The sequence below is a fragment of the Pinus tabuliformis genome, chromosome Q, assembly GCF_031772625.1.
Source record: "Pinus tabuliformis cultivar Carrire ecotype Pingquan chromosome Q, CPIR1, whole genome shotgun sequence".
NCBI classification, from domain to species: Eukaryota; Viridiplantae; Streptophyta; class Pinopsida; order Pinales; family Pinaceae; genus Pinus; species Pinus tabuliformis.
This window is the reverse complement of record NC_142296.1, coordinates 302670543-302742631: the sequence shown is the minus strand read 5'-3', so window position 1 is coordinate 302742631 and position 72089 is coordinate 302670543.

The following is a 72089-nucleotide window of genomic DNA, read 5'->3' as shown; positions in this document are numbered from 1 at the left end:
TTAACTTTTTCTCTAGAGGATGTTCTACCCTCGTTTCGTGGATGCTCATTTCACCAGTATGTTTCATTCTTAAGTTGCTTTGATTATAGAAGTTGTTCATGGACTAACCTCCTTCGGAGTTTTTTTCCGAACTTTGCAATGTTTCATTATATTTTGTTGCTACCATGTTAGTTATAGTAATATACTTACCATGTTCTCTTGTTTAAAGTATACATTAACAATTTTGTAGGTTTTATTTGTTTTTTAATCTAGACAATGATAAATTGTGTCATTGTATTGCAAAATCCACAGTGACAAGGGGTTTGAATTTGAAGTGTTCAATAGAATTCAAAGTTAAAACTCTATACTCTGAATTCTAAAGTTCAACATAGACAAAAACTAGACCCTAAACTTTTAAGCATGAATTCCACTATAAAGAAGAATTGACCAATAAATTTATTAATTTTACTCTATTTTAGCTTCTTAGTTTCATTCAAATTAATTTACCATGGAATGCAATCATACTCACCTCACTCGGTACATGCTAGATAGAATTGAAGACCTAAAGTCCAAAGGTTTTATCTGATACTTTGTTAATTATATGATTCTTAGGTTGTTTCCTTCACCTACCTAATTATATTCTACGCTAATGATTCTCTAGTTCTTCCACGATCACGATCTTGGGGGGGGGGGATTTGTTGACCAATCGTCAATAAAACCAACAGCCAATGATTTGTTGGGGATTTATAGATTGCAATTGGTCGCTATATGGCTCCTCAACTACACTCATAGGCCTGGGGGGTAATGAAATACTACAATGCCCTGACCTTCCTTACTAGAAAATACAACAAAAAAAAAATTGAACTAAAATAACAAGGGGGTCTTGCAGAGTAGATGTGTTTGTAGTAATCCACTATCACCTGAGATAGTAATTGATGGATGTGAACATGATCAAAACCTTTCCTAGCCTTAGGATTTTTGCCTTTGCCTTTCATTTTTCATCTCCTCATCCAGACACATCATTATAGGCATCGTACATTGGCATACATATACAAGTATCATATTTACTAGTCCCATTTTAGCACATTACATGTACATCATAGTTATCCATACAACAAGAGGGGATGCCTCTAGATCCACATGTTTAGGAGCTTTACATTGTTAGGTGACTAGAGCTTCAGAGGGAACCTTATATAGACACTATCATTATGTGTCCTGAGCAGTTATAGATGTTTTCCACCTACTATGAGCCCACCAAACCAAATAATGTTCTATTGACTATTAAGTTGAAGTGAAGTTTGATGGTGTTTACATGATCAAAAGAATATCTTGCATAATGTGACAAGATTTCTATATAATATAAATTAATGAAATGCCTTTTAAATTTAAAAAGAGCACAGTTGAAGGCCTTCATACTCTTCATCATACTCTTCTGCATCCATAACAGAGTAAATTGTACAAAGTAACTTGAACATAATCTCCCCTAGTGCACATCATTTATAGTATGAATAAACTATTATTAAACAAAAAAAAATGAAATTCATTTCTTCATTCACTATCATTTAGATCATCATTTCCTATTACACAAGTCCTAACTAGCATGCCATTCTAACATTAAATTTGAAATACAAAAATCCATAGATATATACTAACCATAAATTTTGTGTAAGAAATCATAATCTAATCAGAAAGTTGCCAATAGAATCCACTCTGGAAAAGAACATTGTTTTCCTCCCAACCTTAGAACCGTTTCTTCCTAGTTCCCGAGAGTAGAGATTTCCTATCCAAGACATCAACAACCTATTGATTCTTGCAATAGGAATTTTTATGCCCTTTTTCCATGTGAGAATTTTTTCTTAAAGCCACGTCCCACTTTATGGGATTTTTCCCTTTTTTTGATTTTCATATTGAGACAAGCCTTGTCACAATGCATTGTAGGTGCATGGCTAACCATTACTGATTTTATAAAATATTGTTGACGATGGTTGACCACGATTGAATTTATAAAACATGGTTGACCATGATCAATATTATAAACCCAAAGGAATAATAAACCCTAGGTATCGATATTATAAACCCAGGGGAATAATAAACCCTACGAATTAATACGAAAATCCCAAGGGAGTCTAAACCTAAGGGGATAATATTAAACCCTAGAAATATGAACCCTTATATTAATAACCCTAAGGGAATTTTATTATAAACCCAAGGGATAAAAATTATAAATTCAAGGTATATAAACCGTAAGATAAATATTATAAACCTTAAAAAAACATGGTTGACCAAGGTTCACTATGATTGATTTCCATATTGAGACAATCCTTGTCACAAACAAAAGTTGGACATGGTTGGCCATGATTGATTTTAATATCGAGACAATCTTATCACAATGTGATGTTCTACCATGGTTTATTTTCATTTTGAGACAATCATTGTCACAATGTGACATTCAACCATGGTTGACCGTGATTGATATTATAAACTCAAGGGAATAATAAACCTAAGGGATTGATATTATAAGCCCAAGGGAATAATATTAAACCCAAGGGACTAATATTATAAACCCAAGGTATATAAACCCTAACATAAATATTATAAATACTAAAATAAACATGGTTGACCATGGTTGATTTTCATATTGAGACAATCCTTGTCACAATGCAACAATGGACCATGGTTGACCATGCTTAATCATGGTTTATTTTGATATGAAGACAATCTCTATCACAATGTGATGTTCGACCATGGCTTACCATGATTGACCATAGATGACCATGTTTGATTTCATAAAATAGGTTTAAACAGGATTTACCAAGGTTGACCATGATTATCATATTCAAACAATCTTTGTCATAACGCGAAATTGGACCATGGTTGAGACAATGATTGATTTTCATATTGAGACAATATTTGTAACAATGTTATGTAGGAGCATGGGTGACCATGATTAACAAACGTTAACCACAATTGATTTTATAAAATATGGTTGACGATGGTTGATCATGATTGAATTTATAAAATATGGTTGACAATTGTTGACCATGATCGATATTATAAACCCAAGGGAATAATAAACCCTAGGGATTAATACTAAAAACCTAAGGGATTGATATTATAAACTCAATGGAATAATAAACCCAAGATATATAAACATTAAGATAAATATTATAAATATGGTTAACCATGGTTGAGCATGATGGATTTCTATATTGAGATAATCATTAGCACAAGGAAATGTTGGACCATGCTTGACCATGCTTGACCATAATTGATTTTCATATCGAGGCAGTTTTTGTCACCATGCAACATTAGACCATGGTTGATCACCGTTGATTTTCATATTGATATCATCATTGTCACAATGCGACATTCTACCACGGTTGGCTATGATTGACCATGATTAATATTATAAACCCAAGGGATTGATATTATAAACCCAAGGGATTAACACTAAAACCCCAAGGGAATAATACTAAACCCAAGGGACTAATATTATAAAACTAAGGTATATAAACCCTAAGATAAATATTATAAACACTAAAATAAACATGGTTGACAATGGTTGACCATGGTTGATTTCCATATTGAGACAAGCCTTGTCACAATGTGTTGTTGGACCACAGTTGACCATGCTTAGCCATGGCTGCTTTTCATATCAAGTCAATCTTTGGCACAATGTGACATCCGACCATGGTTGGCCATGATTGACCATGGATGACCATGTTTTATTTTATAAAACATTGTTTACCATGATTATCATATTGGGACAATCTTTGCCATAATATGATGTTCAACCATGGTTAAGATAATGATTCATTTTCATATTAAGGCAACCTTTGTCACATTGTGATGTTGGAGAATGGTTGACCATCATTAGCCATGGTTGACTACAGTTTATAAAATATGGTTGACCATGGTTGACCATGATTCACCATGGTTGACCATGGTTGACCATGATTCACCATGGTTGACCATGATTCACCATGGTTGACCATGGTTGATTTTTATAACGAGACAATCTTTGTCACAATGTGATGATCGACCATGGTTGACCATGATTGGCCATACTTGGCCATGCTTGACCATGATTGGCCATACTTGGCCATGCTTGAACAAAGTTGACTATCATTGAGTATGGTAAACATATAGCTGATTAACATTGACCATGGTTGACTATTTATACATTGACGGCAAAGGTTGACTACAAAGTTTAAATATCTTTATCTATGTCATCACAATGACTCTAGATATGTGTCTATGTTTAATTGTAAGGGTGTTAAACATAATCCCTATCAACTATTATGGTTCAACATGATCTTCATATTCACCATCTTTGACCAAATTGATCATGATTATTATGTGTTAGTTTTTAAATTAATATATTATTAATGTGTAAATTTATAGATCAATGTAATAATATATAGTTATTATTAATTTATTAAAATTTTAAATAATATTATTAAGTTAAAATGCTATTATGCCAAAATCACTCATTTTAATAATAATATCTATTTTTAAGGTCATGGCCAAGCTAAACACCAAATTTGTGTATGATACCACCTTGTTTGTGAGACAAGGGACCCACCTCCGCGCAACAATTTGACTACTAAGTCTACGAAGGCATACATACTCTACCCCCTCTGGTTTTAAACCTATGACCTCTTAAGAGGAAACAAATGCTCTTAATAATTCATAATTATAATTATTAAATTTATTGTTTTATTTTTATTTTTATATAATTGAATAGATAAAAATGTTTAATACTTAAAATTATTAATTTTATTTTTATATTTAATTTCAATTGTATTGTTATTGTTGTGTAATTTGAGAGAGTCAAAATATTTATATAACATAACATCACATAACGTAACTTAACAACATATCTGGAAATCACTTCTCATGAAAATATTATAATTATTTAAAATTAAATTATAACAAATTAATTTAAAAAGAAATGATAATTTAAATAAAAACTTATAAAAATAATTATTTAAAAAAATATAAATTTATTTTTTTTAAAGTTAATGATTACTCTTTTATTTATACATATATATATATATATATAGATATATATATATATATAATTCATTAAAGTAATATGAATAAGGTATATATAAAACTCATTAAAGTATTATGAATTAGGTCTAAAATTTAATCAAATAACTGATATTATAACCAAGGGTATATCTAACAACTTTTAAACTAGATTTAAAAATAATTTATTATTTATCAAAAGATAAAATATCTAAAATCATATTAGATATAAAATGTCCCACTGACCAACATCTAATATTTTAATCTTATTAACTCAAATACAAAATTATAATAATCTCTCATAATCATTTATCTTTAAAAAAAAATTCTAATAACAAATAAGATATCTTTGTAACGTCCCTAATACAAGGAATTATTTTTTAATTTTTATTTGCAAGACATAACTATACACCAAATATACATTTATTGATATTTTTTCAAAGTTAGAGAAACTCTTCATACAACTATTTTTCTAATGTGACTATCATATTTTCTATTTTGAAAAATATACCTTACATAAACATAATGGCATATTTTTAAAAACATATTGAAGAACTGTTATTTTTCATTGAAACCCATTTTCCTTTATACTTTTATAACTATCTACTTTGAAAAACATCTCACATAAGCCTGACATAATTTTGAAGACATGTTGAACGACTGCCATTTTTCAATAAAAACCTTTTTCTCTATACTTTCATAACTTTTACCCTTATAATTTTAAAAACGATGGAATGAATTTAATATCTATATTATCGATTATATTACTATCAACACTCACCACTTGTTATAATGATTCGTTTATAATCCCATACAATCTATCCTTATTTATTAACCCAGGGAAAAAATATTTTTCCTTGCATTATAAATGTTATAAGACCATCACTAATACATTATTTCAAATAAATAATCAACTATTTTTTATAACATATCAATACTTTCTAAACGAATCTTTCTTTTATTCTTTATAATAATTTTCCCCATATACATATGTTATCATTATAAAAACTACAAAATCATAAAATAATTTATAATTGTAAGGTTATTAATATTATGTAAGACTCAATTATAAAATGTCTTAATGTATTAAGATAAAAACATTTTTCTCCTATATTAGAAATGCTCCAAAAACATCTAGTAATACATTATCTTAATCAACTCTTTTTCATTACATTCCAATTTTCTCGAAATAAATCTCTCTTATTAGTCCTTGCCTCAGCGCAGGACTATAGCGATCGATCGAACAATTAACCGCGTATTAATTTAGGTTGACTGTTTTCTTTTGGTCATTTTAAACAATGTTTTAATGAAATCATTATATTTAAAATTATTTGCAATTATTTAATTATAATTTAATTGGACAACAAAGTTGAGGGCCTTATTGTGACCTTCGCAACATTCGAGACATTCATGTTCGGGTAAAAATAAGATATCCAAAGTTTTCAGATATGGAAAGTTTACTAGGTAGCTTGATATCCAAAATCTTTATCGAGTTTTAAAGATATTTTAAATTCATTTCGAGACTTTTAGGTAAAAGTAAGATATTCAAAGTTCTTAGAAATGGAAATTTAACTAGTTAGCTTGATATCCAAAGTCTTGATTGAGTTTTAAAAATATTATCTAAGCGCTTGAGTTTTAAAGATATCCAAAATCCACTTGCTTGATATCCAAAGTCTTGCTTGGGTTTTAAAAATATCCAAAATCGACTTGCTTGATATCCAAAGTCTTGCTTGAGTTTTAAAATATATCTAAAGTCATTGGACTTTCATGTATCAACACATTAATATTTATAAGTTGTAATTTCCATAAGTATTCCTTTTCATTTTGCAGACGCACCGCTTTGGGGCACTGCTTTTTTATGAGTACACATGTTTCGCGATTAATGCCATTTGTGACTATTATATGACATCACATGTCCTTATTTGTTTAATTCATGGACACATATGCTTCCATAGCCTAGATAGGGGCATACAATTCAATAATAACCCTATCTCCTTCATCAACAAATATACTTACTTCAATAATCAAGATAGTACTAAAACCCCAAAACCTAAGGCATAGAGGTGCGATAGAGATTGTGATATTCATTTGGCAGCGTCCAATTCACAATGAGATATCCCATGACTTGGAACAATAACGCATGAAATATACACTTATCGCAGATAGATCGCACATAGAGGAGCTTGCAGCAGGTTGAAGAAAAATTGTTCGGTCGTCTTCAAGATAGTGAACGAAGTATTCAGTGAGAAACTTAGTTATTTTCAGGTAATAAGTCAAATGCAAAGCTCATTCTTTCTGGATGGCATATCTCACCATCGTTCATCTACAGAAGTTGGCCTGCAATGGGACGTCTCAATCACTTTAAGGAACTCGACTCCTTGCAATGCTAAACATTCTGTGATGACATGAAATCCCCCAAGCAGTAGTAATAGTGTGGCAGTTGATTCAGACGGATCTTGTTTCTTCAATTTCCATTTTAGCTTCTTCAGAACCAGTTTTAGCAGATATTTCCGATTTATATATAGATGGTACGACTGCAATCTTTCGAATACCTTTTCTGCTTCGGAGGCATTACACATGGATTAGGTTAATCAAGGCACGCTATGCAAATCCATATTTTCGAATTCGAGGACCACATTCTAAATATGATGGAAGGTGTAAAATGAAGAAATACTTGAGTTAAATCCCAACAAAACATTTTTTTTTAGTGTTTTATATGTACCTTATCTATTGTTGTTGGCTATGATGGAAGGTCCTGAGCCTTCTTGATATGAATTATAGTGGTTCTAGGTATAACAAGTAGAACCCAGGAGGTCCTGAGCCTTCTTGATATGATAAATTATAATAAATGCCATTTGTATTTTTTTTTATACATAGGACATGATAAACTCACTTGCACCTTTCAAGAAACTATTTTGTACAATCTATAACATTTGCTTCCTTTGTCAAGCCCTATAACTCTTTTTTTTAACGGTAGGACCTAAATTGAATGGAATAATTGAAGAAGCTACAACCCAAGGTAATATATTCAGTCATTTTATTAACAGGCGGTGCGATGTTCTTATGGGTGTGCTTTGTTTTTAATTCTGCTATTACATGTGAGTGATGTCGAGCTACAAGGTCTGAGGCTTTGTTTCGTTGGCAGTTCAAGGGATGCCCTCGAAAGTTCGCCTTGCCAAAAGTAGGTTGTCAGATAGTTTATGTCCCTTTTGTCATCGTTTAGAATCCTTGAAGCATCTTTTATGGGGCTGTAGATTTTATAGATCATGCTCGAGGTTGGTGCATGATTGACATTATGTTCTGCTTCATGGACATCTTCATTGGTGTGCAGGCCTTCTTAGGGTTTGTGGTGCTTGGTTTCATCTTTTAGGGATTTGGGACTGTATTGGTTTCATCTTTCAGGGATTTGGGACTGTATTGGTTTCATATTTCAGGGATTTGGGACTGTATTCAGATTTCAGCTTTGTATTCAGATTTCAACTTTGATCCACAATCTAGAAGCTTCAATGCAATTATGGTATTGCAGTAGCAGCGTTATTAATTGTTATTGCAGTTGTGCTTGCTATTGTGTTCTTTCTATACTCCAGTTACTAAACCTAAGTATCCTTTTTTTATATTTTTGATATTTTAATTTTATATAAATTCAAAATTATTGTGGTTGTTTCCCAGATTCGTTTTCCATTTCCACGTAGCCATATAACATGCATTTCTTGACCTTGCAAGACACTTTCTTCTGCTTGGAAGCCTAGCCATAGAATTTGCACTAACAGTAGCCGACTTCATTCTTCTCGAAATTCAAGTAACTGGCTTCGAATGAAGATCAATCAGCTCTTAAAGAAGGTTAAAGTTACATGCATATGCCTCTCACCAATAGAGCTTAAGTTTAAACTATTTCATAACTAAGCTTGGGTTTGGAAAGTATCTGTTTATCTTTGGCTATTTACATAGCTGATTTAGTCAAATATGTAGTTAGAGATGTTGAAAATGCACCAATTTCATTGTAACATACAGTCTGTCTCATTTATCCTACCGGTTAGGTGTTACGTATAGGTATTTTGAATTTACTTTAATCCACGTTATTTCGACAACACTCAGGTTATTAGCCAAATAAATATACAACTATTTCGTATTGGAAGTAGTCTTGAGATGCCAATTATGTGCTATTTATAAATTACTTGTGTATATCATAGCAATGAAATATTGGCGTTTATTTCATCTGGAATGTACATATAATATATTATAGTACAAAGATTCAACAATATCTTTGCAGTTGATGGTAACATATTTTGAAATTTAAATATTATGTGGAAAGAGTGCCAATTGTAGTAATTTGATTCTCGTTGCATTCAAGGTTGTTTAAGTTTATATGCAATGAAATGTCTCTGGTTGGCATTCAAGGTTGTTTATTTTTATTTGAAATGACAAGGCGAAAATTTTCTTAAATCAATACAAATCAATATTGCGTAGTATTTTAGCTTTTTGGGAGAGCATCAGTGATGGATTTTAAGTTTGTTTTGTTTCAGAAGTGCATTTTAGCTTTTTGGGAGAGCACCAGTAATTGATTTTAAGTTTGTTTTGTTTCAGAAGTGTGTTCTTTGTTTCACGAGGAATGGTGTGATAGTCAAGGAACCCTTAAGAGTTTATGCAAGGACAACAAGTTTCAATAAAAAGTGAGAGAGCCATCGCCACGAGGAATAATGTGATAGTGAAGGAACCTTGAAGAAGTTCACGCAAAACTACAAATAAGACAACATGGTTCAATCAAACGTGAGAGAGCCATTGCTTATGCTTTCTCCCATCACGTCCAATGTAGAAAATTTGTTTGAAATTCATTTTCTTCCGAGTCCTAGAAGGGATGCTCTATTTCTGACAAATTTTAAATGTTGTGATCAAATCCTCTACACAAGACCGTAGATGTAGTTTCATTACATCTATTATGGGCTATGTCGACAATTTATTTGGGACCGTGGTGGCCGTGGTGGGGTGGGGAGACTACCTGCAAAACATTTAAAACTGTTAGAATTTTATTCTCAGTCAGAACTGTAATTGCTAACCAAGCTATTATAAGTTTGCAAATTGGTTCATGTTGCAAAATTGCTCACAGCCCCCACTTAAATTACACGTGGGCAGGGACTACCGCAACAAGAGTTGATCTTGTTATAATAATTCTCTGCACTACATAAATTATCCATTTTGAAAATCTACAAAATCATAAGATAATTCATAGTTATAAAATTCTGATATATTATTTTTAAATTAAAAATAATCATGTTTTTTTTTAATTGCCAAGTTAACTCCAACAGATTTGGCATTGGTAGGTTATGTTAACATCATTATTATAACCAAAATCGTACGATGGTTTTTATATGATAGCATTCATTACCTTACGTGTTCATGTTACCTTATAATTATATTTATGGTAACCACTCATTGTTGGCTTCATTCGTTGGTGGTGGAGATTACCAAAACAATTCAAAAATTTAATACTTCAGAGTTTACAGAAATTCCAGAAAATATTATTTTCGTTTCACGTAGAAATATCATAGATCTTAGATAAATGATATTTTATTGTTGGCCAAAAGCCAAACTATGAGAACAAAGTTGAGAAAGGCATTCAGAGACATGTTCAGACTAATGAGCCAATATATCTTACCATTCGAATATAAGTTGACATGATACCTGAGATGTAATGGCTTTGTCATCACTGGCCTTCCTCACCTTCATGCATTTTGCAGCAAACTCTAGCCATATCATCAGATTTGCTCACCTGATCTCACCTCAATGCATTTTGCAATGGCCTTTTGCACATTTAGGTCGGGTTACACAGCCTTCTTCTATCATTGGTCCAGCGAGTAGAGAGAGCAACTCATCCTAATTAGATTAGACCCTTTTTATGTCAGATTCGACAACCTTCTTATCTTATCGGAGAAAGACAGATGGAAAGCAGCCTTAGTCTCTTATGGGAGAGAGCGATAAATCCCTCACCATCGGAATAGTGAGTGACTCCGTCCCTCTCCTTAACAGTCGAGCCCATCTCCTTGACAGTCGAGTGTGCTTACGCACCCTACCGGTCCTCACCATCGGAATGGTGAGCCCCTAACGGGCCTCTCCTTAACAGTCGAGCCGATGGCGGCCTTATTAGTCGAGCTTTGTTGATTAGCTGTATATTCGGTAATTAGACATGGGTGCAGCTAATTATTTAACTGCTTGGGTATTTTTATTTTGATTGTTGATTCACCGAAGATTTCGGCCTGGGTATTTTTATTTTGATTGCTTATTCACCAAAGATTGCGGTAATTAGATGGATAAGGACCTGGTCAATTATTTGAGCGCTCAATGCCTATCTAATTAACGAATATTTCGTGAATCAACAATTGAAATAAGCTCAAAAGTTTATCCCCGTCTGATTGTCAAATATTCCGTAAATCAACAACCAAGATAAGCTCAAAATTAAAAAAAAAAAAATATCACCGTGAGTTTATTTCAATTGGCAATCAAAGAAACATGAACGCAATCTTAAATTTAGTGAAACCACCATGATCACCATCCATCCTTACAAGGAGGCTATGACTCTTCCAGTTCCACACGCTGCATCGATCACCATTTAATAAATTGGAAAATATTTTTTATTGCAACGCTTCAACCTTCCTTTAAGCAGTCGTCGATGACGTAGCATATTCCTCATAGCATTAATCAGGGTCATAGATAAATGAACAAATATATTAGAAATTTAAATTCATCCCGGTATTATTTAATTATTTTTTTATTAAATAAATTAAACAATAATATTTATTTATAATTATTTAATTTTTAAACTAAAATATAAATTAAATTAAGTTAATTTAGAGTGATGTATTTATGACCTCTCTGCAGTAATAATTTAGGGTGATGTATTTACGATATCTTTGTGGTAATAAAAAAACAATCTGGGGCACGTGCATGTGTGGTCTGGCTTGCTAATATTAGGCGCACATATTCCTTATATTTTTCTGATACATATTTGCTCATATATTTTCAAGTATGAATAATTCACCACAATTACCAAAGATTACCAAAGGAAGACCTAGCATAGTTACTCTACAGAGCCTCTATGAGTATATAGAGTCTTTAGATAAACGTAGAGAAGAAAGAGAAATCAAGCTACAAACAGAGTTAGCAGCCATGCTGGAAAATAAATTCACATCTCTTGAAGACAAGATCCAAAAATAAATAGAAAATAAAATAGAACTATTGGAGAATAAGATGGAGGCAATGGAGACTAGGTTGCACGTTATAAAAAAACAAAACCAAGATATGAACCAAACATCCTAGCAAGTAGATGTTGATACTTTAGAGAGTCTTAAAATGAAGGACATGATTAAATAGCTAGAAGAAAAAGTTAATAACCACCTCACCCTAAATAGTGTGGCAGGTAAATTAGATATCAAACCAATTAAAGATGAAATAAAAAATTGATAGAATTAGACAATGAGAGTAACAAAAAGGCCTTGAACCTTATAATATTCAGTTTCAAAGAGGAGGTAGATGAGGATACTTTAGCCATAGCCAAGACACAATTACATAACAGATTACAAATTGAAACAACGTGTCTCACAGAAGCAACAAGGTTGGAGAAACTAACTGACAATAAAGGAAGGTTGATCCGAATAAAGATGAGCTATACTGACCATAAGTATGACATACTTAATAAAACCTCAAATCTAAAAGGAACGGGAATATTTATAAATGAAGATCTCATTCCAAAAGATCAAGCAGAATTGAGAAAGGGGGTTCAAAAGGTAAAGGAAGCTAGAAAGGAAGGAAAATGGGCAATAATCAGAAATAGAAAAGTTGTTATTCGAGATAGAAACCAAAAAGATAATAATAAATAGCAATTCAACATGATCTAGATTCTTTCTTGGAATGGTTGGGGCTTTCCATGGAACAAAGGTCCCAAGCTAAGTTGGATCTCGAATGATGTTGATATTATTTTTCTTGTTGAAACTTGGGAGCACGAAGAATCTAAGGTCCTTAACATAGATGGCTTTACATTATGGTCTACCTGGAATAAGCAATCCTCCTGTAGAGGCATTGGGGGTATAGCTTATTACATTAAGAAGAACATCTCTCCCCATGCTAGGATTTATAAAAACGACCCTTACAACCAATATAGTTGGATAGAAATTACTAACATTTATGATAAAAAGACCTACATAGCAATCTGTTATTTTCCTCCCATCAATTCTAACTTCTATAAGAAAAAGAATCTAGATAAAAATAATCCTTACAATGGTTTAGAGAAGGATATTTCTAGCCTAAGGAATGAAGGCAATATCCTTTTAATGCGTGACTTTAATACTCGAACTTCAAGCAACCAAGCTATTCTTCTAAGCAATCATTCCAACCCTAATCCTCTTTGGTTAGATGAAAACCTTCCTTTGGCTAGCCAGTACAAAAGGAGCTCTGAAAACCTCGGGGAGAATTTGTTTGGGTCGGATCTAGTCAAGCTTTGTAGTACTCAAGATCTCATAATTTGCAATGGTCTAAAGAAGTGGACAAATTCTAGCTAGATGAACTGCATCCATGGGCTTGGTAGTAGCATGGTAGACTATGTTATCTCTGATCTCCCTCTATACAATGAAATAACAAATTTTGACCTCTTAAACAACCACGAGCCTGACTCTGATCATATGATTTTACTTATAACTCTCAATTTTGTCATGCATAGAGATCCCATAGAAGATAATCCTTATAACCAAAAGAAGTTAATCTTTGATAGAAATAAAAAAGATCTATTTTTAAATTAATTAAAAACTAATTTTCTTCCTTTATCTAGTATAGACAACATACAAGATCTCTATCATAATTTTACTACAACCCTCTCATATTCTATTAACAAGTTCTCAATTGAAGTTTCAAGTATTAAAAGAAATAGCAAAACCAACCCATGGTATGACAAAGATTGTAAAAGTGTGAGGAGAGAAATTAAGGAAGTTGTTGATGAATCTCTTAAAATTGGAAAGATAAAAATATATAAAGCCCTAACTAAAAGGAAAAAAAGGCAGTATATTCGTAAAAGACAAGAGAATCTCTTACACCTCTCTAAGGTAGCTCCTAAGAAGTTCTGGAGGCAAATTCTAACTAGGAAAACTAAAGGTAATAATAAAATTGCTTTACACGACTAGAATTCCTATCTTAAAAAGCTTTATGAATATCCAACTGTCATGGATAACTTTGAAACCATGCTCACAACGAAAGAAGTTTTCTCGTTAGAAGACATTGATTTTAGGGTTAATTGCTTCGCTAATGAGAAAGCTAAGGACATTGAAGGTTACTAGGTGGAAATCTTAAAAATTGGAGGTCATGTCCTCATCCCCCACATTCAAAAGCTTTTCAATCAAGCGATCAAGCAAGGGTTCCCTAAACCATGGACTCAAAGCCTCATTATCCCTATTTTTAAAAGTGGGGATACAAATAACCCCTCTAATTATCAGATAATTATGATCAGCCCTCTCCTAGCCAAGTTATATGGTATTATTTTGGAAAGGAAGTTGAGCATATGGCTTGAGAGTGAAGGTAAGCGGGCTAAAGGCCAAGCGGGTTTTAGAAAGCATCACTCAACAACAGACCACCTAGTTATGCTTAGGATTATTGTGGAGGAATGTCGCAATGATAAATCCAATCTCTTTTGTTTCTTTGTCGACTTTAGAAAGGCCTTTGATACGGTTCCTAGAAACAACCTTTGGAACATATTAGAAGAGCTAAAGGTTCCTTTTGAGTTGAGAGTTGTCACTATAAGGTTATACCAGAATGTAATTTCCAAGTTAAAGAGAAATGAGGGGTGGTCAAAATATATTAAGTGTAGTATCAGAGTTAAACAAGGTTGCCCCCTCTCCCCTACCCTATTTGGCATTTACATTTACAAGCTAGAAGGTTGTTTAGAGGAAGCAGGATGTGCTCGCACGATCTTAGCTAGGATAGTCATCATCCTTCTTCTCTACAATGACAATATTGTTCTTCTCGCAAGGTGCCCATCTGATCTTGATAATCAACTTATACTTCTTAAGGATTTCTACTCTACCATGGGTATTATTGTTAACACTGACAAAACAAAAGCTATGATTATCAAATCCACGAAGGAAACTTATGCTAATTTTATGTATGACGATAGTAACTTCGAGGAAGTTTCTTCCTACAAGTACCTAGGAATTGATATTCATCACAAGCTCAACTGGAACTATAGCATTGAGAAAATGATTAATGGGGGATGGAAAGCTTATTTCGGTGTTGACAATAATTGTCAAATGACAAACCTGGTAATGTGGGATAGAACGAAGTTCCTCTTTGAAACTTTAGTCACTCTGGTTATCTTATATGGATGTGATGTTTGGGGTTGTATCATATCTAGAGAATCCTAGAGAAAGATTGAGCAATCCAAAAGCGTTTTATAATGTATAACCTCAAAATTAAAAGCAACACACCCTATCCTATTCTCCTTATAGAAGTGGATCTTTCCCCTATCGAGAGCCTAGCTATGACTAGGCTTTTGTTGTATAAACACAAACTCAATAACATAGGAGACCATAGGATTCCTAAGCTAGCTTTAAATTCCAGCCAAAACCACCTAAGACTCAAATAAGGTTGTTGTAAAGACACTAGGGCTTGGTTAAACCATTGAGAGATCGATGAGAATGTTGCATTGCAAAACATTAATATCATTAAAAATATTGTTATTTCTAAGTTCAAAGAAAAAATGTGGTGTGAGAAATATTCAGAAGGTAAAAGAAAATTAAGATATTATGAGGTCATCAACCCCACCCTACAAGATCAAAAGGATCTCTCTGTTTTAACTAGCTCATAGAAAAAAATTAATATAGCCAAGATTAGAACGAACTCTCATGAGCTTCATAGTGAAACAGGTTGTTGGGCAATTCCTAAAACACCATGGATGGAAAGGTTCTGCTATCTCTATGAGAATACGAACATCGAGGATGAAAATCACTTCTTTTTGGAGTGCCCCGCATACAACCACATTAGATCTCAATTTCAAAATTTTTGTTGCAATATTGACCTTCCTAGCCTTTTATGCTGTCAAAATTACATTGAGCTCGGGAGGCTTCTCTCCAATTTTTTTGAGCATAGGAATAAAATCTTAAATCAAACTAAATAATTCAGTTATTTAGGTCCGATAGACCAAATTTTGGTCTCAGTGGACGTTAACCACCACCATCATCACCATCATCATAAATAAATAATAATATTATTCTATATTTATCACCAAAATTGATATAAAAATAAATACATTTCATGTATTTAATTTGTAAAATATTATTGGATAAATTTAAAATGTTTGTACATGATTGATAGAAGTTAACTGACACGACAACTTATTTTTTTTAAATATAATAGTGAAGTTTTTATTCTTTCTTGTAATTTTAATAAGATTGAATTTTTTTGATTAATATATGGTTGCCATATATATAATTTGGGTTGCTGAGAAAAAGAGTTGCATCAACCTCAAATCTATAAATTTTGCAATAATGTTGCATTGTGATGTCACAAATTTATGATATGAAAATTTCATATTGTTATTTAAAAAAATAATATTTTTGAAATATTTGTCGACATGTTAAATAGGGAGAGTAGATCTTCCAACAACTAAGTTTAACTAGGAAACAGCTATGAGGGACTGGACTAACAGCTATATTTGACCATGTAACGGTTAACTTTGACCAGTCAATCGGATTAAGGGATAAAGACATGGACCAAAATTCTATTTCATACTATTATTTAATTATAATAAATTTATTCAATGAATAAATTCCTATTATTAAAATATGTTCTGGGTTTTGAATGTTAAAATAATAATTTTATGAATATTTATTTTTAATATTATAATGCTTAACTAAACTTATAGTAAGAATAGTTATAGGTAATATTAATAATTAAGTAAAAAGTTACTATATTTATGTTAAAATGTTTAATAGTGATTAATATTAATAATTGTATGTATTTATTACCGTTAATATCACAATAACTACAATACTAACATTATAGATTTAATCATTACTTTAAAATTATATTATTTTTATATTATTATTACCTAATAATTAATAATAGTATTATCCTAATGTTACTAATGCACTGTATAACCTATTAGTAGAGCCCAATAATTACATATGTATACTTAATGGGTTATAAATGATCATTAATCTAAAATTTATTAGATATGATCATTAATTAGATAAATGATCATTTATCACTTAATGATCATTAATCAGTTAATGATAACCTATCTAATAAATTTTAGATTAATGATCATTTATAACCCATTAAGTATACATATTTAATTATTGGGCTCTACTAATAGGTTATACAGTCCATTAGTAACATTAGGATAATACTATTATTAATTATTAGGTAATAATAATATAATATTAATATAATTTTAAAGTAATGATTAAATCTATAATGTTAGTATTGTAGTTATAGTGATATTAAGGGTAATAAATACATACTATTATTAATATTAATCACTATTAAACATTTTAACATAAATATAGTAACTTTTTACTTAATTATTAATATTACCTATAACTATTTTTACTATAAGTTTAGTTAAGCATTATAATATTAAAAAGAAATATTCATATTATTTTAACATTCAGCACCATAATATATTTTAATAATAGGTATTTATTCATTGAATAAATTTATTATAATTAAATAATATTATGAAATAGAATTTTGGTCCATGTCCTTATCCCTTAATCTGATTGACTAGTCAAAGTTAGTCGTTACATGGTCAAATATAGTCGTTAGTCTAGTCCCTTATAGTCATTTCCTAGTCAAACTTAGCTGTTGGAAGATCTGCTCTCCTTATTTAACATGTAGCCATGATCTAATTCTTCAACTTGTCCTAATGATGAACCACACTCATTGGTTCGAAACGCGTCGACAAATATTTCATAATGTGATTTACGTTGAAAAATCTTCTCATACTTGATATGGATCAGAGAAGCCTCAATTCAACAAATAATATTTTTATAAAATATTTTATTAAGAGTATGTAATCTGGTTTATTATATTTTATTAATATTATCAAAGTTTAAGTCTCTAATGGGGTGACAACCATAATGAATATCTGGCACAAGTGCGGTCCTTGGGTTTATCTTTCTGCCATGTGGTTTTTAATGTTGGTTAGTAAATGCTATCTTTACATTCTTTTCATGCGCACGAAGATCTCTCCAGTGACTCCATCAGTTAAATCCACAAGCAAGCATTCATCCCTCTCCAATTTGGAATTACGGGAGATGAATTTAAGTCGGGCGCAAAATTGTAGAGCGAGGGCCAGGATCCATGGAGACTCATAGGTGCCATGACCTTGGATGAGAGGCGACGTGAAAGCCTAGTCTTTTGATTCGTTTTGTATTCAGTCTTTAATCTTGCACTTGGGTTCCAAGAACCTCTATGGATGCCATTTTGTTTCGGCTCCCTCCCTCCGTTTGGGTTTCCTGTCATCGACATTCAAGAAGTTGGAGGTTCCTGAAACTCCCCTCCATCGTGTGGGAAAATCTATCTATGGTTGTATTTCTGTTCAATATCTTTTTTTCTAGTGTCGGGAAGAAGTCTCAGTCGTCGTTTGATTGTGTATGCCCCACAAACGGATTTGTGTTAGAAGTTACCTCTAGCTTTTATGTGTGTCAAGGTTGGGTTATGCGGATCTCTGGTCAAATTTTTGTTTTGTTTGGAAGCCCACTCATGGTGGGCCTCACTGTGTGTGCCCATTCAACCATCTAGGGAAGTGTCTTTTGTTTCTGAGAGTCGTTAGTTTAGCGATCTGTGTATGCCCTAGGTAGGCCTTTAATCTGGGAGAAAGATCATCCATCTTAGGTTTCTGTCTGTAGTGTATGGTTTTGGGTATGTGTCTTTCCTTTGTATTTATATCTCGGTCCTAGTCTCTATATCCTTTCTTGTATGTTCTTGGAGGTTTTCTTTTTAGCTCGGTTAATCAGCCGCTCGTCTCTATACACTAAGCTCCCCATACCTCGCCAACGGGGTCGACCTCACCATGGGGGAGGTCAGCATGCTCACGTGGGGCGTCCTACATCATGAGACAACTTGTCATTTGGGCACTCAGAAAATCAGGAAACCACAGATGCAATGGCTCTATCTCCAACTCATTCTTCAGGTCACATAGTGGCCCCTTCCTCCATGGAGTCCATAGCTAAGAAACTCCACAATATCCAAATCAACATGGGCATTCTCAGGGACCACAGGTATGAAGATCGTAATGAAATTATGGATTACATTAATGATATCTAATACTGTCATAATGAAAGTTTGAAATAGTTGGATAGCCTTCGTCGAAGCAATCGTCGCACAAATGACCACCTTCGTAGTCTAGAAGCGCAGGTAGAACATATTGATTTCCACATGCATGATCGTGTTGGATACTTTGCAGCTCCCCCTGTACTCCCTCCTCCTTCCCTTACTTGATATGTTGCTATCAGTTTTGGTTTACTTTTTTTTCCTAGTCGATCATGGCTAAAATTCCTATCAGGAATAAAGAATGTAAAGTGTCCTCTATGGTATCCCTTAGTCCCCAATCTCAAAAAGTTTGGTTAGAATGAAAGAAAGGGGATTGTTGAGACATGTTTTGTGAGATCTATTTTCTTGAAAAATCTAATGAAAGAATTTTGAATGACAAAAAGATTATCATCAAAATTTAAGGGTTTTTTGTAACGTGATTCAGGATTAACACTTTTCATGATAATTTGGAAAGAGAAGGAAAGAAAAAATAGAAATATCTAATCATCTTAAAAACTGGTATGGTTAGTGTGGCCCAAATCATGCCCCAATATCACCCTTTCTTAAATTGAATTACTACTACAAATCACAAGCACACTAATAAACCCAAAAATAAATTAGAGAAAAAGATAAATTTGCATTTCTGTTTCTGGAGGGAAAAAGAAAACTGTAATTTTTATTATGAGAAAATGGAATAAAAATTACATTATGTACACACATTGAGTGTGTATGCGATTTGGAGCTGAAGCATGTCTGGAACTAAGAAAACATCTGACAAAGGAGTACAAAATGAAACCCTAGGATCAAAAAATCCCTAGAGCATAAAGATACAATAAAATCAAGGCACATAGTACGATAAAAAATATAGTATGGGCGCACAGGCTCACAGGAAAAAGAATGAAACAAAATAAATTTCAAGGCATGTCAGTTCTCAGAAATCCCGACTAGGGACGGTAAAGAACAAGGCCCAACAGCTAGTCAACACATGGCAAGTCTAAAAAAAACAAAAACTAGGCCAAAGACCCACTCTGAAAGGCCAAGCAATAAGATGTCGCACCCATAAGGCAGCCACTAAGCTAGCCTCAAAGCCCAGTGAAAGTCCACAACAGATACCTTGCAGTGAAAGCAGTGATTAAGACCACAAGAAGAAAATAGCATTGTGACGAGATGAGTAAGTAGCACGACATACCCATGAGGACCAAAGCATAATCAAAGCCAAAAACGACCACAATGACATTATAGGAGCATGAGAAAAAGGAGACTGCTAAAAAGCAAATTTGTCACAGAGAAGCCCATTCTAATAGACGATGTTGAAAAAACTAGCGAAAAAAAGGCACGAAATAAAGTATTGAGCAGTAGAGGGCTGCCCAAAAACCACACCCGGTCAACTTTTACACTGTGGTATGTGACAACGCAACTGAGAGAACACCAAGCATCAAACCTCGACATTAGAAGACTCATCCAACAACACAAAATAAACCTCAAGCCAGGAAAACAAGAAAAATATATGACGACAAAGAAACGGGGGAGAAAGGATGCACAAACCATGGAGAGAAGCTATGGTTTAGCTACCCCATCCTCGCTCCCTAAACTCCTTCCACAAATAAGTTTTCATTTAATAATAATATTGAAAAAAAAAAATTAAATAGAGACAAATTTCATTTAATAATAAAAAAAAAAAAACAAACAAACAAAACAAAACAATGTAATTGTGAATTTGATATGTATAAATCAAAAATTGAATATATCCAATTTTGATTTTAGACTTTTGTATCCATACTGATTTTAATAATGTCTTTCAAATTAATGGCATTATAATAATATCTTTCATATTCCAACCATTTAATACTATTTTATAAATACAATATGAATATAAACCATTTTCACCATAAACATATATATAATTATTTGTAGCATTTTTCTCATAAACAAATTTGTTAAAAAATACATTTATCAAATAAGAAGAGTTTATGTTATTTTGAGAGAATTAAACATTTAAGTGTAATTATTCAAATAAAGAGTGACTTTCTAAAGTATCTTATTGGAAAAACAAGATATATATATATATATATATATATATATATATATATATATATATATATATATGTGGGGCGCCCATTATGACAGAAAATTTTAATCTAGAGACCAATTCTTCGAAGATGATAACTGCTTCAACACATGACAATGTACACAATAAGCTACTTAATAAACTCATTCTCATGAATAAGTTGAAGTAACACTCACACAGCGAATATGCAGGCAATAAATACGCGGTGAACGAAGGAACACTATCTTCATACACCATTTGGAAGGAAAAAGGAACGAAAGATGAATACATAATCACTAGAAAAAAAATATGCTACGGTCTTTTGAGTTTCCTCGACTCAAAAAAACTAGAGAACCTGAGGATTTTTTCACCATGGGAAGACGAAGAAGCACAAGGGCAGAGGATGTCGCTATGAATCTCTGCTTAGAAATGGCACAACAATTCTTGTACACCATAGATTCTTCGACATCCTTAAAATATCTGCCATTATTGTCCTCGATAAGTAGAAACTATATGAGCAAGTTTCGAAAATGTTCGCACGATTCCCTGGTTGAGGCAACCACTCTGGACTTCGCGATCCGAAGCTCGACGTCGGCTTTCGGCTTCTCAAAAATTCGAGCGTCAGGAGAAGCAGCTTCGACACCCGAAGGATTGGGTTTCTTGGGTTTGGGCCTAACCCTAGAATTCCGCAGAACGCCGTTGGACTGGCATAGCCGACCTACGTGATATCTCCATGGCTTTTTCTTAGATTTTAAATTCCCGTCGTTTTGTACCCGCCCGCTGGGATCCTGATGAGGACTTGCAAGAAGTTTGTGATATTGTAGAGGGGAGGCTTCATCTTCGCCAAATGAATTGGGCCACTGACCCTTAATATGCGATGTATTTGAGCAAGTTACGAGCCATTTGAAAGAAAACCAGCCCTTCTCCCTAAACAGCTTTAAGTTCTTTTTTCTCATTCCTGTGACTGTTGGAATATTAATTCCAACTGCAGGTTGCGGACGCTGAGAGTTGGACAGCGAAGGCAGCACGAAACCGCTCCTCCAAACCACCTGCATTTCAGACCGCTTTTGAAGTGAGAGCAGTTTCCGTACGCTCGCCTCCGATGCAATCATTTTTGGACGCGTGGTCCTCTGTATACGTCAGCAGAACTGACATTTCGGAGCCTAACGTTCAGCAACAAAAGGCCTCCCAAAATCTCCGTCCACCGTCCGATTTGCTCCATCGTTTTCCGCCGTCGATTGCTTCAAACCTGCATTCGAGCCAGCATTTAAAACCTTGCATGGAGTGAATTGAAATTTCAGTTTGACCGCCGTAAAAGCATTCAATGCTTATTTATTCTGGTTCATAAGTTTTGGCAGAACATTAAATTTCAATTACAAGGAGGTATGGGCAAGTCAACATATGTTTAAAATGATTTTGTATATGTTTTGTAAAAATGTTTTTATATATAATGAGCCAAACGAAACGTGCTCTGTGTGTTGACCATTTTGTGTAATGAAAACATAACGAATAAAAAAAACGAGAAAGGTGAGCTCGCTGCAGCAAAAGAGAACAGAGAGAAACTAAAGTGTGCACAGCAGTGCAAGAGAGAAAAAGCGTTAATGAAATAGAGTGAAGACCAGTGTGAAGCAAGCTCGCGGCAGCCAAAGAAAACAGGGGAGCACACCAGTGAATATGAAATTCATTTTTATGTAAGCAATGTAAAAGGATATGAATGCACAGCAGTGCGAATAGACAAAACGAGGAGGAAGCATGAAAATCGTATGGTGTGAGCAAGGATTTCATTTTGTGAATGTAATGTAAAATTATGCTGCATATGTAAATTTATTTTACAGCAATATGATTAAAATAGTTTTACACCAGTAAATGTAAAAGGGTTTTACAGCAATAAAAGAAAAAGAGATTTTTACACACCGCAGTGTAAAATCTCAGGAAGAGACAGAGTTTTATTTTTGTTGACTGAATGTATTTTTTTTGGTAAATCCCTTTGAGTGAAAGAGGATGAATATGTATCAGGCATTTTATGTTTAATGAATACCAACATTTTTCTGGGTACGTAATACTCTGTTCTCAGACATTTTATTTTAAGCTTCCCTGCACAAAAGATCCTGTGGAGAGAGGGAAACAGAGCATTGCCTCTGTGTGTTTAGTTTTTTTTTGTTTTTTAGATTTTACCAGAAAAATCCCCAACTGTGGTATCAGAGCAGGTTCAGGCTCTTTGAAGGCATCAAAGAAGCTGAAGGAAAGATTCTTGTTGCAACAGAGAAAGCTTCTCCAGCAGAGTGAAGTCTCAGGGAAAAGAACCCAGGTATTCCTCAAAGTTTTTTTTCTGTGTTGCTGTTGAAGAAACAGTCAATCATTTTAAAAACACAGTCAAGTATTTTGAGGCATAGTTAAGAATGGCAAGGTCAAGGAAGAAAGTGTCCAAACCCCCAAAGGTTGTGTCTCCCGCTTCTATTAAAATAGAAAACAATCTATTTGAAAGCATTCTATTTGAGGTTCCAAGGTTCGATGGGAACTTTGATATATGGGAAATAAAAATGAGGACTTTCTTAAAGTCTGAAGGGATTGAAATCTGGGAATTAGTGATTGATGATAGCAAGATGGATAGAGAATCCAAGGAGTGTAATGCACAAGCAGCAAAAATAATCTTGGATGGGCTGCCTGATTCTGTAAAGAAGAAATTAGGAAAATATTCATCAGCAAAGGAGATATGGGACAGACTTCATGACCTTCATGCAAAGGGAGCATTGACCATGACCATCAGTGAAGAAGAAAATTCTGAACCCATCATAGAAGCTGAATGTGAGAAGATTGACTTCATCAAACTTCAAGTAAAAGAAAAGGATGAAGAGCTCGCCAAGCTTAAGAAGGAACTTGATGAAAGCAAGAGAAAGCATCATGAAGAAGTCATATCCATGACAAATCAATTGAATAGAGAAAATAAGTAGGAAGATGCCTTGTCAAGTCAACTTGAACAAAGGCACAAGAGAGTGAACAAGCTTGTAGAAGAGATTGGACAGTACAAGGCAGAAGTTTCCTCCCTTAAGTCTGAACTACAAGAAGCCAGGAAGCAGGCACAAGGAGCTGAGAAGAAAATGGAGAGCAGTCAAGCAGAAATCTCCAAAATGAAGACAGATATCATCTCTCTTAAAATAGCAGCAGCTGAAGCTACTCGTGACAGAGAAGAAACTGAGGAACAACTTGCAAAGTAAAATAATGAGTGTGAAAGATTGGAAGAAGAGATTGTCCTCCTCAGGAAAAAGGTTGAAGGGATGAACAAAATTATGAAGAGCTCTCAAGCCTTGGATGACATGCTCAGCTATCACAGATCTCCATCTGATAAATCAGGACTTGGGTACGTAGGTGAACCCTCAAATAAGAATGAATATGCTTTAAGCAAAGGAGATGTGAAGAAGCCAGAAAGAAATTGTGATGCTCCTAGTTCCAGCAAAGGCAAGGAGAAAAATGAAGGCTACAATAGAAGAAATCCTACTCCAAGCAGAAAACCAGCTCCAAGAAGAAATGTAGCTGATGTCAAAGAGGCAAGATGCAATGGTTATCATCAAAGAATCTCAAGGCAGCAAGGCTTCAAAAGTACATCAAAGAAACCTCCATCTCCCAGGTACCAAAGTTCATTTTTTGGTTATTTTTATTCTTGCTCAAACTTTGTTCATATGGCAAAAGACTGTAGAACATTTCATAGAGATAGATGTTGTAGTCTTCGACAATCTCCAAGAAATAATTTTACAAGAAGAAATCATGAATTCTTATTCATGAACAATGTAGAATGTTTCAAGTGTCATAACATTGGGCATATGGCACGTGATTGTAACTTAACATGGGCTCTTACACAAGCTAGACCCATGCAAAAGAAGAAAGTTACACAAGTATGGAGAAGGAAGGAAATACAGTCTGAAAGTCCCTTGAGCTCTCTAGCTGATCTAAGTTTCTTTTAAGAAAACTTTGCTGAAAGAAAACAATGCATACAGTTAGGGGGAGCCTGTAATTATTAATCATTATTGTTGAACTGTTTTAACAGTCATTCTTTGATGAAGATCTTCTTATAGGGGAGAGATATGGAATTAAATCTGCCATAAAAGCAGAGAAAAAAAATCTGCAGGGCATGGAGACTGCGTGGAGGATGTATTGCAGCGCAGCAGAGCGCAAATGAAATTTTTTTTGTTGTTAATCCCTCTGAAATGTAATATGCAGCAGTGTTGAAAAATGTAATTTTTTTTTATCACATATGCAATGCAATATGCACAGAAGTGTGGAGAAGAAAAAGGGGCAGCGTTGAAATATGAAGTGCAGCAGCGCGATAAGAAAAATGAGAAGCAGTAGAACGCACAGCAGTGTGTGAGTAAAGATGAAGATGAATTTGATGTGAATCATATGCATTGTATATGCATTGTAATGCAAAGCAAGGAGACCCGCACAGCAGTGCGAAGGCAGAACATAGAACAGGGGCAGCGTGGAAACTTTTGTGTGTGGAGCACATGGATTAGAATGCACAACAGCATAGAATTTTTTTTTGTGGAGCACATGCATTGAAATGCATAGCAATCAATTTTTTTTTATGTAATGTGAGAGAATATACTCACAACAGAGTGAGTGTAATACACAGCAGATGGAAATTCTTTGTATTGGCAATGAAAATGCAAAGCAGTGAGAGGAAAATGAGAAGAGGGCAAAACGCAGCAGAGCGTAAATGCCCAGTGTTTGAGAATGCAATGAAATTTTTCACACAGCAATGAAAAGGGTAATGTAAGTCTTGTTTTTGTTGTTGGAGAATATGTAGTAAAAACACACAGCAATGTGAATATGAAAAATGCAGCAGCATGAAGTTTTTTTTGTTGTTGGAGAAACGAAATGTAATGGGCAGCACAACATGTAAAAGAAATTTTTCTTTACAAGCAGTAAATGTAAGTGCAGTGAGTGTATTGTTCATTGAACTGAAATCCAATAGATGCACAGCAGTGCATTGTGTAAATAAAAAAAATGAAGATGAAGATTGTGTGAAGCAAGGGTGTAAAAAGGAACAGGGGCAGCCCGTGTTAATTTTTTTTGTGTGGAGAATGATACACAGCGGTGTGAGAGATTTTTACGCACAACAGTGCGAATTGCAGAGGCAAGCCAGCAGCGAACAATCAAGGGGAGATGCACAACAGTGCATAGAATATATGTGTTGATTTATGTAATAAAAAAAATGGTGAAACGCAGCAGCGTAGATAAAATCCAAACTTTTTTTTGGTATTGTATTTGAAGCAAAGTATATAACGCACAGCAGTGCGAGAAGAGAGGAAGTGAAGTTCTTTGGTGAATCCCTCTGTCAAGAGGAAGATGCTTTTCAGCATAGTGTGGTAAATCCCTCTGTCAAGAGGAAGATGCTTTTTAGCATACACAGGTGAATCCCTCTGTCATGAGGAAGGTGCTCTTCAGCACAGTCACAGGTGAATCCCTCTGTCATGAGGAAGGTGCTCTTCAGCACAGTCTCAGGTGAATCCCTCTGTTAAGAGGAAGACTATTTTGATTGGTTGTGGAACTGCATCTGAAGCAGTTGGTGAATCCCTCTATGTGAGGAAGTGTTTGGGTATGTTTGAACGCCCAGCAGTTGAAATTAAAGGGGAGTGTTGGAATATTAATTCCAACTGCAGGTTGCGGACGCTGAGAGTTGGACAGCGAAGGCAGCACGAAACCGCTCCTCCAAACCACCTGCATTTCGGACCGCTTTTGAAGTGAGAGCAGTTTCCGTACGCTTGCCTCCGATGCAATCATTTTTGGATGCGTGGTCCTCTGTATACGTCAGGGAAAATTTTAAGAACCCCCCCTAAATTTATAAATATAATAAATGGGCGAATCTCCATGGTATATAGGAAAAATGGAAGGCGATTTTATCAATAATATAATATGTATATATAATTTTTTGGCGAATCTCTCACCAAGCATGGCGAATATTTACCTCAATTATAAAATCTTGTAATATTTACCTCAATTATAAAATCTTGTAAGATCTTGGCGAGTCTTTCACTAAATAATAAAACATATGTATATATAATTTTTTGGCGAATCTCTCACCAATGGCGAATATTTACCTCAATTATAAAATCTTGTAAGATCTTGGCGAGTCTTTCACTAAATAATAAAACTTTGTAAAGTCCTAGTGAATCTTATCATAGGCTACATGTTGGTTTAATTCCCCCATTTAAATAGGCTACATTCCAGGTGAATACCATGGGTCAATACCATGTGCCATTTTGGTGAATACCATGGGTCAATACCATGTGCCATTTTTATTTTTATTAATTCTAATATTAGGGTTAATAATGGTTTTTTGCATGGTATTAATAACAATATAGCCCATGGTATTTGTCCCATAGTATTTTGGCCATAGGTTTCACCTAAATATAACCCATTTTTTGAGTGTTCGTAAATATAAGGTGACTTATGGAGTAAATATAAAAAAATGTTTTATTTATTTACCATAGCTCTCGTTTATTTATATTTTTATTAATTTACCATACCTCTTTTACAAATATGGTATTTGGCCCATAGGATTCACTTAAATAAAACCTCTTTCTTGTTATGGACTAAATATAAAAAGAGGTTTTATTTATTTACGATACGTCTAGTTTATTTATATTTTTATTTATTTACCATACTTTTTGAGTAAGTATAAAAAGGCGTTTTATTTATTTACCATACCTCCACTTTACTCATATTTTTATTTGTTTACACCCTTACATGTATATAAGGTGACTTATGGAGTAAATATAAAAAATGTTTTATTTATTTACCATACCTCTCATTTATTTATATTTTTATTAATTTACCATACCTCTTCTATAAATATGGTATTTGGCCCATAGGATTCACTTAAATAAAACCTATTCTTGAAAATGGGCGAATGGAAGGTTGTAAATCCTAATTTCAAGGGCTAAATTTACCTTTTTTACCCTCTCCCTTAAAATAAGGTAGGCTATTTGAGGTGATTTGTAAAAATGTACTATGATACAAAATACAACAGTAAAGCTTTTCTCCATCTCAGTTTCTCTCTAATACGGTCTGAAATCAAAAGAATTAGAGCTTCCCTGGAGCATCTTGGTCAGGAGGCCCTTTCCTCCCACCTTAAACTTGCCAGCAACATCGATAAAAACCTGTGGGACATTATAGATGGCAGAACCGCTCTGAAAGCAGAGAATGAATGGCAGACTGCGCAGACCAGACAACACAATAAGCTGACCAAGCTTCTAAATGCTAAACGCAGAGAGTCGAACGGTTCAAATAACAGCGGTGGAAAATTCAATAATTCGGACCGGTTTAACGCAGAATTAATACCTCGAAAGGACCAGGCTGAAGATATCAGAAATACCGTTGAAAATCGGTTGGTTAGTAAACATATAAACAACAGTGGTGAATTCGATAACCGGTTTAATGATTTGAATAACTGTTGCATGAACGCAGAAACTAATAATCGAATGCACCGTAGTGGAAATCGGTCCGTCAGCATTGGCACAAACGCAGAGGCTCCAAATATGTATACAAATAACGGAAGCAAGGATAACATAAATCAAACCGTGAACATAGAAACGATGGCAGAAAGCACCGATAATAATCAGTTTAATATTAATCCGATCAACATTTCAGATAATAAGAGTGTAAGCGCTGATGAAATAGGTGTCAACTCCGGGGTAATCAGTATTAAGAACAGCGAAACTAATAATCGGATGCACCGCAGTGGGTATACAAATAACGGAAGCAATGATAACATAAATCAAACCGTGAACATAGAAACGATGGCAGAAAGCACTGATAATAATCAGTTTAATATTAATCCGATCAACATTTCAGATAATAAGAGTGTAAGCGCTGATGAAATAGGTGTCAACTCCGGGGTAATTAGTATTAAGAACAGCGATATGGTTCCGAAATATTTAAATGATATTTCTAATAAGTATTTAAATGAAAATTCGAACAATGATAATGTTTGTGACAATAGAAACGCAGAATGGTTTTTAGATTCTGAGTCTAAACTAGAATCAATAAATAGTATCATCATAGATAATGATAATTCCATAGGCAGAACCGAAAATGAAAAGAATAAAGAAATGATGGGCCCAAATGACATGAATTGTATCAAGATGGTGCAGGTCTCCAGAGAAGATGCGCATGACAGTTTCCAAAAAGATGGGGCAAAATGCAATGTTCTTAGCAAAGGTGACAAGAAGGCTGGCGAAAACTCTTATGGATCAACAGCAACATCAACATCAAAAAGGAAGGTTGTTAACCTGTCTTCCGAGGTTCTTGACCAGTTAGCCGTTAATGTTCTCAGCAAGGGGATGGGGTTTGCAATAGCCCCTAAAAACCTCCCCATTGAAAAGATGATTTGTAGCATTGAAGATGGGATTGGCAACCTCCCTCTTGAAGACAAAGAGGAATTAAGACAAGAGTTTTCTCTCATCATGAGAAAAGCCAAGGCTCCCAAAAGTAACTTGAGTAAAGAAGAGCAAGAGGCTTTCAGATCCTTACGAAATAATGACAATATAGTTGTTCTTAAAGCAGATAAAGGAGGAGCAGCGGTTATCCTTGATAAAGAAGACTATGTTAAGAAAATGAATGATCACCTAAATTGTGGCAGTTATAAGAAGCTGAACAAGAATCCCTTGGCTAAGATTATGAAGGATGTAAAAAAGATTATCTCAGATTCCAACCTTGACGAAAAATTGAAGAAGAAACTAACACCCTCTTGTGAAACCATTCCTAGAATCTATGGATTACCCAAGATCCATAAGGAGGGGGTCCCCCTGAGACCGATAGTCAATACTATTGGCTCCCCAACCTATGAACTTGCTAAATATGTCGCCAAGATTCTGAAGCCCCTGGTTGGAAATACTGACTCCTTCATTAAAGACTCACACGACTTTGTGAATCTGATTAAAAATGAAAGAATGGAAAAGGATGACATCCTTGTGAGCTTTGACGTGGTTTCCTTATTCACGAAGATTCCTCTTGATGAAGCCATTCAGGTCATAAAAAGTGTCACGGATCCAGAGACCGCAAAACTGGCTGAAGTCTGCTTAAGGTCAACTGTATTCACATTCCAAGGAACATTTTATGAACAAACATCTGGTGTAGCAATGGGATCCCCCCTTTCGCCAATTGTGGCCAACTTATACATGGAATATTTTGAAAAGAAGGCCTTGGAATCTTATCCTTTAAAACCAGCATGGTGGAAGCGCTTTGTCGATGACACCAATATAAAATGGACCCATGGTAAAACAGAACTCGTCAAGTTTTTCAATCACCTAAACTCCATCTCCCCTGATATAAAATTCACCATGGAGCTTGAAGAAAATATGAGCATCCCTTTCTTGGACATTCTTATCATCAGAAGAGAGGATGGCTCACTGGGCCATAAGGTTTTCAGGAAATCAACTCACACAGAAAGCTACCTTCATGCGGATTCCCACCATCACCCAGCCCAAAAGCTTGGCGTTCTGAACACTCTTGCCATTAGAGCCCTCAGAATCTCTGACTCAGAGCATATAAATGAAGAGAAGAGGCATTTAGTTTCAACTTTCAGAAATATAGGCTACAATGATCATGAGATTAATAAAGCCATAAAGAAAGCCGAAAGGAGGTTGTCCTCACCCAAACCGAAAGAGGAGGATCAACCTCATGGTGGTAAAGTTTTTCTTCCTTATATCCATGGTGTCACAGATAAAATGGCAAAGATCCTAAGAAAGAAAAACGTTCTAACTCAATTCTCAGCTCCTGGTACCATAAGACAAAGTTTAAAATCTGTTAAGGATGATATTGACAAGCAGCAACTTAAAGGAGTCTATAAAATAGACTGTTCGTGTGGGAAATGCTACATAGGTGAAACTGGTCGCTCCCTCCAGACAAGACTGAAAGAACATGGCGCTGACATCAGGAATGGAAGATCTCGTACCTCAGCCTTAGCAGAGCACTCCTCGAAGACTAATCACCACATCTGCTTAGAAAACGCATCAATTATCGCAAGGGAAGAGCAGCATCAGAGACGGAAAATCAGAGAAGCCCTCGAAATCTTGAAACATCCTTGTAATCTGAACAGAGACAGCGGTTTGGAGATTAGCGGAAGCTGGCTTCCCCTGATCGGAAAAATCAAGAAAGCGTCTACCCGGCCCCAGGTAAGCTGCCAAAACAGGTAAGGTGTCAAACAGGTAAGATAGTTATTAATATAGACCCTAATATAAGTTTTCAGTTTAAATATAAAGAGTATTATAGATATTAGCATTGTTTTGATTTTAATATTAATTCTTTCCTTAGGTTATTCACATTCTATTAAAAAACCCTAATTATTAATTCTAGGTTGGATTTTAATATTATGTAAGATAGTTATGTTTTATAATGATCAAGTTTTATAAATTATTAAGTTATATAGTCATTAAGTCATATATATTAATATTATGTTATATAGTCATATTCTTAATATTAATATTAAGTTATATAGTCCTTTAAGTTATATAGTCCTTTATAGTCATTAAGTTATATAGTCATTAAGTTGTGTAGTCATAGATATTAATATTAATATATATATTAATTTGTATGTTTTAAATTTATATAGTTTTTAGGTTATATAAAGATTATTTATGATATTAATATATATATTTGTTTAATTATTAATATAGGTTCTAGACTTTATTAATATTAATTCTAATATATATATTAAGTTATATTGGATTTAGGTTATATTATTATGAAGTTATATAGTAATCATCATTACTAAGTTATATTGTCATTAAGTTATATAATTATTTATGATAATTATTAATTATTTATTTATTAGGTTTATTGTATTAATATTAATATTTATTAGTTTTTAGATATAGACTTTTTGATATAAATATTAACATTCATTTTAGTTTAAATGATTAATTTAGTTTTTAGTTTAAAGTAATTTTGTTTTAAAAATATAAAATAAATAATATTAATTTAAAAATATTAAATAAATAATATTAATTTATAATAATTAAAATTAAATTTAGGTTTTATTATAATTCTTTCTGGCCGACCTGTGCTTTGCTTTTAATTCTCATCCCTCATGAGTATTTATTTCCTCCTTCTGGCTCTTCTTTTTATCATCTTTCTCTTTACCCTGATGATGGATCCCATTTGGGATTTGAAACGTTGGTGTAAAAACTCGACTACTGTGGATTCTCCGATCAAAAATTCAAAAAGCACAAACCACAGATCACTGAAATCCAATATCTTATCCCTGTACGGAGGGGATACTTGGAGTGAAATCCTTGCACTCGAAAGTGTGAGAGTAAGAATAAAAAGAAGAGCTTCAGACCTTCACTTCCTCAAAAATTGTAGGGACAACAATGTTATTCCTCCTTTTGCACAGGTTAAACATAAGTTGCATAATAAATACAACAGTAAAGCTTTTCTCCATCTCAGTTTCTCTCTAATACGGTCTGAAATCAAAAGAATTAGAGCTTCCCTGGAGCATCTTGGTCAGGAGGCCCTTTCCTCCCACCTTAAACTTGCCAGCAACATCGATAAAAACCTGTGGGACATTATAGATGGCAGAACCACTCTGAAAGCAGAGAATGAATGGCAGACTGCGCAGACCAGACAACACAATAAGCTGACCAAGCTTCTAAATGCTAAACGCAGAGAGTCGAACGGTTCAAATAACAGCGGTGGAAAATTCAATAATTCGGACCGGTTTAACACAGAATTAATACCTCGAAAGGACCAGGCTGAAGATATCAGAAATACCGTTGAAAATCGGTTGGTTAGTAAACATATAAACAACAGTGGTGAATTCGATAACCGGTTTAATGATTTGAATAACTGTTGCATGAACGCAGAAACTAATAATCGAATGCACCGTAGTGGAAATCGGTCCGTCAGCATTGGCACAAACGCGGAGGCTCCAAATATGTATACAAATAACGGAAGCAAGGATAACATAAATCAAACCGTGAACATAGAAACGATGGCAGAAAGCACCGATAATAATCAGTTTAATATTAATCCGATCAACATTTCAGATAATAAGAGTGTAAGCGCTGATGAAATAGGTGTCAACTCCGGGGTAATCAGTATTAAGAACAGCGAAACTAATAATCGGATGCACCGCAGTGGGTATACAAATAACGGAAGCAATGATAACATAAATCAAACCGTGAACATAGAAACGATGGCAGAAAGCACCGATAATAATCAGTTTAATATTAATCCGATCAACATTTCAGATAATAAGAGTGTAAGCGCTGATGAAATAGGTGTCAGCTCCGGGGAAATTAGTATTAAGAACAGCTGTATGGTTCCGGAATATTTAAATGATATTTCTAATAAGTATTTAAATGAAAATTCGAACAATGATAATGTGTGTGACAATAGAAACGCAGAAAGGTTTTTAGATTCTGAGTCTAAACTAGAATCAATAAATAGGATCATCATAGATAATGATAATTCCGTGGGCAGAACCGAAAATGAAAAGAATAAAGAAATTATGGGCCCAAATGACATGGATGGTATCAAAAGGGTGCAGGTCTCCAGAGAAGATGCGCATGACAGTTTCCAAAAAGATGTGGCAAAATGCAATGTTCTTAGCAAAGGTGACAAGGAGGCTGGCGAAAACTCTTATGGATCAACAGCAACATCAACATCAAAAAGGAAAGTTGTTAACCTGTCTTCCGAGGTTCTTGACCAGTTAGCCGTTAATGTTCTCAGCAAGGGGATGGGGTTTGCAATAGCCCCTAAAAACCTCCCCATTGAAAAGATGATTTGTAGCATTGAAGATGGGATTGGCAACCTCCCTCTTGAAGACAAAGAGGAATTAAGACAAGAGTTTTCTCTCATCATGAGAAAAGCCAAGGCTCCCAAAAGTAACTTGAGTAAAGAAGAGCAAGAGGCTTTCAGATCCTTACGAAATAATGACAATATAGTTGTTCTTAAAGCAGATAAAGGAGGAGCAGCGGTTATCCTTGATAAAGAAGACTATGTTAAGAAAATGAATGATCACCTAAATTGTGGCAGTTATAAGAAGCTGAACAAGAATCCCTTGGCTAAGATTATGAAGGATGTAAAAAAGATTATCTCAGATTCCAACCTTGACGAAAAATTGAAGAAGAAACTAACACCTTCTTGTGAGACCATTCCTAGAATCTATGGATTACCCAAGATCCATAAGGAGGGGGTCCCCCTGAGACCAATAGTCAATACTATTGGCTCCCCAACCTATGAACTTGCTAAATATGTCGCCAAGATTCTGAAGCCCCTGGTTGGAAATACTGACTCCTTCATTAAAGACTCACACGACTTTGTGAATCTGATTAAAAATGAAAGAATGGAAAAGGATGACATCCTTGTGAGCTTTGACGTGGTTTCCTTATTCACGAAGATTCCTCTTGATGAAGCCATTCAGGTCATAAAAAGTGTCACGGATCCAGAGACCGCAAAACTAGCTGAAGTCTGCTTAAGGTCAACTGTATTCACATTCCAAGGAACATTTTATGAACAAACATCTGGTGTAGCAATGGGATCCCCCCTTTCGCCAATTGTGGCCAACTTATACATGGAATATTTTGAAAAGAAGGCCTTGGAATCTTATCCTTTAAAACCAGCATGGTGGAAGCGCTTTGTCGATGACACCAATATAAAATGGACCCATGGTAAAACAGAACTCGTCAAGTTTTTCAATCACCTAAACTCCATCTCCCCTGATATAAAATTCACCATGGAGCTTGAAGAAAATATGAGCATCCCTTTCTTGGACATTCTTATCATCAGAAGAGAGGATGGCTCACTGGGCCATAAGGTTTTCAGGAAATCAACTCACACAGAAAGCTACCTTCATGCGGATTCCCACCATCACCCAGCCCAAAAGCTTGGCGTTCTGAACACTCTTGCCATTAGAGCCCTCAGACTCTCTGACTCAGAGCATATAAATGAAGAGAAGAGGCATTTAGTTTCAACTTTCAGAAATATAGGCTACAATGATCATGAGATTAATAAAGCCATAAAGAAAGCCGAAAGGAGGTTGTCCTCACCCAAACCGAAAGAGGAGGATCAACCTCATGGTGGTAAAGTTTTTCTTCCTTATATCCATGGTGTCACAGATAAAATGGCAAAGATCCTAAGAAAGAAAAACGTTCTAACTCAATTCTCAGCTCCTGGTACCATAAGACAAAGTTTAAAATCTGTTAAGGATGATATTGACAAGCAGCAACTTAAAGGAGTCTATAAAATAGACTGTTCGTGTGGGAAATGCTACATAGGTGAAACTGGTCGCTCCCTCCAGACAAGACTGAAAGAACATGGCGCTGACATCAGGAATGGAAGATCTCGTACCTCAGCCTTAGCAGAGCACTCCTCGAAGACTAATCACCACATCTGCTTAGAAAACGCATCAATTATCGCAAGGGAAGAGCAGCATCAGAGACGGAAAATCAGAGAAGCCCTCGAAATCTTGAAACATCCTTGTAATCTGAACAGAGACAGCGGTTTGGAGATTAGCGGAAGCTGGCTTCCCCTGATCGGAAAAATCAAGAAAGCGTCTACCCGGCCCCAGGTAAGTTGCCAAAACAGGTAAGGTGTCAAACAGGTAAGATAGTTATTAATATAGACCCTAATATAAGTTTTCAGTTTAAATATAAAGAGTATTATAGATATTAGCATTGTTTTGATTTTAATATTAATTCTTTCCTTAGGTTATTCACATTCTATTAAAAAACCCTAATTATTAATTCTAGGTTGGATTTTAATATTATGTAAGATAGTTATGTTTTATAATGATCAAGTTTTATAAATTATTAAGTTATATAGTCATTAAGTCATATATATTAATATTATGTTATATAGTCATATTCTTAATATTAATATTAAGTTATATAGTCCTTTAAGTTATATAGTCCTTTATAGTCATTAAGTTATATAGTCATTAAGTTGTGTAGTCATAGATATTAATATTAATATATATATTAATTTGTATGTTTTAAATTTATATAGTTTTTAGGTTATATAAAGATTATTTATGATATTAATATATATATTTGTTTAATTATTAATATAGGTTCTAGACTTTATTAATATTAATTCTAATATATATATTAAGTTATATTGGATTTAGGTTATATTATTATGAAGTTATATAGTAATCATCATTACTAAGTTATATTGTCATTAAGTTATATAATTATTTATGATAATTATTAATTATTTATTTATTAGGTTTATTGTATTAATATTAATATTTATTAGTTTTTAGATATAGACTTTTTGATATAAATATTAACATTCATTTTAGTTTAAATGATTAATTTAGTTTTTAGTTTAAAGGAATTTTGTTTTAAAAATATTAAATAAATAATATTAATTTAAAAATATTAAATTAATAATATTAATTTATGATAATTAAAATTAAATTTAGGTTTTATTATAATTCTTTCTGGCCGACCTGTGCTTTGCTTTTAATTCTCATCCCTCATGAGTATTTATTTCCTCCTTCTGGCTCTTCTTTTTATCATCTTTCTCTTTACCCTGATGATGGATCCCATTTGGGATTTGAAACGTTGGTGTAAAAACTCGACTACTGTGGATTCTCCGATCAAAAATTCAAAAAGCACAAACCACAGATCACTGAAATCCGATACAAAATATTCGCCCACTAAAAATTTAAAACCCCTTAATTTCGCCAAAGGGCGAACATTCGCCCCTAAAATTATCCTTGGTATACGTCAGCAGAACTTACATTTCGGAGCCTAACGTTCAGCAGCAAAAGACCTCCCGAAATCTCCGTCCACCGTCCGATTTTCTCCATCGTTTTCCGCCGTCGATTGCTTCAAACCTGCATTCGAGCCAGCATTTAAAACCTTGCGTGGAGTGAATTGAAATTTCAGTTTGACCGCCATAAAAGCATTCAATGCTTATTTATTGTGGTTCGTAAGTTTTGGCAGAACATTAAATTTCAATTACAAGGAGGTATGGGCAAGTCAACATATATTTAAAATGATTTTGTATATGTTTTGTAAAAATGTTTTTATATATAATGAGCCAAACGAAACGTGCTCTGTGTGTTGACCATTTTGTGTACTGAAAACATAATGAATAAAAAAACGAGAAAGGTGAGCTCGCTGCAACAAAAGAGAACAGAGAGAAACTAAAGTGTGCACAGCAATGCAAGAGAGAAAAAGCGTTAATGAAATAGAGTGAAGACCAGTGTGAAGCAAGCTCGCGGCAGCCAAAGAAAACAGGGGAGCACACCAGTGAATATGAAATTCATTTTTATGTAAGCAATGTAAAAGGATATGAATGCACAGCAGTGCGAATAGACAAAACGAGGAGGAAGCATGAAAATCGTATGGTGTGAGTAAGGATTTCATTTTGTGAATGTAATGTAAAATTTTGATGCATATGTAAATTTATTTTACAGCAGTATGATTAAAATAGTTTTACACCAGTAAATGTAAAAGGGCTTTACAGTAGTAAAAGAAAAAGAGATTTTTACACACCGCGGTGTAAAATCTTAGGAAGAGACAGAGTTTTATTTTTGTTGACTGAATGTATTTTTTTTGGTAAATCCCTCTAAGTGAAAGAGGATGAATATGTATCAGGCATTTTATGTTTAATGAATACCAGCATTTTTCTGGGTATGTAATACTCTGTTCTCAAACAATTTATTTTAGGCTTCCCTGCACAAAAGATCCTGTGGAGAGAAGGAAACAGAGCATTGCCTCTGTGTGTTTAGTTTTTTTTTGTTTTTGGGATTTTACCAGAAAAATCCCCAACAGTGACTCTGCCTCTACTTTTAATATGGACGACTTTTATGGAAATTTCAGCGATCATTCACATACGGGAAGAAATCGCAGGTATTTCGAAACTTGATTGACACCTTTTCTTTTTAATGGCGGCCGACGCTTTACATTCTGTGTGCAGCTCAAAAGCTTTATAGATGTAGATGCCTGTGATTAGCGTCTTCAAGGAGGGATTCGTCTTCGGAATGAGGGTAGCGTGTGTTGAAAAATCAAGCCCTGCTCAGTGGATACCACTGAGACTGGGCCACAACGTGTGCCGCGTCAATCGAGCATGGGCCATCACTTGTCCCACTGCGTACACACTCAATCGAGCATGGGCCATCACTGGTCCACCTGAGTACACAGTCAACGTTCAGACTTCTACCACGTGTCACCAGCATGCTTACCACGTTAGCACCTGCCACATCATTGCACGGATGCCCTATCGGTGGTAAAGTTTGCCATGTAAACTCTCACAATCTGCCACTTCAGCTATGCGAAGTTGACACTGCCATAACTTTCGAATATGGGCTTTGTTTGATGCAATTCAAGTTGCATTGGAATTATTTGGTCAAACCTATTTGACATGGCATTGTATACATCAAATTATGAATACTTTTATTTTTGAGGTTTACTAGAGTCTCCTAAAATAGTTAGTAACTTCATTCTCTTAATGATGTTTTATTTTAGTAACTTCATTCTCTTAATGATGTTTCCTAGATCAGGGTCTTCACGCTCGTAGTATCAATATGAAATGTATTGGGTTCCCGTTCACTCATATCTGTGAACGGAGGAGGCACTCCCACTTGTTAAACTCCTCTAACACTTCTGGTAGATATTTGTGGTTATGATGGTAGCACCATGTTTCACTTTTATGAGTTGTTTTCCATTATCCTACGTAGAATCATAATCTAATCTAAAGTAGAATATTGTTTTTCTTTAAGCTCATTTATAATGAATTTTTCAAGTGACATCCATCACTATCGTGCTAGGGAATTTTGTGGAATTCAAACAACTCTGTAGTATCCTTTTCTAACTTCCCATTAATCTTTACTCCCTATGACTTGGGTTGATAGTAATGAGGTTTGATCTTTTTGCTCTATTCCATTCTCTACAAGTTAGGGCTAGCTTTTTTAGCTTTTTTTCGTGACATATTTGCGGGCTTGAAATCTCACTTATTCCTCTACTTAACATTCTACTAGATTTTGATAGCATATCGATAATTGGCCCCCACTGAGGAAAATTCCAAGAAATCTATCTTTCGTTGGATGTATGTGTGTAGGCCACTATGGTAATTTAGAGCTAGGTGTTTCTGAGAGTATTTTATACCTAGATTTTAGTGCAAAGTATGGAAAATATTTGTGTACTCTAGCACTATCTATCTCTCTCCTATGATAGGCTTATCCATCTCATGTACTAGTCATTGTAGTTTCCTACAAGGCAGAATTCCTCCTTGAGGAAATCAACAAAGGATTTCCAAATGTGTCCTACCTTGAATATTGCAAACTCATATTTGCTATGTGTCACTAAGTAACTTTCGAACCAATATTTAATACGGGGGTGGGGGAATTTTAGGAGCATGACGGTGATCTTTTTAGTGTTAGAAAAACTTTGGATGGATTAAATACATATAATAAATTTAACCATTTATATGAAACATCTACATCTATTTGACTTTCAATAAAGGGATATCAAAGTTAACGTATATCTCGAAGGATATTCAACCTCCAAAATTGTTACTTGTGGAAGGCTCCTCAACTTTGTTAGCAGATGTCAGAGGATCTAGGGGAAATTGTCCATCATTTGGTCCCTTTCTTGTGTTAGTTCTTACTCGAGAAACAACTTTATAATATCTGCTACTCCATAATCTCCCTTTTCCTCCAACATGGGAGGTTTCTTAGGCTATTGAAAGTGATCATTCCCAAGTGAAACTAGCTTTAGACCCGACTTCATGTACCTTGAACTTGTAAATGGCATGCACTAAGAAATAACAAGGTGCACATTACTTTGATACCAGTTATCTAGGTTGTACAAGGAACAAAATGAAATAAAGGAAAGAAAATGCAATACCAACACAAAGACATATAGCACAGAGCACAATAATATAGTGAAAACTCAACTTCTATTAATGAATAGAATAACAAATATTTAGAACACAAATTCGCAAGAATGTTGGTAACTTATCTCTAAAGAGAGAGAAAGGTTGTGGCTATCCTCAATCACAAAGAATATTACAAAAGAGAACGTATTTTTAACATAGATAAGAACCCTAAAGGTTCAATACACACAAATGTAGAAGGTCAAGCACCAAAAGGTTTGCATGTAATGTGGTGGTTAATCAATACATCAAATTATCAGGAGCTTAAATTTTGCACAAAATTATTGTTTGGGGTATAAGGTATGTCATTGGAAAGAACTATCTAAGGATTACAAGTTTTAGGTAGGCCCAAGCCCTATGATGGTAACACTCATCCAACAAAATGACTAGAAAAACGTAAGTTAGGGCCTTAAAAATACCCCAAAAGTTTGGGACCCAAAAACTTGTAGAAAACTACCAAGAATACAGAGAACCATTGAATCCGTGGAAGAGGTGAGTGGCCACTATATCCACGGAGATCAAAAGTTTTATGGTTTAAAAGGTGGAAGTGTGGATGTTGTCGCTAGAATATAATTAGGGCAATAGACTTCTTTTGAATTGGCTTGCCTCCCTTTTTAGTCTACCTCACTCATCCAGCGAAATGACTAGAAAAACCTAAGTTGGGACCTAAAAAATACCCCAAAAGTTTAGGACCCAAAAAATTGTAAAAAACCACTTTAAAATATAGAGAACCATTGAATCCGTGAAAGAGATGAATAACCACTGATGTCAAGGCAGATCAAAAGTTTTATGGTTTAAAAAATGGTAGTATGGATGTTGTTGATAGAATATAATTAAACCGGTAAACCTTCCTTTGAATTGGTTCAACTCCCTTTTTATCTCCACCTTACATATGTGCCTCACGCTTTTAAGCCCAAATCAGTCGACAAATTCTCTGCAGGAGATTGTTGAGATTCGTCCGGTTGGAGGCTGCCAAAGAAAGACTAAACTGAATTCACGATGACTGCAATTCGTATGAGGAGCTGCTGCGAGTTTCCATGGAGTCTTTACACACTTGCATGATTTATGTTGTATCATCATGGCATACATCATGAATCTCTGTCCACTCCTGGTCATTCTTTTGGCTCCCACAGAACTGCCGAGCTTGAAGTCGGTTAGATTCCGGCTTGGATCGGTCAATGCAGTTACTCTCATAGTTGTAAGGCAACCACTTGTGTCGAATTTTGTACACATCCCCGTTCTTCGTTAAACTCAGTATTCTGCTAGAAATGTTTGTAGCTACTAATTCGGTGGGGTCAACGCCTATCCAATACAGATAAAAACCGCTTCAAGTTTCCATGAAATGAACGTTTTCAAAGCTCGAAATTGAAATCAAATTAAGCACACAAACACTTACAAATCTGCGGTTCATAGTTGATAATGGTTGGCCAGCAAAGGTAATTTCAATGCAATAATTGGCGACAAATGATTGGGTATTCATCTATGATGGCATCCACTTCACCGTTCAAAAAATGGTTCATCGTAGTTCGGTGGCGCATTGTCTCCATCCCCGAATGTGATGTACTCGACAGTATAATGCAGTCCTTCAATTTCCTTTCAAATACCTCCACGCAGAATCCGGTAGGGTTTGTTTTTTTCCTGACTGAAACAAATTCTCTGAAATATCTCTGAACATTTTTGGTTTTCAGATGAAAGTGGGTTATCATGGCAAATCAGAAAATTCAGTGAAGTCCTATTCTTCTTTATTTTTAAAACTAAGTCAGTGGGTTATGTTGCAGATCAGAAATTCATTGAAGTTTTATTCTTTTCTGGTAAAAAAAACAAAGGATTGATGATATATTTTTAAGTGGGATGGTGAAATTGGTGCAAGTAGTAAAGAGTCTTTCTTAAGATTGCACTAACGAAAGTAGCGATAGTACTTATTCTTCTTTTCTGAAAAACTAAGTCAGTGGGTAATGATGGCAAATCAGAAATACATTGATGTTTTATTCTTTTCTTTTAAAAAAACAAAGTATTGATGATATATACTTCATAGCAAAGAGTCTTTCTTAAGATTAGAGTAATTAAAGTTAGTCATAGTGATTGTGAAAGTCATGTGGAAAAAGTGGAGATTAGTTAATCATAAGGTTGTTTTTTTTAAATAAACTTAATATATACCTATGATGAGCAAGTTTATTAATCATTACATATTATAAGCAAGTTTATTACATTATTACCTATCTTTTATTACTGCATCATTGATTATGGGATAATTATTTAAGTTTAAGTTTATTAAATCATTATTTTTGGAAAGTTTATTTTTTCAAAAAAATTTAGTTGAAAAACTTATCATAACTTAGTTGTAAAATCATTAATGAAGACAAAATCTTTTCGCTGTTATCTGCCAATGCAGGCTGACTCATCACATTTATCAAAGGAAAACCAAGCCACCTAGAATCCATAAGGGGGTAGGCTTTCCCTCCTACTAATACCTCTGGGTCTTGGGAAATTAACATGTTTCCTTATGTCCAAGGAAGACTAGCTCTTAGCGAAACAAAGCAACCTTGGGCAATTAACATGCAAGCTAACTCATCACTGTTATTGAAGGAAAACCAACTCATCTGGAATGACCCATTTGGCAGGCTTTCACTCCTACTAATACCTCTAGATCTTGGGCAATTAACATGTTTCCTTAAGTCCAAAAAAGACTAACTCTTAGTCAAACAAAATTTTAGACATACTCGGGACCCAAACCTTGAAAATTTTATAGTAGCACTCATTTGTTTTTAATTAAAGAATTTTAAGTTTTTTGTTTTAAAAAAGTGGCTGGCATTCTCTTTTTGGTGCGTTTTTTTTCCCAAAGGAACCTTTTTCGGAGATTGGAGAATGACTTCCTCTTTTCAGTCTTTCTTAAAACAAAGGTTCCATGATTGTAGAGGTCAAGGTTAAAGTTGTGAGTCCCCTTGCAACGTGCATTTCATTCGACACTTGTGTTCTGCTAATGCTTTTGTGACGAGTGAGTCTTTCACATTTTTCAATAAATTATATTAAATATTGATCATTGCTTTCATACTTGTGCACATGAAAATCAAATTAACAAAAACATTTATATTTTTGCACATGGGTTTAATTATGAGAATATCATTTTTTAATTAATATAATAAATTATCCTATTTTAAAATTATTAATGGCTTGTTTTGTTTAGACGTGGTTGATCCATATGAAAATTAGTTGAGAAAGATTATTTAACACATCTATAAGAAAATGGTCTCTCTTTTTAAATTAATGTTTTGTACAGATAAACGTGAATATGGATATTTTAGATCAGATTAAAAAAAAGAATTTTATTTTTTGATCCACATGAAAACTAGTTGAAAATATTATTTAACATATCCATAAGAAAATGGTCACTCATTTTAAATTAATGTTTTGTAAAGATAAACATGAATAAAGATATTCTATATCAGATTAAAAAATTTAGATCAAAAAATTAATGTTTTGTAAATCTTTATTCTATATCAGATTAAAAAGTTTAGATCAAAAGTTATGCATAGAGAGAATTCTATCTTTTTATACATAGTTGTTTGACAATTGTATCATTTAAACAATTGTGTAACGATAAGAAGTTATGTAATGAAGTTTTCATATTAAAATGATGTTTAGACAATTGTGTAACTATAGGAAGTTATGTAATGAATTTTTCATATTAAAATGATATTGCTTGAGTTGATGCATTCTTGGAGAGTCATTTTTTACCTCGAATAATAAGAATTTCAATCCTTTGCCATGTGGAGGTTTCCTTCACACATTGTGAGAGTTTTACCACGTAAAAGTCTTGTGTTTATTTGTGTGATTTGTTCTTACTCGTTTATTTTTCTTTCTGAACTAATTAATTTTTACTGACTCTAAATACCAACAAATAATAGGCTTTATGAATTTGAATATATTCATTAGCAAGTGAAGCATATAGGTGGTCAAAAAAATTAAGTATAACTTTTTGTGATTGTTGTGATTGCAATAACTTATGAACTGCCACATCCTTGGCTCTAATCATCAAAATCAATGTCTAACGTTTTTTCTATTATAGAAAATGCCACATTTAAATAGGATGATTCCATACTCCACATTGGTGAGGATATTATTGCTATTGCACCAACCCTAGTTGTTAATTAACTATTCAAGGGTCCAAACCGAATGAATGTGATGTAACATGCATGGAGGTTCATATCTAAGAAGGAAAAATCACATAGGAATTATAGGTATTTAGAAGATTCACTTTGGGTTTCAATCTAAATTGCAAATATAAGGTCACAGGTGCATCAAAGTTCTAGGGCATATTTCCTCCGTGCCTCTAGGGGTTTTTATCACCTCTTAATCAATGGACAACCTTAGATTTAGGAAAAAAAGCAAAGGATTGAATGGAAGTTAGAATTTTTGTTTCGCCTAATTCCAGTCCAAGTACTTTAATACAATAATACACCTATTGTTTCCACTGACTTAATTTTCAGAAGGTAGCTACAGGACTCTGTTAGCGAGTTTCACGGTGCAAAACTGCAAGATCAGTTATTTTTATGGTGCACGACCAACCCCTTGCTAATTCCATAATGCACGATCCACACATTTCCTATGTTCAAAGTAAGTTCAAAAGCAATTTTATCTACAATGAAACTTGTATTATCCCTCGTATTTTTTTTCTCATCAAAATTAATTAAGTAATTTTAATGTTCACACAAAACGTCATTTATTTTACTTATTTTGTGTATGGTTAATTATGTAATTTTCTTATTGTTTTATGCAAGTCATTTTTTTAACTTATTTTGTGTATGGTTAATTATGTAATTTTCATATTATTTTATGCAAATTTTTATCAAACATAAAATTTTGGAAAAAAAAAAAAGAAATCTATTTTTGTAAACACAATTTTTTTTATAAAAAAATATTTACATTTTCATATTTATAATTATAAATAATTTTTATATTTATACAAATGTATTTTAATATATAATAATTAATTTAATATTATTAATTTTATTGATTATGGAATTTAAAGTACACATTTTTCAATTTAAAAATCCTATTTGCACTTTTTGGGACAATTGTTAGTAAGTAGAATTATTGGACATTAATTGTGTCAAAAGGAACACTCCAAAGCTAAATATAAATGAGATGTGTAATTACTTATGTATTCAACATGGAGTTGACATGTAGTATTTTAAAAATATTAAGAATAAAAAATTATTCCAATGTCATAGACATAATTCAAATATTTAATTATTACTTTATTTAAAATAGTTTATATCAACTATATACATGTGCGCATGTGTATGAAGAAAGAAACCGTCCTCCCTCTCATCTCGAATACAACAATGGCATTTCCAATACGACAATATTCGTCAAGGAATCGAAGCTGAACATGTCACTATATCAACTATATACATGTGTGTACATATGTATTTTTTTTTAGGAAAGAAGCCCACCTCCGTCTCATCTCGAAGACAAGAGTGACATTTCCATTACAACAATTTTCTTCAAGGAATCAAAGCTCAACATGTCACCATATCAACTATATACATGTGTGTATGTATGTATTTTTCTTAGGAAAGAAACCAACCTCCTTCTCATCTCGAAGACAAGAGTGATGTTTCCATTACAACAATATTCTTCAAGGAATCAAAGCTTAGCATGTCACTAGTGAGGATTTCAACCATAAGAGATACACCCCTCTCTCTCTCTCTTTATATATATAAAATTTCTTATTCTTTTTGCTACCGCAAGAGCCAATCCTTCCATTTCATTAAACCAAAAATATGTTACATATTGTATAGCTGTCCAACTGACACTGTGGACCCTCCAAAAGGGAGTGTTTTCAGCCTAAGTAAAGATTTCCTACCCGACATAAGTAATCACCTAACCCTTTAGAAAAACAAAATTCCATCTAATTACTTCGCCATCATTCCCCAGACTTGCTTCTTTGATCGTGACCGTACGATCCATGTGCTTAATCCAATGGCTGAGGAGGATTTCGCCCCGAGAAGCCACCCTCTGAATAACGCTTCGACCCCACCAAACATCACGATCAATACTAATCGTTGATTTGCTCTGTTGAATCCAACGGTCGAGATATATATCGCAAGGGTCATTTGTGCCAAACTTTAGTGTGCGATGAGGGCAGTTTTTAGATCCATCCCTCAGCCACGTGTCAAAAGCTGTATGGAATCGCTTCCAAATCTCCAAAACCACTTTCTACCTGAGAGTGGTGTGATCGACTACAAACCACTGAGGGGGCAGTATTTCCTCTCAGAAAGTGAAACTAAGGGTAAAACGGCTACCGGAAAAATAATAAACTCCATCCTTCTCCTCCTTATCATTACTTCTGAACTCGAAACCATGATTTGTGTTGATCTTTCCCTCTGGAATACTGCTCACTCCGTCCAACTCCTCCTTGTCTCTATTTTTGAATCTGATACCATGGTTTGTGTAGATCTTTCCGTAACTAAGTATTCCATCCAACCTGCACCTGTGATTTCTGAAGTTGATTTTACTAATGCTGCTAAATCCTACCATCGTCTGCTTCCCACCTAAGACCTGTTAGACCAAAAATAGTGAATTAAGCAGAGAATTGATCATTGAGCCGTTTCCTTTTTATCTTTATATCAATACATTACTCTATCCTCTTCCGCTTGGTTATGACAAAGTAATTTAGGTTTCCCTGAGGCATTACTTGCCATCCATTCACAACTTTGCACTCCTTACAGCTCACACCTTGGTTGGCCAAGATATCCGCCAATTTGTTAGCCTTTTTGCGCACATGATTGAACCTTACCGAGTTTAGTCCCTGCAGGTGCCCTTGAATTCTCTGGAATACTCTGATTAACTTCCAGTGTTGTGAGACTTTCTCTGGCCCTATTCTACAACTAATTCTTTTTACCAAGTTAATGACTAACTCAATGTCAGCTTCTATAATCACATTCCGACAGTTCCCCTGCTTCAGAAATTCTAAGCATTGCTCCAGAGCCATTAATTTTGCCATGTTGTTAGTGGCTCTTCCTAAATGAAAATGGAAGAGGAAGAGGATGCTTCCTATGTCGTCCCGAAGAACCCCTCCAAAGCCCACAGTTCCCAGATTACCTTTTGAAGCTCCCTCTATGTTGTATTTCAAAAATCCTTTTGGAGGAGGATGCCAGAACTCCTTCTCAGTTTCCATATTGCTTTCTTTTCTATCCAGGCCTTGTGGAATGATCCCTTGCATCCCTAACAACCTGAGAGTTCTCAATTTAGCCTCTGAGGGAGAATTTTTGAGCAGATTCTTGACTGTAGTACTAACCGTCTCCTTAAGATGTATTATGATTTGTTCATACAGGCGAAGAGTAGGATTCTTTTCATTTTTGAATATTCTCTTATTCCTTTCTTTCCAAATATTCCAGATAATGAAGCTTGGCATGAGAGCCCAAGCAAAGTTAAGAACTTCATTATCCAAAAAATTTCTTCTCCATCTACTTAGGGTGTTGGTGATACTCTCTTTATCCCTGTCGGTCTTTTGGAAAATGGTGGAAAATGTATCCCATAACTAGGATGTGAAAATATAGCTATTGAGAAGATGTTCCATTGTTTCCTCTTGGGCTTCACAGAGCTGGCATCTGGAAGGCCCAAGCATACCCATTTTCCTAATATTATCCCATGTCAAGATTTTCTTGTGATGAACCAACCACATGAAGAGTTTGATTTTCATCCAGCCTTGGTGTCTCCATAGGTTCTGCCAGATCCTGTTCGGAGCTAGGAATCCAGCTCAAGGAGAATACCTTTTGCTTCCTTAATATTAAAGGTTCCTTCTTTGTTGTAACCCCATCTAAGTTGGTCCTGCCCTCCTGCTACCAAAATCATCCTTTGTTCCAATATTTTTCCAAGAGCCTCTGCTTTTGTTTTTAGCATTCTATTGTTCGTGCAATCTATATTTTTCCATGTCCTCCATTTTCCTGTATTGTGCATATAATCCCAAAAATCTTTTACCCTATTCAATCCTTGGGTATCTGTCTCATGCTTGAGGTCCAAAAAATCCTCTTTTAACAGTATTGGTTCTGGTTGCCATTTATCCTCCCAGAATAATGTTAGATCTCCCTCTCTGATTTCCCAAAATCTATTTTTTTGCACTAAGCTTTTGTTCTCCCAGGCCTTGTTCTAGATGGATGAGCCCTTTATATTTCCAGACATCCTTATGAGATCAGTGGACTGCCACGAGCTAGCATATTTTTCTTTCTAGATGCTTGCCCATTGTGCTTTTGGATCTTTAACCCAACGCCACCTGAGTTTGGCACTTAAAACATTGTTGAGAATCTCCTTGTCATCCAAGCCAAGGCCCCGTTGATTCTTTGATTTACAGATCTTATCCCAAGAGACCAAGGCCCATTTCTTCCTAGTCTCCTCCCTACCCCAGAGAATGTCTCTCTGGATGTTTCTGAATTGCTACAAGACTCCTTTTGGGGTTGGGAGTGCTGAAAGCATGAAAATTGGGATTGATTGGAGCACCGCCTTTGTCAGCACAAGTCTACCAGCCAGATTTAAAGATCTGCTAGTCCATTTTCTGACTTTGTCCTGCATCTTATTGATCAACAGTTCCCAAATTCTCTTGTGCAAAGGTTTCGTTGTTAGATGAACTCCCAAATACTTTGAAGGGAGGGAATCCCTTTGAAAACCAAGAATTCTAGAGAGATTTCTCTAAATAGCAATGTTGGTATTAGACAAAAATATTTTAGATTTGAAAAGATTAACTTCCATACCTGAAGCCATGGCAAATTCATCCAGTATTTGTTTGAACGCTAAAGCCTCTTTGACTATGGGGATTCCTTGCAACATGGTATCATCTACAAATTTTTGATGAGTCAAAGCCTGTCCATTCTCCGACAGTTGAAGACCCTGAATTTTGCCTGTTACCCTAGCATGCTTGATTGACCGACTAAGACCTTCCATCATGAGGATGAACAGAAAGGGAGAGAGTAGATCACCCTGCCTTAGACCTCTTGAAGGAAGAAAAATCTTAGAGGGAGAGCCATTAACTAGTATTGAAAAGCTAGAAGAGGTTACCAGGGCCATGACCCATCTAACCCTGTTATGATCAAAACCAAACGCCATTAGCACTTTCCTAATGTAGGTCCTGTTCACTTTATCATAAGCTTTGGCTATGTCTAGTTGCAAGATCATTCCAGCTTTCCTCTTGATAGTTAGTGAGTGAACCACTTCATGAGCTTGAATGATGTTATCCAAAATTTGTCTGCCTTTTATATAACTTGATTGTTCCTTCGAAACCAGAGTAGGAAGTAGAGGTTTGAGTCTGTTGGCCACTACCTTGGAAATTATCTTGTATACCACGTTGCATAGAGCTATGGGTCTATACATTTATGGTGTTTGGGCATTGTCCTGTTTAGGAATCAGGGAGATGAAGGAGGTATTGAGCACCTTCAAAATAGTTTTGTTCTTCCTGGAATCCTCCACAACATTCAAAATATCCTTTTTAACAATATTCCAACAAGTTTTAAAGAAATCCACATTGAAGCCATCCGGGCCTGGTGCTTTTCCATTCTGCATATCTTTGAGGACCTCACTGACCTCCTCTTCAGTCACTGGTCTGTTAAGATTGAAATTGTCCTCTCTAGACACCAGCTTAGGTATATGTCTAGTTAAGTCCCTGATGAAATGTTCTCTTTCTGAATTATTTTCCTGAGCTATTTCTCAAAAGTGCTGAACTAACACCGCTTCTATTTCCTCATGGGATTGTAGAAGTTTCCCATCCTCATTTTTTATCGAAGAGATTCTATTGTGAGCTCTGTTCACCATGGTGGATCTGTGAAAAAATCTAGTGTTACACTTTCCTTCCTTTAGCCATTGGACTCTAGATTTTTGTCTCCAAAATATTTCTTCTTGTTTACACAAGTTCTCCCATTCTTGATGATGTTTCTCAACTTGATCATTTTTGTCTTTGTCAAAACCTTCCTTGATCATAGCTTGGTTGAGTTCCTACATTTTATTTTCCACGGCTTTCTTTTCTACAAAAATATTACCAAAATTCTTCTTATTCCAGTCTTTGAGTCTCAGCTTTATGTGCTTTAATCTTTTATGTGGAAGGAACATTCTAGTTCCCTGAATCTGAAGATCTTGTGCCCACCATTTTTCAATATTGTTGATGAATTTTTTGTGTGAAAGCCAAATATTCCCAAATCTGAAAAGGTCTATTCCGGGGGGTGCCTATGCCCTGGATCTCCATTTGAACTGGTGAGTGATCTGAGCCTCCAAAGGGAAGAAAACGCGCTATTATTTCCTTGTGTATGACCATAAGGTCCTTAGAGATAATAAATCTATCCAACTTGGAGGCTACACGAGAGTCTCCTCCTCTCATATTATTCCATGTAAAGAGGCCATTACTTGTTTCAATGTCCACTAGTTTCATATTTTATATAGAGATTTGAAATGTTGAAGAGTCTTTACCTAATACTCTGGTTCCCCCTTTTTTCTCCGAGAGTGATTTTATCATATTAAAGTCCCCTCCCATGATCCAGGGAATTCCTAGATGTCTGTCCCTGAGATCCGCTAGGGTATCTGTAAGCCTGAGTTTTTCATCTATCCTTTGAGGGCCATAAACATTTGTGACTAGATAGGTATCCATATCTCCTACGCGCTGAATAATTACTGATAAGTAATTCCTTGGTGCCTCAGCATCTATTATGTCAATTCTTTGGGGGTTCCAAAGAGTGAGAATTCCCCCTGCCGTGTTCTCTGCTTAGACTTCTAGAAAATCAAACCTACTAAGCCAATTTCCATGTATTTGTCTTAACTTCTGAATGGAACATTTAGTTTCCTGGATGAAAATTATATTCGGAGCTACATGTTTCATTCTATTACTAAGCATTCTTTGTTTTCTTTTACTACCTAGACCTCTAATATTCCAATATATGAACTTCATAATTAAAGATTTGTACAGGAGTAGCCGGCAAGATCTTTCATCTTACCTGAATCTATCATGAGATTTCCACATTCCATCAATAGCTCGTTCTGCTTTTTTCTGCCTCTTTTCTTTCCTGGGTTTCTAGGTGCTAACCTCGGAGTAGTTTTTAAAATTTTCACACCTTCGTTACTCAGCCTGTTAATTTTTCCCCCTCCAAACCCTTATCCTGAGTTTTCCATAAATACAATTATTGTATTCTATTGAGCTCTTCTTGAGGTAGCGATTCTACCCCACCGATTGTTCCTTGAATCAAGAACCCTTCCAGATCTAGGTTTTCTCTTTCAAGAATCTCCTATAGCTCACATTCCTCCATTTCCATCTCACTTTGGGTCATTTCCTTATCCATCTCCGGTTCTGTATCACTCATCATGACCCCTTTCTGTTTGTCATTTTCCTGTGCTTGCTCATAGTTTCTTCTTTCTCCTTCTCCCTCGTACTCCCTTCCAGTGCTTGATCTTATGTTGTCCTTTCTTCATCCTCTTCCACAACTTGGAACTGGTTTTGACTAACTTGTTGTCCCTCATTTTGTTGTTGTTTTTGTCCTCTTTTGCCAACTTTTCCTCTATGTACCACCTTGTGAAAGCAGTCCGGGTCTTTCATTGTATTAGATTTGATTTTATTCTCTACTTTATTGAGAGGGAAGTCTGTGAGAAGGTTCCCATGTTCATGGCATCTACGACATCTGAACGGGATGTGTTCATAGTCCACCGTTTGTACCCATTCTTCATCAAAAACCTCCAAAATTACCTCATCCAGAAGAGCTCCAAATAGATCCATCTCAACACATATCCTTGCAAAGGAAGTATATTTTCCCCTTCTAGTAGCTTCAAAAGCTTTGACAAACCTTCCTAATTTATTTCCTATGGCAGTTAACGATTCAGGTTGCCAGTAGTCAAGAGGTAGAGAATAAAGTCTTACCCAGACTAGGACCGAAGTAAAAGTTTCCCGCTCCGAGACAAAATTCATCTTCCATGGCCGCATATAGAGACCTGCTGCTGCGTAGAAGTGGGGCCCTCCTTCAAACACTCTATATTTATCCTCCATATTTGTAAACACCACTGTGAAGAATCCCTTTGACCCAAGATGTAGATCAATGCTCCCTTTAGGTTTCCAGTGGTATTTGATCCATGTTTGTAAAGCTTTTTCAGTGGGCCATACTCCCATGAATTTGCAAATGATTGCATAGGTCTGCATGTGATCCCTGTGCACCTGTAGCACAGGATCATTTAAAATTACTCTGGGTGTTATTTCAGCTTTGGGTTTACAAGGTCCCTTTTGTTTTTTCTCTTTTGATCCCTGTTTTTTGTTATCTTCTTCCTTGTCCTTAGTGCTGTTATTCTCCTTCATTTTGGCACCTTTTGTTTCCTCTTCCATGTTGCTTCTTCCTTCCTCTCCAAATCCGTTGACTTTGTCTGGGGGCTTCTTACCCTTATTGGCAATGGCCTCCTTGTAGGAGGGAGTGGAGCTCCCTCCTCTACGACCTTCCATGGATGAAATCATTTGTAGCAATCTGAAACCCTAGTTGTTCGCTCTCCCTTCCGCCGCCTCCCTTATATAAAATTTCTTATTCATTAGTAGGTGCTTTCTACATCTTAATATGTGGGAGATTTGAAATTCATATACAGAGACGTCCACCTTAATTGAGATATTTTACCCCCCTCTCTCTTTATAAATATAAAATTTCTTATTCATTAGTAGGTGATTTTTACATTTTAATATGTGGGAGATTTGAAATTCATACAAGGAGACATCCACCTTAATTGAGATATTTCAGTATTATAAATATAAATTGAAACTAAAGCATTTGGTATGGTTTTTTCCACTTTGAGTGATTTCATCCCTCTTAGTTGATGATAGATTCAGAGTTAAGATAGATATTGGTTAAAACATTTCAGTGACCTATGTTTCTTATCATTATGTAGACCTACAATTCTTTTTGTGTGAAATATCCATTGAATATATATATATATATATATATATATATATAGAATGTTTAGAAAATAGGCATTTCATATTCATATATATATATATATATATATATATATATATATATATATATATATATATATATATATATGAATATGAAATGCCTATTTTCTAAACATTTTTTCTGGTCAATTTTGTTGAAAATCCAAGACAGATTTTTCAAACCATAATTTAAAGTTGTTTAATTTGCAAAGATGGAGTGCATCAAGGGTTTTTCACGGCATTGAATCCATTTATGCATTCAAAAGTGTATTTTAAACCACAATAAATGATCATTTCCCTAGAAATTGTATTGCCTATATATATATATATATATATATATATATATATCCATCTTAAATCTATTATGTGTCATGAGAAATCAAAATCTATAAAATGAAAACATTTACTCAATTATTTCTTTATTTATGTTAACTCAAAAATATTTTCACATAAGCTTTTCTCAATATATTATAAATCCAAAATTAAAATAAAACAATGATATTATTAAAACTTATAAAAAATTTGTAAAATAAAAAAAAAATTAATGAAAAAAATAAACCACTTTAGTAAACTTATTTCACATAAATATCACAACATATATATAAAAAATAAAAAAAAATAAAAAAATAAAAAAAAAAAAACTAAAAAAACACTTATTATTATAAATCTCGATTACCCTACTCATAATTAACCTAACCCTTATCCTCATTAAACTTACATAGAATAAAATCCATATTAAACTTACATAAAATAAAATACAGTCTCTTTTTAACATCTAAAACAACACCCTAAAATCAACTCATAATTATCCAGTTATCCACATTAAACTTACACTCAATAAAATCCCATCTCTTTTTCACATCTAAAACAACACCCTAAAATCTATCAGCTAAATTCTATTTCATACCTAAATCAAATTTCTAACATGTGATTTTCTCTCTCTCGTTGGTTAAACTCCATGTGCTTCGACTAATTCACCACCTCATTCCTAAAAATATATTTCCCATTACCATTTTCTAGGCATTCAACCCACCACTCAACTGAATTAGCTTAACTTTAGCATCATTGATGAGTTTATTCCTAGATTCAGGAAACCTCGATATCTTATTGCTTGTTCCACTAACACTCCAATCCATACCATGAGATCTACAAGTTGAACTTGAACTACTTTTTCGTAGACATCAACAAATCAAGGTAGAAACTCATTACCCTTTTATGACAATGAAAACCCAATCTCAGAAACTCATTACCCTTTTATGACAATGAAAACCCAATCTCAAACCATTCTTGCTAGAAAGTCCAATTTAAACAGGCTTTGTTAAGTGCCCAACCTTACATGAATATCCAAGTCAAACAGACTCTGTTAAGTGCTCATGTAAGACTGTTAGTGCTCAAGCTTACATGAAGGAAAAACAATGATACAGAAAAACATGTCTTGAGATTTATTCCAGACAGTTTTAATCTGGAGAACCAACCGACTTTGAAATTTTTAATAGTGAAAACTAACTTCAAAAGCATCGTTAGCATCTTTAGCATTTGACCAATTCTACGAAGCTAGCAGCTTCAAACACATTACAATGTACACAATAAGCTACTTAAATTAACTCACTCTCATGAATAAGTTGAATTAACACTAACACAGCTAATATGCAGCCAGTAAATACCCGATGAACGAGGGAGCACTATCCTCCTACACCATTTGAAAGGAAAAAAAAACGCAAAATAAATACATAATCACTAGAAAGACATATGCTACAGTCTTGAGTTTCCTCAACTAAAAACAACTAAAGAGCCTGAAGACTTTTTCACCACGGGAAGACAAAGAAGCACAAGGGCAGAGGATGCAAAAGGCACAGCAAGTACCTGTACACCATAGATAAATTACAGCAGTTCATCAATTCTTCGACAACGATAAAATATGACCCAAAGTAGAATCTATATGACCAAGTTTCGAAACTGCTCGCACGCATCCCTGGTTGCGGCAACCGCCCTGGATTTCGCGATCCGAAGCTCGACGTCGGCTTTAGGCTTCTCGAATATTCGAGCGTCACGAGAAGCAGCTTCGACACCTGAAAGCTTGGGTTTGGGAATAACCCTAGAATTCCGCAGAACGCCGGTGGCCTGGCGTAGCCGACCAACATGGTATCTCCATCGCTTTTTCTTGGAACCTAAATTTCGGTTGTTCTGTAACTGCTCGCTGGAATCCTGAAGAGGGCTTGCAACAAGTTTGTCATACTGTAGAGGGACGAACTCTTCATCTTCGCCTAATGAATCGGGCAACTGACCCTTAATATCCGATGTATTTGAGCAAGTAATGAGCCGTTTGAAAGAAAACCAGGCCTTCGCCCTGAACAGCCTTAACTTATTTTTCCTCATTCCTGTGACTCTGCCTCTAATATGAACGACTTTTGCGGAAATTTCAGCGATGATTCATATTACTTGAAGAAATCGCAGGTATTTCGAATCTTGATTGATGCCTTCTCTGTTTAATGGCGGCCGATGCTTTACAATCCTGGGCACAGCGTAAGAGTTTTATAGGTGTAGGTGCCTGTGATTAGCCTCGGTAAGGAGGGCTTCATCTTTGGAAAGAGTGTAGTGCGCGTTGAAAAACTAAGCCCTGGGCAGTGTGTACCAGTGAAACTGAGCCGCACCGTATGGCGCGTCAACCGAGCATGGGCCATAACTTCCGAGACCGTGATTCGAACTCTCAGCTGTGAGAACGACCTTTCGATTTGTTAGTGGCGTGGCAAAGATATGGATGCGGAATCAGTCATCTAACTGTGTAAGATGTGACGAAATATCGGAATCAGTCAGAGGTGACCGATGGCATGATATGACATCTTCATGATAGAGGGCAAACGAGATTGGATTACCAAGTATTCTAGCAGATGAATGGGAGCAATATATCTTTCAGATAAGCACTGCAGGCGTCACTGTTACTGCACAGGTGGATAAGTTGACCTGCGTTGGACAGATTACGAAGGGTTAGATCGCGGTTAGAGAGATATACAAAATTATTTCAGAGACCCCGATATATAGTTTAGTTTCAAAAGCTTTGGACTTGGGAAATACCTCAAAAATTCAAGTGTTTTTAATGGTTATCTTTACATAACAGAATTCTTATTTAAGACCATCTTTTTCCCAGGATTCATTGGCCTGGTATTTTTCCACTATGTATGTATCATACAAAGGACGCTGTACACTTATTCTTGGTTTTCCATTTTCTACAAAGGTTTGGACTGACCTCTAACATTCTCGTTGGGTTACTAGCTCAGTGGAGGATTGTTTACAACACTGGTTTAGACGCAAAAGGAATTTTGCATTTTGCCTTTCTATATCATATGGGGCATATGGGGAAGTAGAAATATGGGGAAGTAGAAATAGAAGGATTTTGATTATTTAGCGGTGGATGTGGAGAGTATGGTGATAAAGAGAGGTGTATTTTTCAGAAATTGGCTTTAGGGCACAACCCTAGAAAAAAAGAAGGATTAAAAAATGTGATATTTGGCAAAAGTTCTCAGTTGGTTTTTTTTATGGCACCTACTCTAATAGACGGTGTGGTTGTGGCACATTCATTATCACTAACCGTGGTTACTACTACTATTTCTAGTGGGAGGATAGAAGGGGTACCAATAGCTAGACTGAAATCATCGCTCTTTGGGGCGTTCTCATCTGTGCAAAAATGGCTTGGAATCAATGATTTACAATTTTTTTGGGATTCCAAGGGAATTATTGATTAGGTAAAAGGACACTCACATTTCCATCCACCCTTTTTATCTAATTGGATGTGTTGCATCCACACTCTTGCAAGGTTCTTTCGGCATATATCTTACAGGCACAAATACAGGGAGCATAATCACATTGCAGAGTTGCTATAAAAAAGAGGTGTTGCCAAAGGTCTAGGTGCCATATATTTTCTTTCTTTTATTCACAAAATTAATATTATGTAGGAGTGTTGCCAAAGATCTAGGTGCCATATATTTTGTTTCTTTTATTCACAATATTAATATTATGTAGGAGTATTTTCCCTACAGGTTTTTTAAGCGATTTTGGATTGTATCAAGCTCTATTTTTGTGTTGATGTAGTTAAATGAGAAAGGATGCTAGATAGATCCATGTTGATTAGAATATGACTGCACTACTCATAGTCATTTTTGGTTGAGATATATAGAACAAAACTCATTCACGAAATATTATGGAACTAGGGGCTAATGTAGTAGGATAGAAAAAATTGTGGATCAAGGATCTTGTTGAAGAAGAATCATGCAATATGTACTCTCTTTTTTGTTATAAAAGATAGCATTTTTTTCTTCACAAAAAAAATGTACCACAAATAAATACATAAAAATATATTACATCATATACATTAATATTTAATAATATAAATTAAATATGTGATAATTCATAACATACTTGTCAACAAGTTTAACTTACTAAATGTGATATGTGTAATACTTACTAAATGTGATATGTGTAATTAACTGTATAGTTAACTTTTTCTCTACATGATGTTCTACCCTCGTTTCATGGATGCTCATTTTACTGGTATGTTTCATTCTTAAGTTGCTTTGATTATAGAAGTTGTTTGTGGACTAACCTCCTTCTGAGTTTTTTTCCGAACTTTGCAATGTTTTATTATATTTTGTTGCTACCATGTTAGTTTTTATAGTAATATACATGCCATGTTCTCTTATTTAAAGTCTACATTAACAATTTTATAGGTTTTATTTGTTTTTTAATCTAGACAATGATAAATTGTGTCGTTGTATTGCAAAATCCATAGTGACGAGGGGTTTGAATTCGAAGTGTTCAATAGAATTCAAAGTTAAAACTCTATACTCTGAATTCTAAAGTTCAACATAGACAAAAACTAGACCCTCAACGTTTAGGCATGAATTCCACTATAAAGAAGAATTGACCAATAAATTTATTAATTTTACTCTATTTTAGCTTCTTAGTTGCATCCAAATTAATTTACCATGGAATGCAATCATACTCACCTCACTCGGTACATGCTAGATAGAATTGGAGACCTAAAGTCCAAAGGTTTTATCTGATACTTTGTCAATTATATGATTCTTAGGTTGTTTCCTTCACCTACCTAATTATATTCTACGCTAACGATTCTCTAGTTCTTCCACGATCAGGATCTTGGGGGGGGGGGGGGGGAGGGATTTGTTGACCAGCCATCAATAAAACCAACAACCAATGATTTGTTGGGGATTTATAGATTGCAATTGGTTGCTATATGGCTCCTCAACTACACTGTTAGGTCTGGGGGGTAATGAAATACTACAATGCCCTGACCTTCCTTACTAGAAAATACAACAAAAAAAAAATTGAACTAAAATAACAAGGGGGTCTTGCAGAGTAGATGTGTTTGTAGTAATCCACTATCACTTGAGATAGTAATCGATGGACGCGAACATGATCAAAACCTTTCCTAACCTTAGGATTTTTGCCTTTGCCTTTCATTTTTCATCTCCTCATCCAGACACATCATTATAGGCATCATACATTGGCATACATATACAAGTATCATATTTACTAGTCCCATTTTATCACATTACATGTACATCATAGTTATCCATACAACAAGAGGGGAGGCCTCTAGATCCACATGTTTAGGAGCTTTACATTGTTAGGTGACTAGAGCTTCAGAAGGAACCTTATATAGACACTATCATTATGTGTCCTGAGCAGTTATAAATGTTTTCCACCTACTATGAGCCTGCCAAACCAAATAATGTTCTACTGACTATTAAGTTGAAGTGAAGTTTGATGGTGTTTACATGATCAAAAGAATATCTTGCATAATGTGACAAGATTTCTATATAATATAAATTTATGAAATGCCTTTTAAATTTAAAAAGAGCACAGTTGAAAGCCTTTTAAGCCATCATGGGTTGAGTGCTAAAAAGGGTATTGATGAATATTTTGATGAACCATTGAAGCATGATGTTGAAAGTCGGGTGTATTTTCGAACAAAAAGAATATTGGAACTTATGTGTTATGCATCCTAGGAAGTGAAGTTAGGAATCAATATACTATTGTGATATTTTATCAAAATATTGTGGTTTTAGATTTTCTCAATGGGATCTGTATGAATATAAAACTATAGAGTAGTTGTATCATTGCTATTGCAATGTTCTTGGATGAATTTGGTTTTGTATGTTTATGTTTTACAATCCTTGCAATAACTTTTTTGGTGATGGTGGCACGAGTGAGGTCAATCTTAGCTCTCAACCATAGCAATTTTTACCAACACAATTATGCTTCCAAAGGAAGATGTTATCTTAGTTTATGCTCCGAATGTCAATTTGAAATCTCTATTGCCTTTAAATATTTCATTTTTCCCTTTTGTCTCGAGGACATTGTCATGTTGCCTTAAACTTTGTAGCAGTTCTAGATGTGAACACAAAGAGAGTAATGTTAAAATTATGCAAGTGCGGTCAAATTCAACTTTGGATAGCTCCCATGATATAGGTAATGATTGCATTCAATTCCTATTTTCAAGAGGACCAAAATCGACCTAAAGATCACCTCATTTGGATAAGCAGAAGTTGGTTTTTGAATTTATGAATCCACTCAAGAATATTGGACCAGGTCGGCCCAATGCATATGTACAATTGGATAGGTCGGCCTCAACATCAAGTGGATCCTTACGGAAGCCTATAAAGAGAAGAGACCTCAAGCTCATTTGGACACAACAATAAAGCCATATTCTCTTCTCTTTTATTGTCTTGGTTCACATAGGTATGACGGAGAAAGTTTGCACAAGGGTTGGAAACTACAAGTTTGAAGCTCACACAAGTCTATGGTTTTTGTTTCTCGGTTGTTGGCTCGCAACTAAGCATTCTCAACCCCGGATGTACACAGAGTGGCCAAGGGTGCATATGGGAAGCATCAAAGGCTCCCACAGTATCCTGAATGGAGCATATAGGGTTTTTGAAGTAGATCGGGTAGTTTGGTCCCCAAATGCATGCACAAAGTGGTCAAGGGTGTGCCTGGGAAGCCTCAGACGCTTTCATATTAGCCTGAAGGGTGTGTCTAGGCGTTTGAGGTAGTTTTGAGTATATTTTTCTCCAGTCGCATGCATACAGTTCACCAGGGAGCATCCAGGACGACCATAGTCGCTTGCACAACTCCTCCTCCATACATTCGGGACTAAAATATGAAACTTCAGTACTCCAAAGATTCTGCTAAGTTACAATAGTGTTCAGCAATAGGCTACAGATAGTGATAATACATTATAGTCCTTAGAATTAGGGTTTTGAATTCAAGCATGTTTAGGTTCATTTCATGGATGTTCTATTTTTTGTGAAGATATGGATCATTGTACTCTCTTTCATTGAATCATTTCATGACAATCTATAAGAAGAAGAATTTGCAAGGTTTTTTCCCCATAGTGGGTTTTTCCCTGGTCTTTGACTAATCCTGGTGTCTCTAGGTGTACATGCTTTTCTTCTATTGTTCCTTTATGTTTCGTTGCATTGATGTTAATGATGTTGTTATTTCTACATAGTTTCATATGCTAATGAATAATGATGTAAATATGAATTATGTAATGATGATATGGGGTGAACTTAATGTGTTAATGAAGAAATGAAATTATCTACGAAAAGAACAAGACAACCCTTAGAAAAATAAACACGGTATCAGAGCCGGACTGAAGAAAAGCCATGGAGATCACCCCGATGATGACACCATTAATGAAAGCAAGAAGAGGATGGTGGAGACCTAAAAGAGTTCTAGGGTTTGAAGAAAAACTTCGGCATCTTGATTATTAGGGTTTTATGAGGTTAGGGTTTTGAGATAAACCCTAGTTTATGGAATAGATGTGAAGATACTCAAGCACTTGTGAAAGATTTGATGAATCCCTAGATGGGATAGTCCCTAGGAGGCCTGGTTGGTTAATTGAAGGCAACATTGGTATGTGGACAATGGATATTAATGGTTCTTAAAATTTGTTCAAGAGGGAGGGGATCACCTCTCATTGATGATAAGTATTTCTTGACTTATGATGTCTCTTACTTTTGTTTAGACTTATGGATCTTATTATTATGTTTATTGGTTATACTTCTTGCATATGTATTTGAGTATATGGATGTTTCTAACCTCCTTGATGAGATGTGATGAGTGGATCCTTCTTGAGGATCATTTGAAAAGGTGCACAAGTATTTGAATACCAAAAGGTATGCATGGTATGTTGTATTCCAGCTATAACGTTGGATGGCTAGGTAAGCCCTAAGGTATGATGAGAATGCATCTTTATTTATTAGCTCATACATGCATGTGAAAGTGTTTTGAATTCATGGTTCTTACGATGAAATGTATCACTTGATATTGAACAATTATATTACATTTTAGACATGATGAACTTGTTGGTTCTATGAAGCCACTTAATATTGGTCTTTGACACATTGATATACTTGATGTTTGGCTAACTTCTATCTGGTGGATATCTTGACCCTATAAATAAGGCTAGAACCTTGACTCTTATAAGTGATACTCTTGACAATTGACTTTCATAAGACATGATCTCATATAGAAGGTTACCTCATTGATTTCTAATGATGATGTTTTGGTAAAGTTTTATTGAATGACCTGTCTTGATCCTATTGATCATGATACGCATGGTAACCATGACGATAAAAGTATAACTATGAGATTGAAAATATAGATCCGTCATTAACTGTGGTTATGTTCTGATTAGTAACTATGGCAAATGGTAAATCCAAATGCCCTAAATTGATGGATTGCCTTGATAGAAGTGATATTATGTTGATCTTTGAAGTGTGATGTCACACCTGTCAATTTCCCCTATCATGTGACTCTAACACTTGATGAAAGATTGGTGTCATGATGTGATGATGTAGTAGCTGATGTGAGCATGTTATGACAATGATGGGTATATGTTTGAATTTATGATCTAAGGGATCTGTTGATGCATTTTAGATAGGTTGATGGCATGAATAAAGGTGACTGAAGTGGATTCCCATTCAGATCCCTTCTCCTTCTGTCATTTGCATTATATGTATATTTTGTTCTCTTGAAATATGGTTTATGGGCATGAATGGATATATATTTGACGTTGATGATCTGTAGCAAAGTTTTGATCTATGGAAAGAGAGTTTTCTCTTTCTCTATGCATCAATCACATGGAAGAAGGCTTATAGGTGCAACTATAGACTCCAAATCACATGAATACAAGCTCAAGGGTGTGTTTATGCCTATAGATCACAGAAAAATGAAGTCTTTTACATGAAATCAGATGTTCACTTGGAGTACCACAGATGTGTTGCAAATAACAAAAAGATATGAAAGCAGGAAAAGGTTGAATTTTTTTCCATAATATGAACATGAAGACTGAACTTGAGTTCGTAGGTGATTGGGACATACTTATAGATATGCCATTATGTTTGAAGTTTGTGCTACAAGAGTTTGACATGCTTTTGTTGGTTGATATAAATGATTAGTGTTGGGAGTTATGACATGAATTACATTGGTATTTGATAATGGTTTTGTATTGGCCTTCTCGTTCTTAGCACATTGGTTGAAGTATTGACAGTTGTATGCTTTAAACCTGCATGATCTATCCTTGGTATATGCATTTGTATCTAGTGATACAAATTACTTGTATTATGATTATGAGAATGACTTGATGAATTTTGGATTGGTATTACATGATAGATGACAACTTGTTGGCATGATAATAACTGAGGTCAAAAATTTATATGAGCTTTACATATCACCTGGTTGAAAGAGTTGATACTATGATATTGATGACTTTGGTAATAGTTTTGATCTGGCTTCCAAACTTTGATGAGATGATGGTACAATATTGATTTATGAAATGCTAAGCAAGTTGGTTTGATTAAAGTGTTATGTTTACAGAGATCATTGCATGAAGAAATATCCCCAATCCAGATATGTCTGTATTGACTATTATCTAGTGAAGTCGTGATAATGTATTCCAAGTTATGACCTTGATTTCAGTTTTGGTTTGAAATACTTATGGTCTACTCTTGATAGGTGATGAGCCTCTCATGATCTAAGTAAGAGGGAGATGGATTCTGAAGCTTGAAATGATGTATCATGGCATAATGAATCGATTTATGGAATTTAGGAAAGAATTGCAAAGCTATTGAAAAATATTTTTGAATAATGGAAATACAAATCCTTAGAAACTCTGATTAAATTGGAAATCAACAATTGATTGAAGCATTTTGAACATCCATCTGTGTATATACATTATACAATAGAAACTAAGTTGATTCATGATTGAGCCACTTCATACACATTGAGTTTCTACCAAGCATCCTTCGAGGTATTTGCATGAGATGATCTATTCCTGGTCTGAGATATTCTTCCTATGACATATGATTGTATGGATATGCTGATGTTGATTGAGATCATTATTGATGAAATGAGCACATATGAGTGCTTCCTTAGTATGAGGTATGTCATTATGAGAGGTTCGTAGCATGATCGAGGTTGAGTATGATGTTTCTAGCATGGATAACTATGAAGTAAGATGAAGAAGCATTTGAAGAGATGTTTGAGACAGTTTTGAATATGACATGCATACATTGCGATGACATAGAGAAACAGAAAATCCCATATTATAGTTGGGACTGAGATACTTTCATATATTGAGATGATGTAATTGTATGAGACAAGGCTTAGCTTGTGTTTGACACCTCCTTGAGAGGGAGGATTATTATGATATCATTTTGTGATTTATATGATTATTTATGTTCTAACATGATATTTGATTTGATGTCCTATATGAATAGGAGACAACTTCTACTGATACATGATGGTTACTTGATACAAGTACGATGATATGAGTATGATGACAGTAGCATTGATCGAGGACACTAAGCCAAGCTCTTCCTCCCTTGTCTAAGCTCCTAGGGTATGGAATTGAGTAGATGGCTCATGGGGTTGAGGGAACTCTAGAAAATAGAGTATCCCTTCTATCTGTTACCCATAGGGTTGGAGTAGTAGTTCACACGATCTTGATCTTTACACAGTATACCCATATTGGCATTATACCCACAAGTTGGACTTGTTGGGATTATCCCTCCCCCTTTGGCCAACGATTGAGGAGGCTTGGGGATGTGAGATCCTTACCTTTGGTAAGTCAGGTATCTCGTCCAAGTTATTATTATTATGCAAGTGTTCTACCACATGACTATGGAGGGTCATTGCTGGGAAGATCGATAGGCAATAGGATGGGTTGAGTAGTAGCTCCCCTATATCAACTATTTCTCGATATGGGGTTGTAGTAGTAGCTCCCCCATGAGATTCTAGGTTGAGTAATCACTCCCTGATCTAGTTCCAGGTTGAGATATCATCCCTAATGATATTCTCTTCAATGACGATATGGGTAGTAACCCGATGAAAGATATTCCGAGTAGTAGCCCACTAAATGATATTGTCGGTAGTAGCCCATTGACATATATTTCAAGTAGTAGTGCGTTGACATATATTCCAAGCAGTAGCATGTTGACATATATTTCGGGTAGTAGCCCGCTAACATATATTCTAGGTAGTATCCCGCTGATAGATATTTCGAGTTATAGCCCGATGAATAGAGGGTGGCATCTTAAGCTCCCCTCCAATAAAAAATTCTACTTTTAGATTCGACAATATTCAGCATATGTGTAGGAAAAATCAAGAGATAAACGTGAATAATAAAGAGATGTAAATTGATGATTCGAGATGATGAAATACTTGAGATGGGACGTATGATGATAGGAAGCCATGTTGATCGATGGTTAGATAGGGGAAGGTGGGATTCTCCCTAATTGAGAGGGAGTGTTAAAATTATGCAACTATGGTCAAATTCCACTTTAGACAGCGCACATGATGGAGATAATGATTGCATTGAATTCCTCTTTTTGAGAGGACAAAAATCAACCTAAATATCACCTTGTTTGGATATGCCGAATTTGGTTTTTGAATTTATGAATCCACTCATGTATACTGGATTAGGTCGGCCCTATGCATATGTATGATTGGACAGGTCAGTCTCAACATCAGGTGGACCCTCATGGAAGCCTATAAATAGAAGAGACCTCAAACTCATTTGGATACATTGTTCAAGCCATCTTCTCTTCTCTTCTATTGTTTTGGTTCACACAAGTTTGACGAAAAAAATTCGCACAAGGGTCCGAAACTATAGGGTTGTAGCTCACACGAATCTAGGGTTTCTGTTTCTCGGTTTCTAGCTCGTAAGTAAGCATTCTCGGCCCTAGAGGCATGCACAGAGTGGTCAAGGGTGTGTATGGGAAGCATCAGATGCTCGCACAGTAGCCTAAAGGGAGCGTTTAGGTTTTTGAAGAAAATCAGGTAGCCTGGTCCTCAAGCACATGCACAAAGTGGTCAAAGGTGCGTTTGGGAAGCCTCATATGCTTGCACAGTAGCCTGAAGGGTGCGTATGGGGGTTTGAGGCAGATCTTAGTGTATTTTTCCCTAGTCGCATGAATACAATTCACCAGGGGGCATCCAGGACTTCCATAGTCTCTCGCATAACTCCTCCATGCATCTGAGACTAAAATATGAAACTTCAATACACCGAAGATTCCGCTCAGTGACAAAAATGTTCACCCGTAGGCTATAGACAGTGACAATGCTTTACAGTCCTCAGAATCAGGGTTCTGAATTCAAGCATGTTTAGGTTCAATTCATGGATGTTCTAGTCGTTGCGAAGATATGGATCATTGTACTCTCTTTTGTTGAATCATTTGATGACAATCTATAAGAAGAAGAATTTGCAAGGATTTTCCACATAGTGGGTTTTTCCCTGGTCTCCGACCATTCCTGGTGTCTCTATGTGTGCATGCTTTTCTTCTATTGTTCCTTTATGTTCCACTGCATTAATGATAATGATGTTGTTCTTTCTACATAGTTACATATATTGATAAATAATAATGTAAATCTAAATTATGTAATGATAATATAAAATAAACTTAATAAGTTAATGAAAAATGCAATCGTCTAAATAAAAAACAATACCACCTTTAAAATTAACAAGTAAGATCCCTACTAATAAATTAACAAGTAAAATCCCTACCAATAAAAGTAAAATAATTACTTTTAATATTAGTGCACGTACTTCTTTCAGTTATGATTCAATTATGTTGACATAAATAGTTCAAAAAATAGCTAATCTCAAATGTGGGCGAGTCTATATAACAAACCATATGCATATCCCTAAAAACCAAAATCCGTTGGTAAAAGACTTACTTTCTTTGCAGGGCTTCTTATTTAAAGTTACTTGGCTTTTAGTTTTTGAATTAATTGTATGGAGAACAAAACAACTGTATGAAAACATATATATAAATTAATTATCAACGTGTTTTTTAAAATTATAAATATTATTTAATTATTTTTTATTAAATAAATTGAATAATAATATTTATTTATAATTATTTAATTAAAAAAATAAAAACATAGACATTATTTATTTTATATTTAATAAATACATTTGGTGTATTTAATATTTAAAATATTATTCGATAAATTTAAAAGGGATGTACATGATTCATGGACGTTAATGACACGACAACTTCAATTTTTTAAATATAATAGTGAAGTTTTTATTGTTTCTTATAATTTTAATAAGATTGAATTTTTTTATTTAATATGTTGCCATATATATATAATTGGGGTAGCCGAGAAAAAGAGTCACATCAATAATGTTGCACTTGTGAGGTCCCAGCCACAAATTTATGATATAGAAATTTTATATTATTATTTAAAAAATCATATTTTTATCAAATATTAAGAGTATGTAATATGGTTTATTAAATTTTATTAACATCATCAATTTTAAGGGTTTTTTTTTAAGGGTGATTCAGGATTAACATTTTTCAATAAGAAAAATCTAATTTTTAAAAATGGTGCGGTTTATGCTTTAATGTTATTTTTTATAAAATTGAATTTATTATTATAAATTTCTATTACAATAATAAATCCAAAAATAAATTAGAGAAAAAGATCAATTTGTATTTTTTTGGAAGGAAAAAAATTATAATTTTTATTATGAAAATATGGAATAAAATTTACATTTTGTAGATACATTGAGTGTGTATGTGATTTTGAGCTGAAATATATATGGAATTAAGCAAAGATCCTACAAAGAAGGGTAGGGAATGAAACCCTAGGATCAAAAAATCCCCAGACCATAGAGCATAAAGATACAATAAAATCAAGACACACAGTCTTGATAAGAGAAATATAGTCTAAGCGCACAGACCCACAGGAAAAAAACGAAATACAAATAAATTTCAAGGCACATGAGTCCTTAGAAATCCCAAATAGGGAGCGTAAAAAAAAGGCCCAATAGCTAGTCGACACATGGCAAGTTTAAAGAAATAAAAATAGAACTAGGCCAAAGACCCACATTGAAAGACAAAACAATAAGATGTCACACCCATAACCCAACCACTAAGCTAGCCTCAAAGCCCAATGAAAGTCCACGACAGAGTCCTTGTAGTGAAAGCAATGATTATGACCACAAGAATGTGACAACATGAGTCAGTAGCATGACACACCCATGAGGACCAGAGAATAATCTAGGCCGAACTTGACGACAACGACATTGTAGGAGAATGAGAAAAATGAGACTACAACAAATCCAAATTTTTCATTGAGAAGCCCATTCCAATAGACAATGTCCAAAAAACTAGTGAGAAAAGGCACAAAATAGAGTATTGTGCAGTAGAGGGTTGCCCAAAAACCCCACCCCTTGAACTTTTCCACTGTGATATGTGACAACGCAACTGAAAGAACACCAAACATCAAACCTCCACATTAAAAGACTCACCCAACGAGACAAAAGAAACCTCAAATTAGGAAATCTAGAAAAATCTGGAAAAAAAAACAAAAAAAAACAAAAAAACAAAAAAAACAAAAAACATAACAAAGAAAAAAAGAAAAGACATGAATTAGGATAAAAAAGAAAAGACATGAATCATGATCAAAGCAGCTAAAGTTTACTTACCCAAACCCACTCCCTCATCTCCCTCCAAAAATAAGAGTTTTCATTTAATAATAATTTCATTTGATATAAAAAATAAAATAAACAATATAATTGTGAATTTGATGGGTATAAATCAAAATTTGAATGGATCAAATTTTATGAGAATTTCCTTAAAAAAAAAACTCAGCCAAGTCTTAATCCTCTCTACAATACTCTTTTTGAAAATTATCATAGCATAAATGACACTAAATTCTGCACTCATGAATACAATTTTTCCCAACTTTTTATTTAGTGTTCCCTTGTTCATATGTCAATTTCACTCAAAATTATTCGTTATAATAATATAAACTTATTTACTTGGTTCAAAGTAGAGTTCTTCACAATTATCCATTATAATAATATAAACTTATTTACGTGGATCAAAGTAGAGTTCTTCATTTTCAAAGAAATGTCCCTGATTAAAAATTTTAAAATAATTTAAAACAATATATTATAAATAAATTGAAAAGTTTAAACATGTCGAGTTATAATATATTGAAAAGTTTAAACATGTCGAGTAATAATATAGTTGACAATATTTTATCATAAAACAAAACAACTTTGAGTAATGTAAATTTTCTTATCAAAAAAGTTAGTTATATTAATATTAGTATAATTTATTTTAATTTAGTTAAGTTAAGGAGTGATTAATTTTTTTAAGGTGTAATTTGTTTTTAGTGTAAAAATTGAGTGAAAGATTTTATCATTTGAAATTAAAATGGATCTAGGCTGGTTTAATTGTTAATACTTAAGAATTATAATTATTAATTTTTATTTTAGTTTTTTAATTTTAGTTTAATTTCTATGTAATTTCAGAGAGTCTAAACATAATGTGACATTATATCTCTTTTATACTAGGCTAAATAAAGTGTAATAACTTCAAAATAAATGAGCAAAACATTTATTTATTTGTGATATGTGTTTATGAGTAAATGAAAAAATTAAACATTTATTTATTTTTTATTGTGTTTATGAGTAAATGAAAAAATAAATAGTCCATATTACACTAGAGAAAGTGAAAAAAATTGAAAATGAATAAGGAAAAATATTTATTTATTTGTGATTTGTGTTTATGAGTAAATGTAAAATTTAAATAGACTTAATAGTTTAAAATATATATATGTATAAGTTATAACTTCAATTCTAGAGAGTTATAAACTATGTACAACTCTTAACTTTTAGAGAGTTATAAACTATGTACAACTCTTTAAACATGAGGAATCAAAACTATGTACAACTCTTAACTTCTAGAGAGTTATAAACTATGTACAACTCTTTAAACATTAGGAATCAAATCTTTAAATAGAATGAGAGTGTCTTATACACTAATTTATTATTAAAATTAAACTGATTAAATAACAAACTATTGGATACCTTTGTAAAATTTTATAGAATAATATTTTAATTTCTAATTGTATTTAAAATATGAAATTTAATTACTTTTATATCATATTTTTTCATTTTAATTATTTTTGGATATTTTTTTATAATTTTAATTATTATTTTTTTAATAACCAATAAACTTGTAACGTGTTATTTTAAAAATGGAATATGAATACAAACCATTTTGACCATAAATATATATAATTATTTGTAGCAATTTTCTCATTAAAAAAAATATTCAATATATCTAAGCGAATTTTATGTTATTTTGAGAGACTCAAACATTTAATTGTAATTATATATGCAAATATAGAGTGGGCTTTTAAAGTAGGAAAAATATAAAAATATATATATATTTTTTGGTTGCGCATTATGATAGAAATTTTTTAATTTAGAGATTAATTTTGCAAAGATATCTGTGTCAAACACATTATAATGTATATAATAAGTTACTTACTAAATCGAGTTCAGGTTGAACAATCCATATAATTAACTTTTATGCTCCATATTTCGAACGTAGATTATATTGGGACAGGGTGTCAAATTTTGGACTCTTGGGTTGAGTTCACTTATTATCGCTGGTGATTTGAACTTTTCTTTGGGTAAGACGGAGATATGGGGTAGCAGGAAAAAGGAGGATGTTCTCATTGCATTCATTTATATGATGGAGACACACTTTGGTTGACATTGCACCGAAACCCATTGGTCCCACATGGAGGAATGTGCGGGTTGGTGGGGAAGGAATTTCTAAGAGGATCGATAGATTTATGGTGAGCCTATCTCCATCCAAAAATTTGTCTGAATTGAAATCAATAATAATCCTTGGCAACATCTCAGACCATATGTCGATTTCTCTATCCTGGGGATATGAGCTTCTGAGATGTTCCTATCCTTTTAAATTCAATGCTCAATGGTTGGGCATGAAGGATTTCGAGATTATGGTTAACTCTGTGTGGAATAGGCCTTTACTTCCTCCTCCCTCGAACAGCTTGTCGGCCATATCCACTTAGATTTCATTATTGAAAAGGGAAGCCTATTCATGGATTTCAGGAAAAAAGAGATAGGAAAATCAAACTTTTCGGACATTAATCAATCTATCAAACTCTTTCATGTTTCGTCTAACCCTCTTTATTTCTTGGAGTCGTACATGGATAAGATTATAGATCTGGAAGCCATTAAGAACTCGATTTTGCCAAACGAGGAAGGCGACATTAGGATGAAGATTCGAGTACTATGGGTACAAGTGGGAGATAAAAACACTAAGTATTTTCACCACAGATTAATATATAAAAGAATATGAATTGCATAGGACTATACGGGACACAAAGGGTAATATTTGTTCCTCTCAGAATTCACTAGAACATGTTGCGGTATCTCATTTCAAGAGCATGATTTACTATCACAATCTCCATTATATCACACATCTCGAAAAATGTTTTTGGTGGAGGAGAACAATAATATGTGTTGTCCTATCACTAAAGAAGAACTAATGGAAATAATACGAGAGAGTGCAAAATATAAGAGCCCCGATCAAGACGGTTGGGGGCTTGAATTTTTTATCCATTTCTTGAAACTAATGATTCCAGATCTCTTGGCAGCAACTGAAGAATCATGGATTTATGGGTATATTCCTGGGACAATAAATGCCACCTTTATTGCTCTCATAACTGAGAAGAAAAATCCACAATTCTTTGCGGATTTCAAGCCAATTTCACTATGAAACACAATGTATAAATTGATTTCAATATGTAGACATATCATTGAGGAGAATTTTGGGGTTTATTGAGGGCAGAGAAATTCAAGACTCCATTGGTATTGCATAGGAGATTCTGCACTCTATTAAAACCTCAAAACTTAACTCTTTCCTTCTCAAGTGGATTTGACCAAGGCATATGACTATATAGACTGGAAATTTCTTAAACTGATCTTGATCAAATAAGGTATGTCACTATGAACATTCGCTGGATTATGGCCTCCATCAAGACAACGAATTTTGTTGTCATCATAAATGGATGTCCTACCCATTTCTTCTTGGCTTGAAGGGAGTTGAGACAGGGCTATGCACTATCGCCTATGTTGTTCATATTGGTTATTGATAGTCTGAGTATGAAAGTAAGAGATGAAAGAGTTCAAGGAAGTATTCATTGCATTAAAGTATCACAACAGATCGATATCACTCGCTTAATGTTCGTCGATGACCTACTTTTTAGAGGACATGCTACTGTTTCTAAATTGATAGTATTTCATAACATTATTACATCATTTGGAGAGGCAACGAGACTATGTAAGAATGGACCTAAATCAGTTCTTATACACAATGCTATTGCAGGACCGAAGCTTATGTACATTATTCTATTGTTTGGGGTTGGATACAAACACATTGATGAAGGCATCACATACATGGGTTTCAACCTGCAGGCAAACGATTATTGTAACAAGGACTGGGATTTGTTGGTAGAGAGGTTTCACAAGAAACTTGACTGCTGGAAACTTAG